This window comes from Sceloporus undulatus, chromosome 9 (genome assembly GCF_019175285.1).
Source record: "Sceloporus undulatus isolate JIND9_A2432 ecotype Alabama chromosome 9, SceUnd_v1.1, whole genome shotgun sequence".
Lineage (NCBI taxonomy): Eukaryota > Metazoa > Chordata > Lepidosauria > Squamata > Phrynosomatidae > Sceloporus > Sceloporus undulatus.
In genome coordinates, this window is record NC_056530.1 from 13,625,250 (window position 1) to 13,697,167 (window position 71,918).

Here is a 71,918-nt window from a genome sequence, read left to right on the forward strand (position 1 = left end):
TTGTCAACATGGCTCCCCTTGCATTTGTATTATTTTCAATTTGGTGAGCCTAATATCAATTTATTAATCAATTTGCCCTCCAAATTGGTCACTTTCAGAAAACTAAATGTAAGCAATTTCTCTGTAGATGCCAGCCACAGATGCTGGCGAAACATCAGTAACAAACTCTTCTAGAGCATGGCCTCATAGCCCAAAAAACCCATAAAAATCTATGGATGCCAGCCATGAAAGCCTTTAACTTCACAGAAGCAATTCTTGTTTCACCAACTAAGTAGTAACAACTTGTGACTCCCTACCAGCGGAGTAATGAAGCTACTCCAAGTTTGCTTGCAAACGTTAAAGGAGCTGTCCAGTTTAGTGGCTAGGGCTCAGGATCGTGGATAATTCTTTTCATACTTGAGCTAATATTCCTTTCATACCTGAACTAAAATTCCAGCGGAGCTCCCGGCTGGAACAGTTTGGGCGGCTCATGGGACTCTCTGCTCCGCACCAGGCTCACACATACCCTCCTTTGTTGTCATTTTTGTGAAGGCGCTGCCAATTTCTCAGCAAATATTTGCCCATTTTGGGAACGGTGCCTCCGACTGAAGAGGACCTGCCTCCCCTGCGGAGAAATGGGCTCAGCTGATCCCTCTCTTTCATTGATTTGCACAGGTGTGGCAAAGCAAGCCGTGTGGGGAGCAGCTGGGCTCAAATCAATTACCCGCCCAATAAAAGCGTGCCACTCGCATGGCTTTCGTGCCACCGGCGTCACAGCCTCCCCCCGCTCCTTGCAACCGCCACCTGCCAACTTGTGGGCCAGACGGTTGAAGGAGGCATACACAAGGTGGCATAAAATGAGGGTGGGATAAAATTATCTTTCTTTTAAGGAGAAACAGGGGATGAGAGCAAACTTGCATGAGTCAGGAAGGGGAAAGAGGGTGTCAGATGCATCTGTGGAGGTAAACTTAAGTCTAGGAAAGCTCACGCTGCCAACGTCTTTCTTTCAATTTGTCTCAAAGGTGCTTCAAGATCTCTTTGCATGCTGTTAAGATATGTTAGCGCAAGGATGAGCAACTAGGGCCTCATTCCCACTATCTTTTAAACCGGATTGCAGTTCGGGTTGAACCGGTTCAAATAACCCTGGTTCCCACTTAAATCAAATAGCTGAAGCGATTCAGTGAGGGAGGCTATGCACCAGACCCATTTAACCCATGTCTTTTTGATGCTGATTTTTCCACATCTTTTTCGATAAATCGATTCTGCACAAGTGGGAACCAGATGGGGATCGGAATCAATTTAAATTTGCCGGCTGGAGCGGGTCCATTTTGAATCGATTCATGCATGAATGTGAACCACAAGTGGGTTATTTTACAGAGGGAAAATGCGATTGGGGCAAATGTAGTGGGAACCATGCTCCGCTGTCAAATCAATCCATCAATTCGGATCACATACCAATTTATCTGTAAGTGGGAATGGGGCCTTGGCAGGGACAAAAAGCACGTTTCCAACCCCTCTGACCCTCCAGATGGAGCAACTCATGCACCAGCACATTGCTTCCATTTTCTTTCAGAGGGTGGTCAGATATCTTGCTAGGTGAATCTGCTCTGAGTTTTAATCTCAACTTCCAAGGAATGCCTTCTTTCCTTGCCTCTTAAAGAAGCCTGGAAAGCACGCAGGGGTAGCTATGTTGGCTACTTAACAAATACAAACAAAATCCATCAGTTGCAGAATAATAAAGCATGTTGCAGAATAGCAACTCCCATCATCCTTACCCATTGGTTGTGCTGGCTATAAATGATGGGGGTTGCAACCCAATGGTATCTGGAAGGCAGTAACAGCTGGTGGCTCCTAGAATCATAGAAACATAGAATCATAGAGTTGGAAGAGACCGCAAGGGCTATCCAGTCCAACCCCCTGCCATGCAGGAAATCCAGATCAAAGCATCCCCAACAGATGGCCATCCAGCCTCTGTTTAAAGACCTCCAAGGAAGGAGACTCTGCTGCAGTGGGACAAGGAATCTTCTCTCAATTTTTTCCCGAACTTTGGAAAAGCTGCCCAAGTTGCTGAACCCTAGCCCCCAAAACAGGTTCGGCAACTTAGACAGCACCCTTATAGTTCGGACTAGGAGCCTAAGTGGATTAGCTGTCCTACAAACATGGTGGCTTTCGTCTGCCAGTGTAAAAGCAGACCAAATGGTAATACACCTTTGCAAGAATGTCATAGTTGTGAAAACAATACGTACGGTGATAACATGCTAAAGAGGAAGCTGCCATAAAAGCCAACATAATTATGCTAGGAACACTTTATTTTATGTTTTAAAAAGGAACCAATCCTACCAGAGATCCGCTTGAAGTTTGTCTCCGTTTAACAAGCTTCTACTTCCCGCTTTTAGAAAAGCCAGCCTTTGAAGGTGAAAAGCAGAGAGGGCTTACAATGCTAATTTCGCTTCTGAAGCACACAAAAAAAATTATGCTCCAATCACTGCTCATCGCTCCCTTTTTTTCCACCCAATTTTTTGAAGATCATAAACTTAATGGATCAATAGGCATGAGCGGCTTCCTGGGGTGTCCTCCTCCGCATGGCTGTTTCCACTGCACCATAATTGCCTTGGGTGGGCTTCTTTATCCTGGGCCCATCTTCTTCTCCTCCTGTTTCATCCTCAGCTCCTCCGTGATCGAATGCAAAGAGGGAACATTTCATGGACAGCCATTGAACTTGCCCATGGGAGATGAAAGGGATCAAAATGCAGAAGGGGAGCGTGGGCCATTTGCAAAAGGAGCTGGGACCTTTTGTTTGGATTAACCTGTAATGGAATTAAACCTCAGCCTAACTAGATGCAGGAGGAGTTTATCACATGATGGAGATCGGGATTCATCCTGTGAATATCCCAGGAACATTGGGATATTCACGTGAAGCGACTTCTCATGATGTCGCACAAAACCCGCCATTAAAGTGGTCACAAAGAAGCATTCATGCACATCTTTTTACTTTCAGGATTTCGGCGACAATGCATTTTCAGTAACACTTTATTTGCACAATTGCGTGTGATAATCATTCTCACAATTACGTCCTTCGGACTCAAAACTAGAGCGGCAAACTGTCATAAATGATAGTTGGACACACAGCCACAGCTCTGCCTTCTCCAAGACCCAGAAAAACCATCAGAACAGGCCAGAAGGACCATGGGAACAATGCCACCCTCCATCTTTTTAAGTTGTTCACAAAAGCATATCAGGAAACTTTGCCACTTTGCCAGCATTGACTACAATCCTGGTCCTTTTTAAAACAAAAAAATACAATTTTTTTTGGTCAACCGCTTAATTTTTAATTGATGGATTAATTAATCAATTGATTACATTCAGGTGCCCTCATTAACTACTCAACCCATTGGTCTCTCATGCGCGATGGTTATGGCCCAATTAAAGAAATGCCAATTGCTCCCATGGGTTTTTCTCGCTTGATTAATGAAGTAGCTCTGCATCAATGTGCAAGAAGCTGTTTTTGTGGTGTTTACTTTATTGTTAGATCGGGGTGAGGAGTCATCCTTGGTGCCAGGGCTGGGACATGTGGAGGTCAGGGGGGCATGGCTGCAATTTTTGGGGTGCTCTGTGCCAGGGGTGCGCCATGATGCCAAGGAAACGCAAGCCAAGTCTGCCACTGCCAAGCAGCTTCTTTTTCCAAAGCCTGACTTCCTCCACTGCAGCAATACCTGCAAATATTTTTCTTCTTTCCCTCAATGGCTGCATCATGTATATAGAAGGCAGTTGTCAGAACCATGCATGCATGGATTCTGCCAGAGTTCTGAATGTGGGGTTAACAGATGGAGGAGGGTTGGGTATTTAATTAATGAAATACCTTGCTTGCTTGCTTTGGGGGCTGATGCCAAGGTTTGAATCCCCCCACTCACCTATGAAAGCCCAAAGGATTGCCTTGAGTCAGAATCGACTTAAAGGCACATAGCAACAAATGAGCACCAGACCACCCAATGGTAACCTCAACCATTTGCTATATAACACTACAAGGTTTGGTCCGTGGTTAAACAGAGTTTTCTCAGAATGTGATCATCTCTGTCATTTATTCGGTCAACCAAATGATCTCTTCCCCTCACTCCCTTGTTAAACGCAACCCACAGACTGATCAAGGAGAATCAATACACAGACCTCTTACCACCAGCATCACAACTGTTTTTAATTCTCTGTTCAGTTCAGTTTGTATCATGCATTCATTTCCCCATTGCCTTCTCGATTCCATATTCTGGAATTTCAAGGAAGGAGGAAGGGGAGGAGGAGGGTCACAGCTGTTACAGCCCTTGCACCATAGAATAATTATATTTTCCAATCTGTTGCTATGCAATGGAAAAAAATCATCTCCTGCCATCTGTCTGTGTCCACTTCTTCGCAGTAGTAAAGAGGAAGGGGGGAAAAGGATAAACTTGACTGCCTCCGCTCCGAAACGCCAAGTCTCGACCGGCTGTTACAACATTTTGGACTCGCGGCTCAGTCATAAGGGTCAGTCTCTCTGCGTTTCGGTCTGAATTTGAAAGGCCCAATAGAAAGGAGCTGAACCAATTTTGGAGATAGAAATAGTTCTTGAAAAGTTCGGACTAAAACCTGCAGTGGTTTCGGGGGAAAGCCTAGGAGTCATTTCAAGGAATCAAGGGGGACACTGAAGTCAGAATAAGCTGGCCCTGGGGAACAAATAGTTATGCAGCCTTTGAGAACAAGCAACCGTAAGGCTGGATTCCTCTTGGTCAGTCCCATCTAGAGTAAACCCATTGACTCCAATTATTGCATAGTGAGTCAACGGATAGGTAAATCCAGTTGATTCAATGGCTAATTTCTAGTTAGGAATATAAATACGTTTTAGGTCAATGTGAAATTGCTGCACCTGTGGAACCTACCTTATCTAGACTCTGGAACAACCTGCTGGACAAGATCCATCAAATTACCACCTTGGATTAAGTGATTAAGCGGAATATAAATTATTATTATCATCATCATCATCATCATCATCATCTAAGGTGTTTATTTAAGACTATTTTTTAACGTTTAATTTTCAAGGTTTTTGTTCTCCCTGAAAGTGTTTCCTCAGCCTAAATCTTTTGGCTCTGTGCATTGAGGGCCTGGGGAGGTCGGCCACATGGGACTCCTTCCTGTGGGCCAAAGGATACACATTCCCTACCTCTGCGGCAGAGCCAACATGGCGTAAATGTTTGAGTATTAGACTACCACTCTGGAAACCAGGTTTCGATTCCTGCTCAGCCATGAAACCCACTGGGTGACTTTGGGCAAGTCACGCTCTCTCAGCCTCAGGGGAAGGCACTGGCAAACCTCCTCGCAAGAAAACGTGCCAAGGAAACGCAGTGATATAGGGTCGCCTAGGGTTGCCATACGTTGGCACCCAATGACTTGAAGGCACCCAACCCACATGCACAAAGTGAACCTGTTGCAGGATTGTCTTGGCAGAATTTGTCTGTAGGCACACAAACAGCAACAGCAACCCTTTTGCCAAAATCACCCAAGGGCCCCTATGTTCGGGCTGGGCACCCCTCCTGCCCTCCGCTCCGCCTTCACTTTGCATCTCCAGCCAGTTAAGTAAGGCTTGCACTTGGGCCCTTAATAAGATGTGATTCACTCATTGAGCATAATTAGCAATTCAGCGAACAGTTGGTAATTCAGGCACGACCCTGATTGCATCCAAACGCTACTTTATTTCTTTTGCCGGCACTCGCATTTCTGAACACTAATTATGCTTCCCTGCCTCCTAATTGCTTCCTAGTCCTTTACGGCTGTCTCTTTCCAGTAACATTTATTTTTCATGCATCTCTGTGCGCTTAGAGGTATTGAGTAGGAGTGGTCCAGCAGGGCTGGAGGGGCGAGGAGAGAAAGGGATAGTCTGGGGGTTGCAAAAGCCAAGTTGAAAGGAAGAGGAGAGACCCCGACTTTGCCCACTGTCCTGGCACTGATTCCATGCTCTGCTTCCCAGATGCATCAAAATGTAACTTTTGCAAGCAACTACCTTTCTTCTCCTCCCCACATCACCCCAACTATTTTCTTTCCCTCCACTGGAGCAGTGTGCTCTATCACTTCCAGGAGGCAGAGGACTGATTTGTATTCTCAGGCAAAATAACTCCTCGGCCTCTTTGTTCCTTTGACAAGATCTTGTTCACATCTTGGCCTCGTTCAGCTCTAATACGGCCGAAGGGTGCAGAGATTCTTTTTCCCTGGATAGGGAGGGAAGATAAACTTTGAAACAGCTCCGGTAGTTGTGCTTTTCTGCAGTGCTTTGATCACAGCATATATCCATGTGTGTCTTGTGGAAATGGGAAATGCTCCAGCCATGTCATTGGTAATAAAGGCATTATCTGAAGTTTGAATGAAGGTGATGTGATAGAACTTGCCAAGCCAGTGCAGCATAGTGGTTTGAATGTTGGACATCGGGAGACCAGGGTTTGAATCCTCACTTGGCCATGGAAAATATTACTATTGGGGCTTTAGACAGTAAGGGTTTCCTTATACAGTGGGTCCTTGGTCTCCACTTCAATTGGTTCCAGGATTCACCGTGGATACCAAAATTTGAAGATGCTCACATCCCATTATATACTATGGCACAGTAAAATGGCAACCCTTATACAAAATGACAAAATCAAGGTTTGCTTTTTGAATGTGTGTGTGTGAACAAATCTTGCCAAGAAAACCTTGTGATAGGGTCGCCATGTTGGACACAACATGAAGGCACACAGCAACAACAACAGGTGCATGTGTGAATATTTTTGAGCCATGTTTGGTTGACTCCATGGATGCAGAGGGCGAACTGTACATGCTGTCTCAAGCACTTTTCCCATTCGCTCAGTCATGCTTTGTGGGGATGTAACCAAACAACCACACCATGCAAGCAGAGGACCTCCCAGTTGTGTTTGCAGACACCTAAAAGACTTCTCCATCTCTTCCACTCTCTTTTTTCTCCCTCCTCCTTCAAGATGGTAAGCGCAACCTGCGCTGTGCTGCTCCTCTTCTTGAAACTCTTCCTTAGTTAGCCAGGGCTGAGGCACTGCATGTAAATAATGTTTGCACGTACCTTTAAATGTAATTAGTGGAGTTTTTAGCTATAAATCTTGCATACAGCCTGCTTGCTTTGCTTTGCTAAAACTAGTCTCAGAGAGAGACCCAAGAGATTCACCGCTTCCACTCACAAACTCTGCAAAGGAAGGCTGAGTCTTAATTGAGTCAGTCTTCATCTTTCCCAGGAAAGGGACTAACACCTTGGGGAATCTACCTCTCAACCAACACAAAGCAGTTTGCACTCCATTAACTCATTTAACTCAGTCACAGTTTGGTTTGGCAATGGAAAGAAGTCAAAGCCGGCGCCAGTCGGACCTCCAAGGGGAGGGCATTCGACAATCGGGTGCCACAGCCAAGAAGACCTCCTCCTGGACCCACACACTTTGCATTCTGGTGGGACACAGAGAAGGACCCATCCTTCAGACTCCATCCTCAGGTGGGTATTTTTAACTGTTTAGTTATTGTTTTTAATTTTACATTTATATATTTTAATATTCTTATATTGTTTTTAATTGTATTGTGTTATACGTGCTTGAGTCCCTACATTGGGAGAAAGGCGGGATGTAAGAAAAAGAAATAATGATAAATAATAATATTGATTTACACCGTCTTTCTTCACAAATCTGCAAAAGGACAGGTTGCTTACCTGTCCCTGTATTTCTTCGAGAGGTCACCTGCGAATACTCACAAATGGGTTACATCTCACATGGCATAGAGGTTTGTGCACTGGATGACAACTCTGGAGACCCGGGTTCAAATCCCTGCTCAGCCATGGAACCGCATTTGGGGGGGGGGGGCCTTGGGCAAGCCACACTCTCTGTGTCTCAAAAAATCAGCTAGACCCCATACAGAATATTCTATGTGCTCATCTCTTTGTTGTTGCTTGACTGTTTGATTGTTTTAATAATCTGAATGTCAATATATTGTTTTAAGAGGATTTGAATTGTTGCATTGGTGGGAGGGATAATGGTTTTAATCTATATTGTTATATTGTAGTATTTTTACCTTTATTGTAAGCCGACTCGATCCTGATGGAGAGGTGGGATATAAATCACCATCATCATCATCATCATTATAGAGTTGCCAATAAAATCCCTTGATAGGTTCACCTTATGCTCTCCATAAGTCAAAAACGACTTGAAGGCACGCAACACACAGCAGCAGCGGTCACACCACCTCATGCGATGCAAGGATTGCCTCTTGTTCTGCATCCTCATCCAAACTCCCATTAGACCAGATTAATGATTTTGGGGGGAGATATCAAGAGCCCTCCATTGCCTTTGAAGAGGGCTTCAGCCACAGCTTTTGTCTGCCGCGCATGGCAAATCCAGGCTCGCTCTGCAAAAACAGGAGGCCTTTTCATGGCACACACACAAAGGCACATGGCAGCCAGGATTAATCAGATTAACATGTGGGAAGGGGGGGTTCGTTCCCGGCAGGATTGCACTTAGTGGCTAATACATGAAGAGCAGAGCCCACGGGGGATCCACATTAATTATTCATATTTTAGCAAATTCAGACGTGTCACGTTTAAAGGTCTAACAAGTTGTTCCAGTCCCCAGGGCAATGTTCCTCGCCACAGGCTCTCCTCCTTTTATTTTTCCCCCCCTCTTGCTTCAAAACGGTTTCATTATTTTTCATACTTTTATTTTCACCTTAAAGAGAATCCCAGCCAGCCAGCCATCTCTTTCTATTTTTTAATGTGCGGCCAGAACTGTGCATTGTTTGAGATCAAGGGAGGAAAGAGCAAAAAAATTTGGCACCTCAGCAATCTCAGGTGCTCCACACATTCTGCAAAGCTGAGACCTGAGTTGCAAATTAAATAGCCTTTGCAACTTTAATAGAGGTGCAGGTATGTGCATGAATTTCTGTTAGGAGCATACAAATGACTATGTCACGCTATGTACGCAAGGGCCAAAAAGTCACAATGGCATGACAGACATATTCTGCTGATAGCGGCGGAAGGGGATTGACACAGAGCGCATGTTCTTCTATGTCTTTCCTTTTCAAAAGCAAAGAGATCTTGCAGCACCTTTGACTAACTGAAAGACAGAAGTCGGTAGTTTTTAGACTTGAGTCGGCTTCCTCTGATGCATTTCCTTTTCAAGTTGCACATTGTGCATTCCAGGTTGTGGTTGCGCACCTTCCACTTTGCAATGTGTGTTGTGCATTGCACAGTGGCACCTAGCCATTGACATGTCATATGAGACATTGCTGTTCCACATGGAGGTTGCATAAGGGATCTCTCCAGGCCAATATTTACACTATGCAGAGGAGATGTTGAATTCTGCTAGTCATATAGGCAAGGCATCGAAATCCCATCCATTTAGCAATGAAGAAATGGCTCCAACCACGTTTCATGGACTTCTCACTCAGCACCTTGCTTTCAGGTTGCCTTTAGCACAGTTTATCTATATAGCTTCAAGGGCTAGAAATTTTCTCTCTTTCTTTTAGTTTCTTGTTCGTTGAAACAGTGGTGGCGGGTATTGGCTCCCATGTCATGCGTTGGTGGATTCATTCTAATTTAATTTTAATTTAATATAATATAATATATGAAGAAGCTGACTAAAGTGCTGAACTCTATCCCCTCCATGAGTTGAATGCTTTAGAGATTTACTTTTTAAAGCCTGGCATCGGAATCACCAGTTGCCACTGAATGAAAGCAGGGATCCTTACAATCCTGGGCTTTGCATTCATATATAATCTCATCTCCAATCCTGGATATAAAGAGGTGGCACCAATTTATAGTACCCAAAGCCAAGTTATTCTGGGGCAAAAAAGCCCCTCTGCCCCCAAAGAGCCTTGACTGTAAAAAGTAGCGCTATAGTCACCAAACTACAAATCCCAGAATTCCATAGCATTGAACCTTGGCAGTTAAAGCGGTGCCAAACTGCATTATTTCTGCAGTGCAGATGCATCCCAAGACATCTTCTGATACCTTGACTGTAGTCTCCTTTCTGAGACAAGGTATGGGCAGTCTTGATCCATATCAATGTGTTTATCGTATGCTTGAAAGGTATGCCAGTCACTTGGCAACCCTAATGGTAGTTAAAGTGGAATATAGTGTTGCAACCGTACAGCATGGAAGCCAAGAGAGAGAAGAGGGGTCTGCTGTTTTCCCTTCATATGTGTCCCGTTCTGTGATTCTGGGCACGCGTTTTGACACATCGCTGTTTCATGCCAACCTGACCTATTTCCGATGCTTCCTCTCTGCAGAGTTCGGAGACGGCTGCTGTGTTCAAAGCAGAGTTTAAACAAACAGCAGAGTCCGACCTCCTGCCGTCTGGCTGCAGGGTTAACAGAGGACAACCTAAGAAGAGACAGATGAAAAGACTGCAGCGTTGGGAGAGACCAACGCAGGGGTCCTTAAGGCAGGGATGGACAACTTCAGCATGTCCTAGGGTCAGTTTTCTGTCTCAGGACCCTCCAAGGACCACACAGATTTTTTTTTTAATGGGAGGAAACCAAAGTAGCTAAGAAGCTGGGCCAAAGCTAACAAAATGAATTTCAACACAGAGAAATGTACGGTACTGCACTTATGGCCAAAAAATGAAGTACACAGATAGAGGATGGGGGACACCTGGCTTAAGGAGACTTATGCGTGTGAAAGGGATCCAGGAGTCCTAGTAGGCCACAAGTTGAACATGAGTCAACAGTGCGATGCGGCAGCTAAAAAGGCCAATGCAATTTTAGGCTGCATCAATAGAAGTATAGTGTCTAGATCAATGGAAGTAATAGTGCCACTCTATTCTGCTTTGGTCAGGCCCCACCTGGAATAATACTGTTTCCCTTTCTGGGCACCACAATTCAAAAAAGACATAGAGAAACTGGAGCATGTCCAAAGGAGGGCCACCAAAATGGTGAAGGGTCTGGAAACCATTCCCTACAAGGAACGACTTAAAGAGCTGGGTATGTTTAGTTTGGAGAAGAGAAGGTTAAGAGGTGATATGATAGCCCTGTTTAAATATTTGAGAGGGAGTCACACTGAGGATGGCGCGAGCTTGTTTTCTGCTGCTCCAGAGAACAGGATCCAGAACAATGGATGCAAGCTCCAGGAAAAGAGAGTCCACCTCAACATTAGGAGGAACTTCCTGACAGTAAGGGCTGTTCGACAGTGGAACAGACTCCTTCCTCAGAGTGCAGTGGGGTCTCCTTCCCTGGAGGTCTTTAAATAGAGGCTGGATGACCATGTGTTGGGGATGCTTTGATTGAGAGTTCCTGCATGGCAGAATGGAGTTGGACTGGATGGCCTTTGTGGTCTCTTCCAAGTCTATGATTCTATCTGGTGAGGACACTTGAAACAGGACCATCTTGGTGGCAATTCCTTCCCACCCACCGAAGGCTCGGCTGGCCTCCTCTCTGCTCTCTTTCCACCAGCAGCCAAAGACCTTTCCATTCAAACCACCATCCAACGATCAATCGGGTTTTGCAGAAGAGTCCTTCTCCAGGCCGTGACTGCTGCAGTTTTACCCTTATTAGGTCCTTACATAATTTATACTGTTTTAAATCATTAAGATTATACACCTTTCTATTTAAACAGGCATTTAATGATTAATCGGTCGCACCGAGTCCTTTTCAGGGGGGCCAGGTACCGTATTTTTACACTTCGTTGTTATGTTTTTTTAATGATCCCACGCTTTTTAAAAATTTAATGGCGTTTTAATATGAATGGCTTGTTTAATTGTGGTTTAACTGTTTTTCAAATCATCGTCAGGTTTTCAGCTTCTGCTTGCTTTAGAAAGGAGGGGATACCAAATATAATTATTTAACAGATGGATGGGTGGATGGATGGATGGATGGATGGGTTAAATTATTGATGTCTTTAATCTGAAAGCTTTCTTGTTTTAACTTATTTTCAACATTATGTCTTCCAGCTGTGCTTTATTTTAACTTGGCTGTAAGCGGCTTTGGATTCTGCACTGTGTGAAAGGCCAGATTACATTAAATAAAACCCCCAAAAAGGTTAAATTAAATTTAAGATGACTGTCTCCCCCATCTCTTTCCAAAGGATAAGGGCAAAACACAAAGCCCAAAAGAGTCCACAGAGTTTGGATCCAGAACAAAAATTCGCTCCCAGGTTTCACTCCGAACTTTAAAGGTGATGAACACCATCCGCCCCAAATAGACTCAGGATCTTTGGATAGTTGTTTGAAAGCTTGGAGTGGGTTTTCCAACCCACCGAATGAGGAGCCATGTGCTGCCAGAGTTCAACAAGACTGTCGGCCAACTCCAGAAAAGTATTGGTGATCTTGGGCAAATAAGTGGAGTGCCGACTTTGCCAGGAGCCTGGCAGGGATAGTGAGTCAGGCAGAGGAGGTTGGAGAAGATGAAGGGAAGATCAAAGAGCAGTCTTCATCTATTTTAATAAGCCAAAGTCTAAATAAATCTGGGAGGGTGAAGCGAAGAAGGACAGTCCAAGCGAGATCAAAGCCCTGTTTGAATGCTGTAGAAAGCAAAGAGAAGCAAGGACTCAGAGAGAAGAAGAGGGGAAGGAGAAGAAAGGAAGAAGGAAAAGAGAGATGGAAAGATCTGCATCGCAGTGCATGGCACGGTTCGGAAGCGAGTCTTGCGACATCACAAAGCAGACAGAGTCAGCGTTTTGAAAAGGCACCAAAGGCTGCTAAGGGGGAAAAAATTTCATGCTCTCTGTCTCTGCACCCATCAAAAGCGCCTTTGCGAATCAAAGAACCAGGACCCTTTCCGATAACTTACGCTTACTGATTTGATCGCGGGCAAAGCGTCCCTTTAGCTGCTGGTTTCTATACACTCCCTGGGAAGAGGCAGCGTTTGTCCTGATCGGTTCCCGAGACTTCTATGTTGAAATAAAATAGAATAGAATTACACACACACACACACAAAGAAAATGTAGAGCAAGATGCTGCATTGTGGTATTAACTCTACAGTCAAGAAGTTACACCTCCATTAGGCTATGCCACCTCATTACAGTGAAATCACTGTCTGATGATGGGCAACATACAATGCACTTTGATGCCACACTGCTGGCTCCTCCCACCATTGGTGACTGTCAACCAGTTGGCTGTCTCTATTATCCAGGCTCCTCCCACCATTGGTGACTGTCAACCAGTTGGCTGTCTCTATTATCCCAGCTCCTTCCACCATTGATGACTGTGGCTTCCACTCCACCATCAGAATGCCAACCAGTTAGCTGTCTCTATTGTCCAGGCTCCTCCCACCATTGTGACTGTCAACCAGTTGGTCTCTATTGTCCAGGCTCCTCACCATTGATGACTGTCAACCAGTTGTTGTCTCTATTGTCCAGGCTCCTCCCACCATTGATGACTGTGGCTTCCGCTCCACCAATCAGAATGCCAACCAGTTAGCTGTCTCTATTGTCCAGGCTCCTCCCACCATTGATGATGTCAACCAGTTGGTTTCTATTGTCCAGGTCCTCCCACCCTTGATGACTGTCAACCAGTTGGTGTCTATTGTCCAGGCTCCTCCCACCATTGATGACTGTGGCTTCTGCTCCACCAATCAGAATACCAACCAGTTAGCTGTCTCTATTTCCAGGCTCCCTCCACCATTGATGACTGTCAACCAGTTGGTTCTCTATTGTCCAGGCTCCTCCCACATTGATGACTGTCAACCAGTTGGTTGTCTCTATTGTCCAGGCTCCTCCCACCTTGTGACTGTGGCTTCGCTCCACCAATCAGATGCCAACCAGTTAGCTGTCTCTATTGTCCAGGCTCCTCCCCCCATTGTGACTGTCAACCAGTTGGTTCTCTATTGTCCAGGTCCTCCACCATTGATGACTGTCAACCAGTTGGTTGTCTCTATTGTCCAGGCTCCTCCACCATTGATGACTGTGGCTTCTGCTCCACCAATCAGAATGCCAACCAGTTAGCTGTCTCTATTGTCGGCTCCTCCCACCATTGATGACTGTCACGTTGGTTCTCTATTGTCCGGCTCCTCCCCACATTGATGACTGTCAACCAGTTGGTCTCTATTGTCCAGGCTCCTCCCACCATTGATGACTGTGCCTTCCACCCACCAATCAGAATGCCAACCAGTTGGGGTGTCTCTATTGTCCAGGCTCCTCCCACCATTGATGACTGAGGCTTCCCCTCACTAATCACAATGTCAACCAGCTGGTTGCCTCTGCTGTCCTGGCTCCTCCACCATTGACGCATGCCTTCTATCCCACCAATTGAATGGCTCTCTTGGTTACCTTGGATCCTCCCACCATTGATGGCTGTGCCTTCTTCCTCACCAATCAGAATGTGAACCATCTGGCTCTCTTGGGTACCCTGGCTTCCCCCTCCATTGATGACTTTGCCTTGCCCTGCCAATCGAAACCAGCCATTGGTGAAATTCCATGTTCTCATCCAAACTTAAACCTGCAATACTTCTTTTCTTTCTTTTTTCTTCTTTCTTTCTGGTTCTCCCTCTCCTCTTTGCTCAGTAACATTATTTTGCTGTGCAAACTCATTCCGATGCCACCTCCTCCAGTTTTCCTCACCATCCCGACCAACTATCATGCGCACCATGGAGCGACATCATTTGAGCAAGCCAGGCCTGACAAAAGGGCATGATTGCTTTCGCTTCCCTTTATTCCTTCGCAGATGGATGCCGTGTGCGTTCTCCATCCCAGCCGCCTGATAGCCACCGATTGCTTCCCTGGCTTGCTTGGAGAGCAATTTTCGTGTAGATACGGCTGTTTTTGGAAGGCGAGGAAGGAGGCAAAGTACTCTGAAGTGAAGGGGCAGATAGTCCAGCCGAGAAGCCTGAAAACAAGATAGAGTAAGCAGGAGGTACCCTCTCGGTAAATAGACAGATTTGGAGATGAGAAGAGGGCTATTTCTTTGCAAATAAAGAAAGAAATATATAAAATGTATCTACTTTGGGATTTTAAATTATTCACAGCTTCCTGGGCTGCACAAGATTTGTATGCTGAAGGGAGGGCTTACAATTGCTTCTGAATGGCAGGATAAGGCTAGGACAAGAAGTTACTGGAAGGCAGCCACATCCATCCAAAATATCTCCAACCGAGACATCCTCAGTTTGGAGAAGATGGACTGTCTGGAGTAAAGAGAACTCCAGCCAAGAAGGAAGGCTAGAAAAGCATCCAGGGGTGGGCAGCTGTTAGACTTGGGTTTGGTTGTCTTGGAGTGTAGAAGTATTCGGTATCTGTATGCAGCAGGACTGGTGACATATGAGCTTATTATGGCAGATACAAGAGTAATTACTCTGGATGTTGTTTTGAGCTTAAAGGAAGAAGTCATGGCCAAGGTCCTGCATAAAAGGGACATTGATCTCAACTCAGCCTCCTCATTGTGTAAATACCCACACATGGAGATATGCTACATGCAGAATAGCAACACTATGCAAGCCATATCGATGACTGGGTGCCATCGTGCAATGTCAAATAAAGTAATTCACAACTGCAATGTAAAGTATAGGATATACAACCATAATATAAAGTATGGGATGTATAACCACAGCGTGCAACAACAATGCAAAGAACAGGAAGCGCAACCACTAAATATCACAATGCAAAGCACAGGATGCCCAACCATAATGTGCCACAAGTCAAAGTGTAGGATGCCCAACCACAATAGAAGGGTACAGGATACACAATGCAAAGTATGGCATGCACAACTACAAAGCATCACAATGTAATGTATGGGATGTACACCTGGAATGCAAAGTATAGGCTGCACAACCACAATACATAATGCACAATGAATATATTTGCAGTGCAACTCTGCTTCTGCCACTTTGTGATTTCCAGCCGTCGTGTAAGTTTACACTCATGTCCCTTTCTGCTACTTTGCCCCACTACAGAATGGCAATGTTGCACTTTTGGCACTCTGCATCCTGTTGCAGCAGGACAGTAAGGCTGGCACACAGTTCTGACTATCATCTGTGGGAAGGAAACAGGTTTTCAGTCCTCTCAAGAGACCAGCGGTGGGACAGAGACCTTGAGGTGGATGAGTCCATCCAGTTCCTTTGGCGTTCCTCAGAGAGCTGCCTTGGACTTGACCAGACCAAAGGGGCATCTTGCCCTGTCATGCCTTGTCCTCTTGGAGACTAATTAGCCAGAGAGAGCTAAAGGGCAAAGTCAAGGAGGAGAATTTCACTCCGTTCTGTCAAGTGCTCTCATTAGCAACCATGAGCCCATCCGCTTTATATTATGCATAATCCTCCTCTCATTCTCCATTCCTCCCGGCCTGCATTTTCACACTCCTCCCCCAGCTCCATTTAGCCATCACACAATCACAGCATCTTTTGCTTTTGCATAGAGGCTCTTTTGGCAGATCCTTAAATCCCATCTCTCTGAAGAAAAGTGCTAGGTCAATAAAGTTCTGGGGTGTAAAGTCCCTATTCACACTTGTATAACCAGGAGGTCACAAGTGCAGCTGTTTCATGTGAAGCTGGACATTTTTGGATGGTGCATAACTGCACAGCAGTGCCTTCAGTGTATCATTTGAGTCACTGGGATTGTGAAAACAACAAGCACATTCTCAGATCTGCAACTGGCTGCACAATGTCAGTAGACAGCAGAAGGATGGAGTAGCACAACCACCACTTATGTACCTGAGAGTAAGTTTACACTTAGTTGACAGTGTTGTTTCGGCTGTTTATACACTCGGCCCTCTGTATCCATGGATTTGTTATCCACAGATTCAACCTTCCATGGCTCTAATATATGTGTGTATAATATATTCCAAAAAGCAAACTTTGATTTTACCATTTTATATAAGGAATACAATTTTACTACACCATTTTATTTAATGAGATTGGAGCCTCCATGGATTTTGGTATCCACAAGAGGTCTTACACTCAAAGCCTAGCGGATACCAAGCATCCACTCTATTGCAAGCCCACTGAAGGGTCTCATATTGGAAGACAGGCGGAACACAAAATTGAAATAAATACTTCCATCAATCAATAAATAAAATAAGAATGCACCCTGCTAGAGATAGTCTTCAGATCTTGAAATGGTTGGGATCTCTAGACAAGTTTGCTGCAGGCGGAGGGAAAAGCCAAATGGAGAATCAGATCCGCTCTCCAGCACCCTTCCAAGCTTTGCATCTTTGTTCCTCCAAGTTCTGCTCAAGTAGGTCAGCTCCTTTCACATATTCCTCATGGACCGCATCCCGCGTGGATTCATAGCCCCTTGAATTGCCTGTCAATCTTCTGTCTCCTCTCTGGAGACCCTTTTTGATAAGCTTTTGTCCTGCCAGGTGCATACATACACACACACACACACACACACACACATTTCACACAGTCACCACACACACCTCCACCACCACCATAACCATGGAGTAACTTTCATTGCACTCACTGTGAGTCCTTCAAGACTCCCAAACTCCCCAAAGGCATCTCCTCTTTTCTGCCCAGGATAACATATTCTGTTTCTGACACCTGACAAGTCTTTTCAGGAAGCCGGATCCGAAAGGGAATGGCAATCCTTTTTATCTTTCGCCCACCTGGAGTGGATCTTAAATAAGCACCCTGGGATTCAATGCATAGAATAATACAGTTGTAGACTTAGAAGTGAGTTCCCTAGGGTCATCTATACCAACCCCTTGCTAGTGAAGGGAATTCATTGGGGCTGTCATTTCCAACCAGTTGAGGATGCATTTTGCTGGTTTGGGCAGAAAATTAATTCCAACATGGCATGAAGAAAAATGTGATTTTAAAAAACTGAGGGTCTAGGAAGTTTCCAGGAAGACCTTTTTGCCATGCTGCAAAGGAAAGAGATGTGATGTTTCCAAGAATGTTCCCTTCCTGCAACATCGTCTTTGCACTGCTAGCAACAACAACAACCACAAAAACCAACATCAGTCCTGCCCACACACCCCCAAACGCTTGCCAAGGGAACAGAGACCTCAATGGAAATGCCACCGTCCCCTGCGTGCCAGAGCCTTTCTCCTTCCCTCCTCCCGCGCTGATGGCTCAATTATCAGCATTCAGCTCCTGTTTGCCCGCAGATCCCATAATCAACGTCTGCGTGTGTATTCTGGCAAAATTAATCATAATTGCTGAAAGCAAGACACATCGCACTTGTAACTTTGGTCCTTTAATTAGGAGACCGTAATTGGATACAGCACTCCCTGTAAATCCAATTATTCAAGATTAGAAAAGCAGCAGCCGGTAGGACAGAAGCTGTCTGGGGACAGGGAAGGAGTTTGGGGTTGGGAAGGGTTTGGGGAGATACCCGGCTGGGAAGCCGCTGGATGGATAGAGTTTTCTCCAAAGTATAGCATTGGAGAGATTGTGATCCAAAGGACCAGACAAGGAGCAAAAGACCAGGCTTCCGACATATACACCATCTTGAATCCAGACGCAGCTGGTGGCTTCCATGTCATTGGGATGGTGATTCCACAGTAGGCTTTAGGACAGTGGTTCTCAAACTGTGGGTCATGGCCCCTTTGGGAGTCGAACGGCTCTTTCACAGGGGTCACCTAAGACCATTGGAAAACACATATTTCTGATGGTCTTAGGAACCAAGATGCCAAAATTTTATGGTTGGGGGTAACTGTATTAAAGGGTTGCAGTGTTATGAAGGTTGAGAACCACTGCTTTAGAATGAATAATTGCAGGAGTTCTCCAAGGTTCTGGAGGCCACTTGCCTTCCCAGATAGTTTCTGGACCTTCGACAGCACACTTGGAAAGTGCAGGGTTAAACCAAGTGTCCATTTGGCAGCCACTAGAAGGCTACTTCTTTGTAGCCAATAAAGACGACTTTGGCATCCCAATTTGGTTTAGGGCAGTGATGGCGAACCTATGGCACTCATGCCAGAGGTGGCACTCAGAGTGCTCTCTGTGGGCACATGTGCTGTCGCCCCAACACAGAGTTTGCCAGAGTTTGTTACTGGAAAGCCAGAGAGACATGGCACTTTATAATAAATAAGTGGCATTTGGGTAGCAGTTTGGGCACTCGACCTCTAAAAGGTTCACCATCACTGGTTTAGGGTCCCAGCACTCATCAGTCCACCCCCAGCCCATCCAAAGGTAAAGGACTATGGAAGTTGACAAGGGTCAGGCAAGGCTGCATTTTATCACCCTCCTTGTTCAACTTATTAATTGTTATTATTATTACTTGTTCAACTTGCGTGCAGAAAATATCATACAATATTATATATGGCGGCATACAAATGAAATGACTAATGAATTAATAAAATCATATGGAGGCTTAGACAGAAGTTGGAAGAGTGAAGATAGGAAGAAAGAAAATCAACAATCTAAGATACGCAGACAACACCGTAATACTAGCGGAAAACGTCACGGACTTGGAACAACTACTACGGATGGTCAAAGAAGAAAGTGCAAAGGCAGGCTTACTGCTGAACATAAAGAGAACAAAAATAATGGCCACAGAGGATCTAGATAAATTCAACCTAAATAAGGAGGACATTGAAACAGTCCAAGATTTCCTATATCTTGGGCCAAACATGGATCAAAATGGAGACTGCAGTCAGGAAATGAGAAGAAGACTCGGAATGGGAAGGAGATCTATTTTGCTGGTGAAGATTGGAGAGGTTATACTTAAGTAGCTGATAGAGGGTTCTGACCAATAATAATAATAATAATAATAATAATAATAATAATAATAATAATAATGGTAATTCCTCATGCTTTGGCTATTTTCCCACGTCCAGGGCCTATGAAGTCCCATTTGTAGGCTCTCTCCATATTGCCTGACTTATCTCTCCGTATCACGTTTCCCAACTCTCCCCCTTAAAGCTATAAAAATTAAATTGTAGTTTTTGCTAAGCCTCCCTTTTTTTCCCTAACTGCCGTGAACAAATGTGACGGGTTTTTAATCCAAAGATTTTTTTTTTAAGCCTAATTGTTTTAAATGAGCGCTAGGTAATTTGGAGCACTTTATACGCGCGAAGGTGTATTCTTGGACTATAAAGCCCTTTTCCCCGTTGAAATCTCTTGGCAGCGTCTTCAGAAGGCTGACATGGGGTTGAGGAAGGGTTTGCTTTTATTTAAAGTTGTGTTGGGAAATGCGGAACAGTAGCGTCCTTAATTTATAGCATCCGGAGGGCTTTATTTTCCTCGCTCCTTGATTGTTTCCCGCTAATTTAAAAAAGAGCAGAGAAAAGGGAGGGAAGGAGGAACGCAGCTGGATAAATGTCATGTTTCTCAAAAAGTGATCCCTCCAGGGTTCTGGGTTCAAGACAGCCATTTATATCCTTTTAATATATATAGAGGCCCCTGAAAGATATTAGGTACTGCAGATGAGCTTCCGCATTGTAAACCGCTTAAGGAGTGCTTAAGTGCATTGATAAGCAGTATAGAAATGTATTTGCTATTGCTGTTGCTAGATGGGAAACAGTTCAATTTCATCTCCTTGCTTTGTATATTAGATAACTATTGCAATTCCTCCATGGATCTCCGGAGAAATTGGTTACACGCCTTGATTTCTCTCCCATGTAAACTGATGTCAAGCCGTTATGTTTCCACAGAGGTGTCATTATGGGGGTGCGAGGAGTATGGACCACACCGGGTGACGTCCGGTGGGATGGTCATTCACAGTCCGTCCCAAGACCCCCTGGCCACTCCTTTTGCCCAACTCTGCCATCCATCAGCTGTGGCCACTGGTGGGATTGGGTGCAGATGATGCCCAACAGCCCAATCTGGATCCATTAGGGATGCTGACCAGGCCAGGAAAGGGAGGACTCCTCCCCATCTCATGCCACCGTCATCTCCTTTCCCCACTCAGCATTACATTCCCAGCCCTTCGCATGGGCTATCTTTTTTTGCAACAGCCAAAAGCAAGACTTCTGTTGAAATTCCCCCTTGCATTGGAGACCGCTTGTGCAAAGGGAGGTGGCAAATTTATGCAACTGAGCCCCGGTGACGCAGTGTTTAAATGCCTATACTGTACTGCAGCCTCTCACTCACAAACCACAAGGCTGTGAGTTCAACCCCATCCAGGGGCTCTGGGTCAACTCAGCCTGGCATCCATCCGTACGTTGCTATAATGAGTATCCAGCTTGTTGGGAGCAATTAGCTTACACTTTGTAAGCAACTTAGTACATCAGTAAGTGCTACAGAAATGTACTTGCTTTTGCTACTGCTGCTTCCTGGGCAACAGGGGAACAGATCCCATCCATAATAGTGATCACTTCCCATAAGCGGGGATTCACAGTCCCTATATGTCTCTTAAACTAGGCTCTATGAATAGTTACAAGTGTGTAACTCCAACTTATGTGTTTATTTAAAAGCCAGAAGACATTTTCTTCAGCCACTCCCAGACTGTTATCCTGATGGTATTTTAATTGTGAATTTTAAATGTTGAATTTAATATGCGGAACTTTTCAATATGTGTACATTTTATTTGTCCTTTTAAATGGATGTGTGTTTTAAATTGATGTGTGTCCATGGGGAGATGTGGGTAAGAAATTATTGTTAGTAGTAGTAGTAGTAGTAGTAGTAGTATTACTGGCATAGGGGATTCGGGCCAAGATCTTTGCCTGCTGGTGAAAAGAAAGCCTTATTCAATGGGTCGACCTGGCAAGGACTAGCCATTTGATAGTATAATAAAGGTTGAGTAGTGGTTTGAGTGTTGGACTATGAGTCTGGAGGCCAGGGTTCGATTCTCAACAAAGCCATGAAACCCACTGGATGACTTTGGGCAAGTCACACTCTCTCAGCCTCAGGGGAAGGCAATGGCAAACCTCCTCTGAACTAATCTTGCCAAGAAAAGTCCATACTGTGGCACCAGATGGTCTGTTTGCATCTTAGAGATCCGTCAGCCTGTTCTTTGGAGTTCGTTGTGTGTCAGTGCTTTTGCACGACTCGAGCCAGTGAGCCAAGCTGCACATTTCTGCTGTTTCTAGACAAGTCCTAGCTGCTGATGGTTTTGCCAAGCATCCTCCCCAGCTTCTCATCCCTCCTTCCAGTTAGCCTTTCGGCAGGAGATGCCATTTGCCTTACAATTCCCTCCCCCTCCGTTGGCTCCTTCCTGAGCTGTCTGGGGCTGTGCTTTGCTGCAGATAATGATTTTGACATTTAAATTTTAAAGGGAGGAAGAGAAGGCCGGGTGTGTGCCTTCTGCTCAGGCAGCATTTGTTTCACAGTCTCACGATGAGACGTGACTGCCATTTGCTGGCTTTGGGAAAAGAGGAAGGGGAGACGCTTGCATTGAAACAAGGGAGATACACTTTCATGTCCCTCTCCCCCAATTTTCATGTTTTGGGGTTCAGGGCCCAAGCGGTCAACTGAGGATAAGCCAAATGAAGGCTCAGCAAGGGATGCTCATGATGGAGACACTTGTATGGAGACGGGTCCTCTTTCACCTTCCACAGTTCTGGCATTTTGGTCTCACTTCCAAAATCCTGGGCTTTGTAGTTTCCAAAAGTGCTTCAAACTCCCTGCTGGACAACCCTGGGGCCTCTTGTTGTTGTTTTTGTCGTTGTGTGCCTTCGAGTCATTTCCAACTTAAAGTTAACCTATCAAATGGTTTTCTTGGCAAGATTTGTTCGGAGCAGGTTTGCCATTGCCTTCCCCGAGACAGACAAAGCCAAGAATCGAACTCAGGCCTCCAGAGTTGTGGTTCAAGACTCAAACCACTGTGGCTCTCTCACCAAGCTACAAATCCCAGGATGCCATAGCATGGAGCCATAGCATGGAGTTCAAGTGGGACAAAGTTGTGGCATGTGAAAAGACACCGCAGTTGGAGCAAGCGCTTGCAAAGAGGGAGAGTTTGGACACAGGTTAGAACTTGGGAAAGTGACTTTCGGGACCAGAATCCCCACTAACTGGGGATTATGGGAGGCGTAATGGCTGGTCGATGCCAGGTCAGTGGTGTACTGAATCCATTGAGTAACTTTAAAGGAGCTGTCCAACTGAAAGTATGTTGGGGATATGTTTTCAGGACCTTGGATAACACTTTACTAAAACCTGGAGTAGAGGTGACCTAAGAGCCAACCACTTGGGAGTTATAGTCCAACGAAATCACCAAGATGCTCTGTAGCATCTTGCCTTTTCTCTTTCTTTTCATCGTCCTGCTGTCATTTTTATTATTGAACATCGTTTTATCATTTTGTTATTTATTGGGAATTTTAAGTCACTGTGTTGGAGGGAGGGAGAATGTGTTTTATTTGGTATTTTATCTCATTTCTTAATTATGTACTTTTTCATATTGTAAACTGCCTTGATCCATCTGGAGAGGTGGCATATAAATAAAATATTATTACTATTACTATCATTATTATTACTATTTTTATTACTTCCACATTACTTACCTTCTTTCCCTTTCTTTCTCCCTCCCTCCCTTCCTCCCTTTCTCACTCTCACTCTTTTGGCTTTGCATAGTTCTTTTTTTTTGGGGGGGGTGACATTTAGGCTTTGCTATCTATGCTCAGGGAGGCCATGGGGGATTGCCACCTTCATCTTCCTGATGAAATAAAATAATAAAACTTCTATTTATATCCCGCCTTTCTGTCGATGACAATCGAGACGGCTTACAAGTTAAAACTTATATACAATCCTACAATCCTAGTGTCTTCCTGCATGGCAGAATGGGCTTCGGCTGGATGTCCCCTTGCGGTCCCTTCCAACTCTAGGATTGTAGGATCCTGGTGTCCTTCGTCAGGATGACGGAGGTGGCAATCTCCACGGCTTCCTTGTCAGTGTAACAGGGAGCACAGACAATTGATTTAATGGCAACTATTACCTCCAGGAATTGATCTGATGTTTTCATTAGGCTAAACAGAAATGTTTTAACATGGGTTCATTTGAGATTAGCTCCACGGAGGCAGACAAAGATCACCTTTCCCCCCTTTCGGAGGAAACAAAGGGTGATTTATCAGGACTGGCAGGGAAGAAATCAGCACTGCAGCCGACTGACCAACCGTTGGGTGAGATAAGAGCCTTGGCTGGAGTTCATCCTCCACCTTGAAGGACGTGAGATGGAAAAGTCCCTCTATAGAAGTACTCAGAAGGCAGGCCTGAAAGGAGATGTGCCAACCTCTATTGTTGGAATTGCATGTCCCAGCAGGCCCAGCCAACATAGATAATGGTCAGGAGTTCTAGGAGCTGTGGTCCCACAACATACGGAGGGGCATGCATGTCTTTAATCTATGGAATCCTGGGATTTGTAGTCTGTTGTGACACCCAAGCAAACTCCAGCAGATACCAAGGGACCATGGTAATAATAACAATAACAACAACAGCAACAAACCATTGAGCTTCCATGTATTTTGGCATCCATGGGGGGCGTCCTAGAACCAAACCATAGCAGATACCAAGGGCCCACTGTAATAATAATAATAATAATAATAATAATAATAATAGCCCATTGTTCATAATGGAACTTGAGCATCCATGATTTTTAGTATCCACAAGGGCTCCTGGGAGCAAACGCCAGTGGATACCAAGGGCCCACTGTAATAATAATAATAGTAATAAAATCAACAACAACAACCAATTGAGCAACTATGTATTTTGGCATCCATGAGGGGAGTCCTAGAACCAAACCATAGTAGATACTAAGGGCCCACTGTAGTAATAATAATGATAATAATGATAATGATATTCTATTGTTTATCATGGAACTTGAGCATCCATGAATCTTGGTATCCACAGGGGCTTCTGAAACCCAATCCCAGTGGGTAGGGCCCACTATAACTGAATTCAGTTCTCAGGCTGAAAAGGGTTTCCTATCCTTGGCCTAGAGAGAACTGGGATTTTTTTGGAGTGAACAAATGTTCTTGGGAGGAAATCTGATGTGAATCCCTCCCAGACTCTAAGGCAGCGGTTCCCAAACTGTGGGCCACAACCTCTTTGTGGGTCAAAGGACCCTTTCACAGGGGTCACCTAAGACCCAGGGTTGGCACCATAATCTAGAATACTCTAGTGCAGCGCTTCTCAACCTGTGAGGTGTGACCCCTTTGCGCTTCTCAACCTGTGGGTCGCAGCATTGGGAAGGTTGAGGATCAACACTCTAAATGGAACTGGAGAGAGGTCAAGAGAGCAGGTATCCAGCTGAATCTGGGCTTGGCTGGCTCTCTTGGAGGCCAGGCGTATTATTCCAGCCACGTCCATCCCGGCCGAGAGATTTATTGACCAGTCTCTTCTCCATCACAGAATTTGGGCAGAATTTCCTCCAAGCTTTGCAGTGCAGAAGTGGCAGGGGAAAAGAAACAGAGAGAGACAGAGAGACAGAGAGAAGGGGGGAGGAAAAAAGAGAAAAAGAAGGAGAGACAGCTTCAATTGGCTGGTAATTAAGTGCTGTGAATCGGCCGAGGTGGAAAAGGGCAGCAGAGGCCAGCAAGCCGAATGGATTTTGCGTGAGGAGATGCGCGGGTGTTTTTCTCAATGTGATCAAGGGAGAATGCCAACCACAAATCCCGGCCCACCTTCCAGAGGTGCCTTCTTGTGTGCTGGCTGAGGATGATGAGAGTTGTAGTCTGCAAACACAGGCAAGAAGGACCTCAGGTGCTAGAAACGTCAACAAAAAGGAAACCATGGAAGAGAATCATAGGATCGCAGAGTTGTAAGGGATCCCCAAAGGTCATCCATTCCAACCCCATTTCTGCCATGCAAGAAGACACAATCAAAGCACAGATGGCCATCCATCCTCTGTTTAAAAACCATCCAAAGAAGGAGACTCCATTGCCCTCCAAGGGAGCATCTTCAACTTTGAATGTTGGTATCCACAGGAGCTCCTGGAAGCAAACCCCAGCAGATACCAAGGGCTCACTGCAATAATAATAATAATAATAATAATAATAATAATAATAATAATAACCATCCATTGCTTATAATGGAACTTGAGCATCCATGAATTTTGCCATCCACAGGGGCTCCTGGAAGCAAACCCCAGTGGATGATACCAAGGGCTCACTGTAGTAGTAGTAATAATAATAACAATAAAAACAAAAATAACAACCTTGAACAGCTCTTACAGTCAGGAAGGTCTTCCTAATATTTCGGTACTAAACATTAAAGGGTGCTAAATCAGTTTAATTCAAGAAAAGAATTCATGTCTTCAGTAAATAGGCACCATATAATCCATAGTACGGTAGCAATATCAAAACTGGGTTACCAAATAAACAGCAAGAACAACCTTATCAATGATTAATAGTGAGAAGACAAAGGGCAAGGCTGTTAATATCAAAATCCATTAGGATCACAGAATCCTAGAGTTGGAAGAGATCCCAGAGACCATCCTATCCTCTGCTCAGTTCAGGATCCCCAGCTAGCAGTGCTTCCCAAACTTTGGTTCTCCAGATGTTTTGGACATCACTGCCCAGAATTCCTGACTGTTGGCCAAGCTGGCTGGGGCTTCTGGGAGTTGAAAGTCCAAAACATCTGGAGGGTCAAAGTTTGGGAATGGCAGAGCTGTCCAGCTTCGTTGTGAAGCTGTCCGGAGAAGAAGACCTCACCATCTCCCTGGGCAATTGGTTTCATTTCCGAACCACTCTTACCACCAAGATGCTTCTTCTAAGGTTCAATCGAAATCTGCTCTCCTGTAACTTCACACTAAAGTGTTTTTGCCTTTGCCTCCCTCCGAGGCTGAGAAAGTGTGACTCAACCAAGGCTACCGAGTGGGTTTCCATGGTCAATGAGAGATTCAAATCCCAATGTCCAGAGTCATGTTCCAGCATTCAAACCTTTGCCAGAGAAGGCCTCTCCTTGCAGATACTGGGTCGGTTTTTCTACGACATGCCAGCCCTTGGGGTTTTTTTAAAAAAAGAAAGCCATTTCAAATTTCTTTGGATGCCAAGGTTAAAAAAGAAAGAAATTCCAACAGCGCATATGCATATATATATATATATATATATATATATATGACAAATGAACTCTCCATACATCCTCCCCGCTGTCACTTAATGTTCCAGGCTTTGGAAGAAGGAGATCCTGGCTGATAGACCTTAAAACGTTTGCTTTCATGCTCATCATGTGCAGACAGCTCTCGGGATGCGCCGTGTGCCATCATGATGCCATGCCAGGGTTGCCACAAGGATGGTTTGCCGGAGCTCTTCTGCCCCCTGCTGCCATGTTCAGGAAGCAAGGAGAAAGAGGTCTTGAGTAGAATGAAACACTGGATGCTTCTCTTGAGAGATGTAATGTCCATTCAGGTTATATTGCCTGGGCTTTGGAAGGCTTTGTTCCCAGGGGCACAGGCCCAAAAGCAGGAGGGACTTGCTGGCAAAGATATCCCTCCAAAGAACAGCAACAGCAGCAACTTGAGAAAATGCAAGCCATGGTCAATTTATTCAAAGGTACTGCCATGTTAGTCTGTAGGATCCGTATGTAAAGGGGTCTTCTAGCACCTTTGAGACTCACTGAAAGAGAGAAGTTGGCAACATAAGCTTTCATGGGTCAATATTACACTATATTGTATGCAAAAATTGTAGTGCCTTTGAGACTCACTGAAAGAGGTTGGAAGCGTGAGCTTTCCTAAACTAAAGTCTACCTCCTCAGATGCATTTACCCTTAAATGTAATGAGGAATGGTTTTGCTTTTCCCTGTAGAATTTCTTTAAATGTACTTTTCTTCAGCCATTACCAGTTGCTTTATACAGATGAACATCAATGACATCGCTATCATCATCTTCATCAGAAGGACAAACTCGGAAGAGATGATCCATCTATAAGTTTAGAAGTCTATTGATATCGGGAAGAAATATCTCTTTTAAAATGCATGACAGCCATTATAGCTTTTTGTCTCCTGAACTCTATAGAGGACCAAGGGGAAGCATTTACAGGTGATGGGAAGGTCCCCTGCATACGCTGCCTTGAGGCCCAGTGTTGGGACATAGGTGGGATATAATAAAATAGATGATAGATTAGATAGATAGATAGATAGATAGATAGATAGATAGATAGATAGATAGATAGATAGATAGATAAGCCAAGTGGGAATGGTGCAAGAGATGAGCCTCTCCCATGCGATGCCCCTCATTGAGAAATGTTGCATTTCCACATAGGCAACCCCCCCCCCCCGATTGCGCCGATCGCATTAATCAGTGGTGTGTTTTCCTTCCTGGCAGCTGCCAGCTGCATTAACATAATTAATTATATTAGGGGCTGGCGGATTAGCCAATTATGAATCTGCCGATGTTCTGATTTTGCGTTTAATTAATTTGTTTTGTTTACAATGCAGCAACATCTGCTGGAATCCCACCGGACCGGACCAAAAGAATAAGAGAGGATGCCTCTCTCGGGGGCCGAGAACTCGTCCGCCGCGCAGCCATCTTTCCAAATTCATCATTCGTTTCTATTTTGCTTTTATTTTTGCACACTGAAACACCCGTCGATAAGGGAGCCACATGTTATGGGATACTTACGAGGCACTCTCTCTATGTCCAAGAGAAATCTCCCCTTTCGAGAAAACTCGATGTTGGGTCCCAGAGGGACCCAAGACGACTTGCAGATAAAACCTTTAAAGGACCATTTTGAAACAAAGAAAATGCACTTCATCCATATATATTTTTTCTCGCGGTGGTTGTGCGCCTTTGAGCCGTTTCTGACTTACGGCGACCCTAAGGCAAACCTATATACACTGTATTTCCAGTGTGGATTCCTTTATTCAGCAACAAAAACAGCGGACTATTATAATCCTCTTCAAGATTGATAGTCAGCCTTGATTGCAAAAGCAAGCCACTTAATGGAGTTATTTTTAACGCAAGGCCTGTGGAACAATGGAACGGGAAGATTTTTCTTTCTACTGTATCTCCAAAAAGAAAAAAAATAACCCTATAATAGCATATTATTATAGCAATCTTCCACTTGGTTTGGAATGATTTCCCCTCTGCCCAAACATAGCGGTGTCCACTCCGAACTTTTCTTTCCAAGCCAGAACGCTGGTAGTTATGAAGCAAAGGAGGAAACAATATTGGAGGAAGAGCAGGATGCAAAAATAATGTCGTAAATTAAATCTCTCTCAAGGATGTGGACAGGTTTGGGCCTTTTTCCTTGGACTGGATACAAGACATTTCAGCCCCCCAAAATAAAGTTTCCATGGTTTGCCACTTCCCATATGATCTGAAAGACCCAATCTCCAAATAGAAGTCAACCTGAATTGTAATAACTTTGGAAGAGGACTTTCTTCCAAAGCACCTTCACCTGGGAGAGAGCCTTCTTGGTGGCTGCTCCCAAATTGTGCCATTCCTTCTCTGAAGTCTTACTGTTGTCGTCTCTTTCTACTCACAAGATAAAACTCAGAGTCGTGTGAATGAAACCATCCAATGTTCTCCTTCTCAGGATTGCAATGGCTGGGCATGAAGAGATGAAGCCATCTTTTACGGTACCTGCTCATTCATTGTGCGTGGCTTTATACGTTAACAACAAAACCTCAAACGAAAAAAAGGCTTAATGTCCCAGATCTTTAAGTCCCCCCTTTTTTTTGTTTTACTTTTCAGTTTAAGCCATTAATATTTTCCTGCCGGTTTTACTCCTTTTGCTAAGCTATCCTGAGGACCCAAATGTTGGTGCCTGTGCATTTTGGGCTTAGAAGGAATGAAGGAATGAGACATAGAGGAAGAGACTAAGTGTCTTTTAACTACAGTGGTTAAAAGCTCGCTTTACAATCCCCAGTTGTCCAATAGCCGCATCTGGTAATTAGAGTCTCTCCATTACAGCGTTTGGGGGGGGGGGGGGGGAGAGAGATAATTGCCCTTTAAAAATGACGCTCTTGTTTGTTGTGGATGCTCCAAGTCAAACTTTGCTGCTTGGTTTTGTTTTCCACGGGCTCCAGTTTGTGTTGGTGGGGACTGGGGATGCCTACGGATGATGGCTCTGGGAGACACAGGTGGTCCTAAATGCAAACTTCCGTTATCATAACCGCTAGGCTTTTTTGCAGCGGGGCTGATCTTTCAGCCAAATTGAACCTTGGCTCTATAAGGGGCATTCAGACTGAAACACAGTGATGTATTTAGTCCAAATCTCAAGTCACGTCTCAAGCCCCTGCAAGACACTTTCGAGTCTCAAGTGTGGTAGCCAACTTTTAAGGCAGGATGCATCTCCCAAGAAAGGAACAGCAAGTGCATTTGGTAATGGACTTGTGGTGAGGGTCGAGGTCCACTTGGCGCATCAGAGGGTCCTTCTAAAGCTTTTCAAAAGATTTAGGATCCTTCCATCTCAAGGCCCATTGCCCCACACATTTGCTGTTCCCTTCCAAAAACATGCCCCACACTATGGAGGCAAGCCAGAGAGGGGTTGCCATTGCCATCATCTGAAGCTGAGAGAATGTGACTTGCCCAATGTTACTCAGATGGGTTTTAGACTCAAGCGGGGAATCGAACCCCAATCTCCAGAGTTGTAGTCCCAACACTCAAACCGCTATATCTATAGGCTATTTAATATTGTTTTAACCTTATCTTTTTTGTATGTTTTAGCAATCTGTCATTTTACTTGTATCTCTCCTTACTCCCTTAGCCTTCTTCAGCACCCTTTTGGAAGCGAAAGGCTGGATATGAATGAAGTGATGGATTGAATGGGTGACTGTGAAGCGTGCCTCCTCTGTTCCGAGACTGCCATTTAACAAAACAGGTGAAATGAATTTTTGTTCAGGCTCTGGAGTGACTGGAGGTCATTTTAGGAGGTAAGAAATGAACTCCCAGCTAGAGCTCCCAGAAGAACTGGCTAACAATACTGAGAAAGAGTATTTCTCTCCCTCCCTGCTCCTTTGACCTGATGCGACAGAGGCATCTTTTCTAAAGCATTCTGCTTTCTCCTTCTGGCAGGGAATGGGGACAAGATTGCCCTCTGGCCCTTCTCAACACTACGATTTTAGATTTTCCTAACATTATGTTATCTACAGCTCTGGAAAGCCACGTTTTTCACGCACCCATCCCCAAAAGACATGCCAAGAGCTCCTGGAGCCCACATTACACGCAGGGTGTCTGTAGCTAAGAAAGCAAAAGAACCGCGTCTTAGAAAAATAAGAAGAGCTTTATTGCTTCAACGTAAGTTAACATTTAAAAAACCAGTAACAACCAGCAATCATCTAAGCGCAGATCCAATACTGTGGTAGGTTTTTTTTCCCTCTGCCTTCTCCTTTGCTAAATCCACCAATGTGTGGATTCTGTTTGCAAACCAGTATTCTGCAACATGAACTATCTTCTTACTATTGTATTTTTAAAATGTTTATTGTGGTTTTAAGTAACACCACACTCCCCTCCAAAAAAAAAAAATGAAAAATGGAATGGGAAGAAGAAAATCCAGGAGAAAAAAATGAGGAGGGGGAAATATACTGGAGGCACCAATGGGCCCTGTTATGGTTAAGGATAGGATACAATACTAAAGGGTTAGTTTTGGCATACAGCCAGTAGGCAATGTTTCCAGCCGCTCCTCATTTCTCTCTTTCTCAATCACTGGGTCTCAATCATTAATCAGTTAAGGTTATTTATATATTGGTTATTCTTAATAGCTGGCTAACTACTCCCCCTGCACATTCTTCATTCAGTTAAGCAAAGCTCTTGACCTCTTTTTCAGATAACATGGAGGATTCTTTCTCCTGGTTATGCCTCTGGCAAGTCCACTGTTAAGTGAGCAGAGATGTTAAGGAGCAGAAGAGGGCTGCATCTGTCCACTCAAAGCAGACAAGAGCTGCTGAAGCTGGGCATACGTACCATCCTCGTGCTGAACTGGGGGGATTTCTAGCCCTGCTAAGGTCTGAGACAAAGCAGAAGTGATTTCAGCTGGCATTATGGGAAGACTGACGGCAGCCGGAGGAGGTGGTGGTGGTGGAGGTGGTGGTGGTGGTAGTGGCTGAAGCTCCGGTATCTGTACGTTGGAGTCCAACTGGGCCATCTGCTGAATGAGGCGTAAAGTTTCCTCCACAACCGAACTGGATTCTTCAGCAAGGGAGCCAGTGCAAAGGATCTGAGATGAAGGTAGAACTTGAGACACGTTGCAAGAAGGCACACCTTCAGCGGACAGTATTCTGGACAAAACTGGGTCCTTTACATCTAGGGCTTGTGCTCCACTGGGTCCATACTGATCTGGACCAACAGCCCCCGGAAGCAAGAGAAGTCCAAAATTGTTCCAGAATTGTGAAGGGTCAGAATTAATGAAAAGTTGCACCTGATCTTCACCCTGACATGGCTGTGCGCCCACAATTTCCAGAGGCAAATTGCTCAGCTGCCCTCCAGGCCAAGTGGGGCCACTGAGTGACTGGACAGACTCACCTAAAATGATTGGAAAGGCTTCAGCAGCTGGCCTTTCAGGGTGCAAAACGAAAGGCTCTCTATGAAGTGTCTGTGTGTCAAACCCTTCAGGGATGCTAAGGAAAGAACTGAGCGTGAGCGGCTCTTGTACTGGCATCACAATCTCGGCTTGGTTCTCCCTTCCATGGATGAACCCACCTTCGGACAGAGGTCCCGGCGCGCAGGGCTGGCCAATGCTTTCTTGCGAATGGGAAGGAAGGTCCACGCATCTGGTTTGGATGCTGTCACTAAAAGTGACAGTCTTCTTGGCTTTTGGCACGGGACTGGTCTTAGCTTCTAAAGCAGTTCCACAAGTTCTCTTAGGAAGAATTAACCCTAGCAGCAAAGAAGGGTGGGATGGATCAAGCCCTGCATATGGAAAAAAAGCAGTGGAAATTAAATCATGTACATCTAGTTCTAGTTACAAACTGGTGATAAAAGCACCAGAATCCAAGGTGCTTAAAATAAGTGCTCTGGCCCCAAGGGGTGCACAGAAACCAACAGCAATGTGACATTTTGGAAGTCAAATCAGGTCTGAGGGAGAGAAAAGCAAACTCGTCTAGGATTTTTAAATCTCAGAGTTGTAAGACAAGTAGGCCAACTCACTGGCAGTTATTTCCCCTTTACTCAGTGGGAAAGAAGATGTGCTCCTGCTTTAGAACATGTAACCTTTTGAGAGCTGTTTTTTGCACATATAAAAAGAAATTTGATGAGGAACAGAAGAATGCAATACTGATCTTTTCTATGAAACTTTACTACATGAAGAATTCACTCCAGCCTCTTTGCCTTGACTGCCTCCCCTCACCCTCTTGCAACGGCCCTGGGTAAATAGCACACTTGGTAAATGGGCACATGCCTTTCTAGCATTTTGCAATGAGAAATAAAAAAAAAATGAGTCCACTCCAAATGTCGACAAGGAAATTTTAATATCCGGTTGCAGGAGGACAATCTAATGCCATGCCGTCTCAAGATGCAAAGGTCACAGTGAATAATATAAAAGAAGAAGAAGAAAAATGGGTGGAGGAACAATTTAGGAAGACAAACTTTTTGGAATAATCAGCCTGCAGATACCCAACAGAAACTCTGGTCAGACCCAACATCTGGGGAAGACACAGAAATCCAAGGCTCCCTTCACTGCCTTCTTCTCAAGGACCACTGCTCCCTGCCAGATGCTGTTTTGCAAAAAATAACTAATATATCTCATTTCAACATTATCTGTTCTCTGGAGCTATAATTGGGTTTGTTTTTTTTTAAAGGAATACATACAGAGTGCCTTGGCAATCTTGCTGCTGTTAGCAAAAGGCCCCGGCTCTTTTTGAAGAGTTGTCCCAAGGGAAATCTCACTCCCCAAACCATTCAGCATCTTTCCTCTCATTTATTTGCCTTATGCCTCCTGCCTATCAGTGTCATTAAATGATTCCAAGTTTATGTGCGCTGAGAGGTGAACATTTCCCTGTTGCTTACTCCTCCTCCCCCAAAGCCATGGTGCCCATAATCTTATAAACCTCTATTATGTCCTTTCCTCCTCTGTTTTCTTTTTTTCCCCCCAAGCTGACAAAACTGCTTACACAAACAAAACTCCTTGCAGAAGACAAATGACAGCAGAGTAGCCATATTAGTTTAAAGCAGTGAAAGGAAAACAGAGGATAAAGTAATGATTTACAGTGGCACAAAGTGTTCCTCTCAGAAGGGTATCCACAATGGCTATTAGTTGTTCCGACTCCACCACCCCAAGCCTCAAGAGAAGGAGATAGGCTTGTTAGGGGTCCTTACCTGGGCCCCCAAGTGGGTGAAACTTAGAAGGCACAGGCTGGTAGGCTGCTAAGGGCACCATGAATATCTCCATCTGGTCGCTGTCCACCACGCCGTATCTCTGCTTGTTGTTCAGGTAGGTGTAGAGCATGTTGTAAGGGTTGGAGTCTTTGGGCAGGCTGGGTTGAAATCGTATCACACCCATCTCCTTCAAAAAACAAAGAAAAAGGAGGAAGACCATTATCACAGAGCAAGAAGTGTTGCTGATAAATATGGTGAGACCTACTGGATTGAGACATAAAAGCATTCCCCTTAGGAAGGATGAATGCAGTGCAACTCCAACTCATTGCAACTCCAACTCAGAACAGACATTACAGATGAAAGCTTACATGTCCCCCTTTTTCAAATATCTTGGGAATAAAGGTCTCCCACAAAAGGACACTGGAACACCACTGTGGCTTCAGTCCATCCCCCAGGTCAGGGCAATAAACTATCCCATCCAGTATCAGGGTGGTGGGAGAAGGAAAAATGAGTTGCTGAGTCCACAACCTGGCAATCCTCTCTGCTTCTCAAGTGAAGTTTCCACCTATAGGTTTCTTCTACAATGGAGGAGAGGGCTAAAGGCTGGCATCTTCCCTGGTGGCACCTCAATGGTGGCTGATGACCTCCAGAGAGCTAAATCTCCTTCAAGGAGGGAGGGAAGGGGAAGATGCTGCCCAGGAAGGAGTGGGGATGAGAGGAGCATTCAAATGGGGTTCAGCCTCCCTGTTACATCGCTCACAGTAAGAAAAAAAGGTCTTCAGCTCTCACCTATGCCTTATGGTTTTGCTTGTTTGTTTTTAAGTCACTAACATTCAGCCCCTTTCTGTGGACAACTCCACAAGTAATTCCTTCACTGGTTAATGAATTAAATAATTGCAAACATATTCCCAGCTATCTGGGGCATGTGAGTCCGAAAGATAGAGGTGTTGGCCTCCTTATCTAACTGCAAGGATTTCTGCTTCTCTTTTGATTCATGCTGTGCCCCTTCCCTGGCAGAACACAGCGGATATCTTACTACCGAATTCAGCAACCGCACACACACTTCGTAATACAATGCTACTGAGCTGTATACCTACAGTGCCTGAGTGCAGTTCATAAAGTATTCAAGAACAGCAATAATTCTTGAATGATGGGCCCTTGGACTAAAAGACTGAAAGGAGGCATTAAAGGATTAAACCTCCTTGACATTTCAGGCAGCCGTAATGAAGCCACACCTCAAAAAGCCCTGCTGCTTACCCTTTCAAGCAAGAGCATCTTGCTCCATACATACTGTTTTGGGGCTAACCTCCTCTTCCTCCTTCTCAGCCTGTATCATTCCTTCATAAAAGAACATGATCAGTGGAAAAGCAGCCTCAATGAGGGAACTTCCCCACAGAGCTGCATCTGCCCAGAAGGAGTCTCAAGTAGCACAAATCTGCTTCAGATGCTAATTGGGGTCTCAGTCTTGCACAAAAAGGGCTGGGCAGATGCAGAGATTCAAAAGCACCACTGTTATTATATCAGCAAAAGAACCAGAAGGCAAAAGGGAAAAGGGACTTTTTTGAATGTAGATACTGTACCTTGCTATTTGCTGGCCATATGCTGTCTAAATAGGCCCAGACGTCCTCTGGAATAATGCAGCCCTTTGACTGAAGAAGATGAGGTAAGTCCTAGAGGAACCACAAGGCGACAGAGAGGGAAGAAAGGGGTGGCAAAGGGGATAGCTGTGACTATCACAGAAAAGACATCCACAACAAGCCTGTGACACAATTTGCCCACCTGACAACACAGTTTATCTAATGTAAGTGCTAAGCACACCTTCTTTCAGCAGTTCTTACAGGGATGTTCTGAAGCAGGCAAGCAGTTCAAAGCCAGAGGAGGAAGCAGGAGGAGGCTAAGAGAATGATGCCTCCTAATGAGCTGCCAGGAGCGGCGAGATTTGAACCAGCAACTGCTGATTTCGTGGCTGAGACTATTCGTCACCAAGCCACCTTCTAGACTGCAAAATTATTTCTAAACATGTTTTTAAACTGTTCAATGGCCAAAGTGCTTGCATATCCCTGCAACATCTTTTTTTAGCTTTCATGATTATAGAAAGGACATGCACAACAGCATCTCACAGACTAAAAAGGGGCAGGAAGAAGCTTTGCCTTTTCTTTTTCTTGATGCTCTCCCCAGCTAATAAAGCTACCTTTATTTTATTTTTATTTATTTATGTCAGGCTTTATTGCCTCTTGATCAAGGTAGCATGCAGCAGGAAAAAATTTAAATAAATAACTAAAAGCCAATGAAAACACTCGGGGCGTCTCATTGACAATAGCTCAAAAACAGATTCTAAAAACAGCTTTCATAGAAAGTTTGCAGTTGCTCAATTCCTCCAGAGCGATTAACCTCTGTCCACCCCCCATCCGCCTGTCAACCCAGTTTCACGGGAAAATACCTGACAGAGAAGGCAGCTTGAGCCAGAAACGGGATAAGCTTTTGCCAAAAATTGCTTTATACCAAACATTTGGATGAATCCTTTCCAGATGGATGAGGGGCTGGCCTGCTTCTCCACCCGCCGTTTCTTGGGGATGTCAGGTGAGACGGAACTGAAGAAAGATAGGGAAGTTTGCAGATCAAATTCTGTTCAAGTGCCTCTTTGGATAGAAGGTTAAGGTATGCATTTTACAGAGGAACAAATGTTCCAGAATAACAATATGTTGCCATTACCCCCTCCTCCCCATTTGACGTATTTATTATTTATTACTTATTATTTTACTTATTTATTACTTCCTCCTTAACTGTACTGCTGTTCCAACCAATGTTTAATAAAGACACATATGTTATCTGTGTCTCTAGTTTTCTGCCAAATGTTATCACAAGCTTTGGTTAGAAACTACCTGAACATTATTCTTGTAAAGTGCACAATGCTCTCCCTAGTGGAGCATCCATGTGAACATTAAACACTAAGTAACAGAGGCAAAAATGGGTTGGAAGGAACAGGAAGCGGATCAAAATCCAGCTGGCAAACCCCTATTGTATAAAAAGATCCATTCTTCCTCAAGTGGCAAAATATGCCAGTGTACTTGTTTAATCTTGACATCCACTCATCTATCCTATGGCATGTGGGGACTGCCAGTGTACTTCCACAGGTGCAGCTCCAGTGATGCCTATGAGTGGGCATGCTAGACACAGCAGTGGGATCTGTCATTTGTGGTAGCACCACACTTCTCTGACAGAGGAGGGTAAATACATCACAAAACTACAAATCCCAGAAATTTCATAGCAGTCAAATATTTCTATAGTGTAGATGCAGCCTGAGTCAACTGCCAGAGAAAGTTCATTTCCACAAACGTACAGCTTGTCTACACCAGTGAAAGTAGTAGCTTCAACCCAGGCACACATGGTTCCCCAGGATTCTCATGCAACGCGGTGCTCCTTTTCCAAAAATCAAGAGAAAAAAGAGCTACCTTTTTACCCTGCACTCACATGGAAAATCCCAATCGGCGGTGAGGACACAGCCAATTGGCCGGAAATATTCCCCACTATAGGACACATGATGATCATAGGGCCACCCATTTCTTCCGGGTCACTCCAATCTGGCCAGCGAGTGTGGCTTTATCGGAGTCACCGCTGACTGGGAAACTGCGCTGCAGCTATGGGTCGAAGACACGGTTTCCCACCAGTGTAGACAAGACCAAAGACTTGGCGGTCAATAGCTATAGAGTGTTCTAAAACAGCAGACTAAGCTGACCTCAAAAAGCTCAGACTCCCTTCTAAAAGATTTCCAGTGTAGTTTTCCCCCTTACCCTTGCAAAAAAAGGAAAATGGCAATGATGTCTAAGTGTCCCATCAAACTAAAACATTTCTTAGTCTAATTGGGCTGTGTGTGTGTGTGTGTGTGTGTGTGTAAGAACTGAATGTATCTCTTGTTTTTAAGTGTTTTGTTATTTGTTGTTAAGTGTTTCAAACCTTCACTTGTAAACTTCAGAAGGTTGCAATGTGCATGTTATACAGACCTCTTCTCCTGTAAAGGTTTCCCTCGTCCCTCTGAGTCCGTGATGCATGGACTCAAATCTCTTGAGGTATTTGCTTTCTGGTTTAAAGTACGTTTTTTTGTAGGTGGCCTAAAGTCCATCTCACTACTAGCAGTCATCTTTCCTGTAGAATCAGAATAAAGAGGGTTATTTCCCCCCATTTACACCTTCAGATATTCTGTAACACTTTTGCAGAATCCTTGTGGTCAAAGGTCAAAAGTACATCCTTTTTATCATTTAGATGCCAAGATTAACTTTAATTTTTTTAATTCCCAAATGCAAAAGTTTATTTTGGCACAAATGGGCTGGGCCCCTTCATCCAGTACTCCCCAAAAATTAATCCTTCTCTAGTCCAATCCCTCCAGTTGCTCCATCCAACAATGCCCACAATCTCAAGGCAGCGCATTCTTGTGTATTTCTCTCCAGCAACAAAGCATCATGTGCCTGGTAAGGACATGCACAACATCTCTAGGAACTGGCCTTGTTGCAATGAGAGAAAAGCAGCTATTTAAAAGTACATATATTTTCCCCTTGTTTCAACAGTGCTGCCACTAGAAAAACATCTGACAGATTGCACCTTAAATCCCATGTCTCCTCAGTGGGACCCAAAGTTTCTTACTGCTACGTTCTTAAGTCATTTGGATAGAAAATTCACAGAGGCCAAGGTGACCTTGTGCTTTGCCCAAGATTACTTACCAGGATGTTTTGAACAATCTGAGTTATCTCCTGGGTCTTTTTCAAGCTCCATCAGGCTAACAGAACTAGATTCGCCCTCAAATGACTGTGATTTCTTAAAAGAAATGAAAGATAATAAATTATTGTGCTCTTATGTTTTAGTTCTGTCATGTAAAACTGGATCCCCCTATTAAGCAATCTGGGTATTCATCGAGGTCACCATAAGTCTAAATGCAACTTGAAGGGCGATACACACATGCACATGCGCACACACACAATGTGCTCAATCGGCCACACCCATCTGAACACCCATTGCCACCTACTTACAAAGATCTCCTGGGCTGTCAAGTCCTCCTGTGTTTCTCTGTGTATCTCTACGATTCCTTTGTGGGTGAATTTTTCCATGCAATGCTTTGGTGCTTCTTGCTCCTCTTTCTGTATAATGTCTAACACCTGCAAGGGGCACAGTGTTATCAGCATGGCTCCAGAAGTATCTTTTTTGGGCTGCTTCAAGCACCCTGTTTTTAGTTAGGTTCCTAAGATGGTAGATGGGTGTTAACCTGTGTTTCTCGAAACAGCGTTATACATGGCTGCATGCTAGGAAACCAGGACTGACTGTGATTCCTAGAGCAGGCACTTAGGGATGTTTAAAGTGTGGCACAATTCTAATATTTACTCGCACGCAGTAAAGTTTTAAGAAATCAGCAGATGTGCAAAAACCAATGGCTGTTGGGCTTCTAATGAGAAACATCCTTTTCTTGCAATGATAGTCTTCAGGTCTAGTTTTCTATACACAGAACAAGTCAGAGACTCGGAAAAACTTTGGGGGCCAAGCTAGACATTTAGTAGTTTCACCATCTCCTTTTCCCAGGTACAAATGAAAGACTTACCCGTTTGTTTTCTTTGGCTCTCCACTCTGCAAGTTGCTTGGGTGCCATCTCTAAAGAGTTCATCTGAACGAGTCTCTTGGGAGTGATCTCTCCCAGGACCACATTCTTAAAGAGGGGCTGAAAAAAACAAGAAAAGGAGGCAGTGCTTCGAAGAATATAATATTAGATAGATAGATAGATAGATAGATAGATAGAGAGAGAGAGAGAGAGAGATAGAGAGATAGATAGATAGATATAACACTGACCCTAGAAGACGGTCCAAGGGTAGAGCAGATTTAGGATGAAACAGAAAAGAAACTGTCATATACACAAATTCCTCATCACCAGTCCAGTACCCCAGTATTCTAGAACGCTGTTTGGGTCTGCCCAAAATTCTCTTTGCACACTTCTCCAAACATGTCCAAGCTGAAAATGGTTCTCAGAGACAAATTAAGGAGTAGAAAAGTATTCCTTTCAGGCTCATCCCTGGCAGGTATCATCAGGTGACTCAAACAGCAAGAGCCTGGGGAAGCCACAGGTCACCGCATCAGCGACCCACCACCCAAACAGAACAGAGAGGACAAAGGTAAAAGAGAATGATTTGTCTACTGAGGAATCTCCACCAGCAGAGCCAATTAAAGAAACCCTTGGTGATTAGACATATATCTTTAAAGTCTAGCGAGAGAATTAAGATTAATGGGTAGCAAGTGTTGCAAAGGGTATTAGTAACAGAAGAGAGCAAGAGGTCTCCCTACTAGCCCTGCACCACAGTCTTGGCTTAATAAGGAGGAGCGTGTTGCTCATTAAAGAGGTTACAAGGCAAATAAAGGATTTCTGACCCGATTTCCTGGCGATTTCAGGTTGAACAGCAGGCTGCGATACTTCTTTTTATAATGCTGGTCAACACAGCAAGAAAGCTTGAAGATCTCCCTCTCCACTTGCTTTGCAATCTTGGAAACTGTACTTCTCTCCACATCCAAGTCAGGGGAGGCATCCAACCTGAAACGCAGCAGGCAAGGAAAAAATGTGCCGATTACTCCAATGCGTCCATATGGGGCCTGATTTGCAAATACCGTTGTCGTTTTCAGGTCACCTTCTCACCAGTCAGAAGGCCATTGTTCTCTCAAGACTTGCCAGTTAAAGGCCAAAGGTGGCTGTGTCACATAAGTGTTATGTGCATATTTATTTCAGAGTAGGCCCAGATCACAAATCTTTATGAGGACTTTATACACTTGTCCCTCCTTATTCGCTAGGATTAGGGGCACTGCAAATAACAAAAATAGCACATTTTTACCTGAGAGGACACCACTCTAGGAATCTCTAGGTCCTCCAGTGCAACTCTGTGATCAACGTCTAACAGACACTAACCATAGAATTGCACCAGAGGAGCTATAAATGCCTAGTAGAGTATTCTCTCTGGGAATCTCTAGGTCTTTCAGTGCAACTTTTAGTTAAAGTTGACCACAGAGTTGAACTGGAGGACCTAGATATTCCTAGAGAGAACATATTAATGAAATCCATGAAAAATCAAAGCTGCAAATATGGAGGGATACAGTATATAGTTATTCATTTATTTATAGGGTTACCCCACCCTGTAAAAAGGCTTGAATTTGAGTATTCTAGAAGAGAGAAACTTTGGAAGGATCAATTTCGTAGATCAGACAGATCTACAATTATAGTATAATGGCTAGAGTCTGGGACTTTGGCCAAAAAGATCTGGGTTCAGCTCCTCCCTTAGCCATAAAACTTACTGATAATCTTAGCTCATTCACTTTCTACCTTTGTCATCCGGATAACTCTACTTATGCCAAACCTGTTCTCTTTGAAAGAAATCTGGGGTGGAAATGTTTTACACATAACAGTAAATCAAAATGAGTCTCAAACTTACCTTTGTCCTCCTATAGTATGAATCAGAGACCCATCCTATATGCACTAGGATTTGCAGGCTTACCTTTTCTGGAGTGTTGCCCTCAAGTCAGCCACAACCTTATCACGACATTCTTCCTCAGTCAGGGTGCGAACTACTGAACTATTCAGTCTCTGACTTCTCTTCTTTGAGTTGCTATCATCTTGGGACAAAAAAGAAAGAACTTCAGATTCTCCAGCTTTCCCCCCCAAGGAACTTACAAAAGAGAAATGATAGGCAGCCCTAGCAATGACCATTTTAACAGTTTAAGCCTTTCCTATTATCAGTAGTTACGTTTTTCAGTTGCAACAGCTGCTGGGAGGGGTATCTCCAATAAACAGCAGGATTTACTCCCTTTCCCCAAGTGAACGTGGTGGAAGGATTTAGAACTTTTGCCCTCTTAGGTTAATTGAGTATCTGTGCAAGGACCATTCTTGCACAGACTTATATTACAAAAAGATCTCAGTAGCTCTTTTAAACCTACAAATCCAACCTCAAAAGCCTAAGTAGTAAACAAGGTACTTAGATCTTACATAGGCTGGTCTTTCTAAGCCCTTTTTTGTGGCAATACATGCACACATCATCCCTTTTTCTTCCAACCCATCCCAGGTTGTCACTCTCTTTCCCGAAGGGCTGAATGATAAATGCGTCTGACTTGCTGCTTTATGTACTTCTCCCCCAGCTAGTACCTCCACTGTCACCAAGATGTACTGGAGGATTTTGTTGCGGAGTTACAAAATGCTGTTGCTTTTATTCTATATTACTGAGAGCCAATGAAAGATTTTTTTAAAAAACCCACTTTGCAACCTCAGTGCAAATGCAGTGTATTTATCAACACCGTCTAATCTACTTTATGTATTTCAGTGGCTGAAATGTAGGGTTTTAAATAGGTTGAGATTTTTCCCTTTCCAAACCTCTGCCTCAGCTTCCTAAAAATAACATGTAAGGGGTTTTATAAAATCCATTGAATGAAAAGCATGAGCCTCAGTGTGTCTTGCCAGTTGTTCTCCTGAGTATAGCAGGACTTTCATCAGTTTGGTAACCAAGGTGGGCTTCCTAGAGTTATTATGACCACTATGATGAAAAGTACACAGAATAAAGATCTTGCCCTCGTCTTTGTTCCATCCCCAGGAAAGCAAAGTACCAACAGCAGGGTTTTCCCCCTCGCTTTTTCTTTCAATGTCGAAAGTGAAGCATAAAACACATAACCCTTAACCACTTCAGACAAGGTGTAGTATAAGCGCAGCATTTCATTTTCTACTTTGAAAGAAAAAGGGAGGGGGGAAAAAAGAAATTCTTCCCTGACAAAATCCTGGATCTGCTACTTCTGACTTCTAGGACATCAAGAGGTAGCTTTGTAACAGCTAGCTCACAGGTAATTTTCTGGACACCAAGAGGGCTTTCATCAGTCTGAAGAAGCTTGGAGATTTATCAAGTGATACTAAATTGACAACTGAAAGGCCTGAAATTTAGAAGATGGTGCAAAACATGTACGCCGTAAACCAGGCTCTGAGCCAAGCACAGTCACTGAAGTGAACTACCTTCCAGATTAGGACTGCAGGGACCTTTGGTACCTCCATTATTCTCTTCTTTTGCTGCATCTACAGGTCAGATTAAGGATTTTGTCATTTTCGGGTAAGCTAGTATGGTGTAGTGGCTTGAGAGTTGGGCTATGCCTCTGGAGACCGGGTTTTGATTTCCCTCTCAGCCATAGAAACCCACTGGGTAACCTTTGGAGACATACACTCTCAGCCCTAGAAAACCTTAAGGTTACCATAAGTTGGAAAGGACTTGAAGGCACAGAACAAGTTTTCAGGCAATCGCGTGTGTGATTCAGTTCAGAGACCTGGAGCATGGAGACCCTGGTTCAAATTTCTCACTCTGCCACCAAGTTTTCTGTATGACTTTAGACCAGTTGTTACTTCTCCTGCTGCCCCATTCCATAGGGCTGTGAGGAAAAAAATAGGGTTATCCCAGCCTGCCCATCTATCATGAAGGAAAGCATTGAAAACAAAGCCCTGGAAGCTTAGTATTTTCATCTAATTAAGATTTACTTACCTAAATTTGAAAATCTGTTTGCTGAATATAGCTTCCGTTCACCTTTGCTACACGGGGACAGACTAGCAATGCTGCCTTGGCTTTCCTTGAGTGGCAGGAATTTCATTGATGATGGATAGATTTTCAAAAAGGAAGATGGAATTAGTGATTCCTCAAGCAATTTTACAAAGAAGCAACAAACAAGAGCCCATGAATGAATTTGTGGCCCCCCTTACTGTATTTGTGCCCCAAAACTAAAACAGCTATTTGTGTATTAACATATACGGATCTGATTTCTAAACTAAACTCATCTTGAATGTTGAGAATATAAGTGTGGGCTAGGAGAAATAGCAACAGTAGCACTAGAGACAGGTTTGCAGAAGCTCTTACACATGTTAACAAGCTCTCAGCATCACCGCTAGGGCAGAAAGTGGCCTGAAATGTATTCCTAGCCACTAATTTAATCATCCTTCCCTGCAAAGGACCCTTCGCAGTGATCAAAGAAGCTGCCATTAGCTGCTAATTGACTATGCCATTATTTCATTGCGCTGCAAAGTGAAGTGAAAATATCTACACGGCATGAGACCTAGAAATGTGCACCTGGTCGCTGGAAGACTTTTCCAACTCTTTCAGCTTTTCCAAACCGAACACGTCACGGTTATCCATGGGAGTCCCACGAAGCTTGACCAATGGCCCAGACAATTCCTGGAAGAAGAAGGAAGAGGAGGAAAACAACAAAACAAAGTCCTGCAAGTGCAAGACGACCAGATAGCGGGGGGGGGGGGGGGGGGGAGGCCAAAAATATACAGTATTCCATGTTGGACAGAGACAGATATTGCCTAGCAAGCTCCAGAATAGGGAATGCACAGCATGAGGTCTTGATCTGTTTGTGCTTGTAATGTGGACGTAAAACAAAAGCTAACAAAAATGTTCAGTTCCATTGTACATGCCTAAATTCTAGCTAGCTGTCGAGCCGAAGGGAGAAGCGGGAGATATAAATAAAATTTATTATTATTATTATTATTATTATTATTATTAAATTTTGCTTTATCCCTGGGCTTTAACATACCAGCAAGTCAAGAGACATGCTCAAAGACACTTTAAGCCACATTCTGATTGTTATTACTTTTACTGTTCTAGTGTCAAAGCAAACTTGGTTGGCGCCTGGCCATCCCAAAGCTGCTTCTGTACATAGGTACACACCTCCATAACCATTCCAAGTGTTCAAAAAGGCACAAAGAAAGCCCGGCTAAAGGATCACAAACAAGCAGAGCTGGGAAACACACCGGGGAGAGGTCTCCATGCACAACAGGTTTAAAAATCAGTTACAAATGCAAAGCCCAGTTACAACACTGATATACAAAATGATATAATTAGAGAAAGATAGATTAAGCAGACAAAAAAGTGTGACATCTGAACAGCACACAGACCGTTCTCAAGGGAAGAAGAATAAGTCCACAACACTCTGAACTGTCTCTCCAGGATACTGATATTTATCAACTCATTATGATAACTAATTAGGATCCATTTTCCCACCACCGGCGGCCTATTTCACTTCGTAATTACTACAAAGATGCTCTTGGAAAACCTCTGCAATGTCTCACTTTTGTCTCGCTTCCATCTGGCTCTCGGCAAGGCAAAGCAACCTGCCTCAGAGCAGAGCAAAAATGCTTTCACCTCCTCTCCCTCTGCAGATACAGATAACAAGAAACCTGTGGCGGGCTTTTTAATGACAAAGACAACACTCATTCCAACAATCAAGATGTGAACATTTCTATTAATGTTCGTTTTAAAATCTGCACGGCCTAAATGCTGATATTTGAATGAGGTCAGACTGTGCACCCACACAAAAATGCAGTACCCAAAGCATTATACCTATCCAAAGTATTATTGAATCAAACATACTGAATCAAACAGGTTTGGTCAAACGCTCTGAAGATGTGTGTACCATGAGCTTTCTCTAACTGGACAAGGAGGGCAATGCCTGCCATTTTGCAGTGAGTGGGTGCCTTCCCCAATTTCTACTTGGAATACACAGATTTCTTCTCACATGCCCCTTTTGCATCTCAACATCCAACACCGACTGAGAGCCGGTTCAGACATTACATATCAGCTCTAAACAACTGTCACAGAAATGGTCTGCTTATGTGAACAGCGCAAAGTTGAACAATCTTATTGAGGGAAGCCACAGGGATGTGAAAAGTACTGCTCATAGAAGATCTGCATTTTCCAACAGCTTCTCCAATGCTAACTTGCTAAAGCATGTAAACCACCTGTGTGACCAGACAAGCATTTCCCAGTATCAAAAATTCTTTTTATCAGGAAATCTGGCTTTCAGTGCTGAAGTATCTATAAGTCACATCTTGTAAGTCACAGCCACTTTCCATCTATCTGTATTGCAGACTGAAAATCCAGTTGTATCAGACTCTTATGCATACTATAACAAACATACCTTAACTGGCACTAGCACTATCCATTCTGGAGCCTATGCCCAACTCACTACACATAGACACTACATTGCCTGAAGTTCACATTCATCATACTTAATAAAATAATAATAAAACCTATTATTATTATTATTATCAGTCCACATGATCAGAACAAAACTTGCTGTACACATCAGTATACAACCCAGCCCACAGTTATACTAGTTGCCTTGAAATATCTGAAATGTCACCATGCGGAAGATGGAGCGAGCGTCTTTTCTGCTGCTCCAGAGACTAGAGCACAAACCAACGGGTTCAAATTACCAGAAAAGAGATTCCATCTAAATGTTACAAAGACCTTCTTAGCTGTTAGGACTTGTTCAACCGTAGAATGGTTTGCCTCAGAGGGTGGTGGACTCTCCTTTCTTTGGAGGTCTTTAAGCACAGGTTGGCTGGGTCACTTTCAGAGGTGCTTTAGTTGTTTAGTCCTGTGTGGCAGAGGGTTGGATTCGATGGCCTTTGTGGTCCCTTCCAAATGTAAGATCCTATAATTCTACAATGCAGGGCTCTCTTCCACTGCCTACTAATAACTTCATTACAATTTGCATCTATAGTTGACTAGTGTTAGCTAAGAACAAGGCATTTATGATATCCATTCAGCAGTTATTCTTGGGGAGCAGACACATTTTTATCAGAAGCCACTGCTTCATGTGTGTTGAGGCATGAGGCCTTGGTCAACATCATTTCTTAATCATTACATGTTAAAGGACTTCTGTCCATCCAGATCATAGAATCACTTTCAAACTTGGAAGGAAAAAATGTTAACGCATGTAGCAGTACAGAGCCAATTTTGCACTGAAATTAGGCTCCTGCCGTAATGCTTGCCAAACCTAAACCAGAGCCATAAAGGAATGAAAAAGGTGGAAAGGAAGGAACAGAACGTACGTAAAAGACAATTTTGGTGCCCTGAGACTGACGTGGCTGCAGGCCTTCTTCTTCCTTAGACAGAAAAAGAACACACCAATTATAAGCCCCTTTCCAGGCATTTTTGTCTTCAAGAACGCTCAAGAACCGTTTCATTTGAGCATCAAGTCCAAAAAAGACAAAAGAGCGTATGTGCGAAGAGGTTCTTTCAATCTCTCCTCCGTTAAACAGCTCCCTCCCTCCTCCCGATCTGAACTGTTTACAATGACTAAAAACCATCTCCAATTTTGTTTTAAAAGATCCAAATGTTCAAGTCTGCTACTCCACAAGGAATCTTAATCCAGATCAGTATGGTTAGAAACCTTTTGTTTAGCAGCAGCACATGCCTTCTGTAAGACAGGACAGGAGCATCCGCAGTTGGAGAGATTGTCCCCTCCTGTCCTGGTTTGCTCCTGTTCCCTTAACCATTCTTAAGATTATCTTTCATTACCTTTGCACCAGGCTATACTATAGTTCAGCGTCAAAGCTCCCCTTTCACTGTGAAAGGAGAATTGCCGCGAATTACCGCTATCCATAAAGACAATAATTATAAGCATACTCCCACAGGACTCTTTTCTTTGTCAGGTCGAATATTCGCATTTCCTTCTCCACTGTCGATGTCTCCATCGCAGCCCGCTTCATTTGTCATAACCGCAGTGTCAACTTCCGGTGACAGAGACGTTGACGTGTCTTCCAACGGAGGACTATCACAACCACGATCAAAATTAATATATCCATACTCCAGGTCACTGTCGTTCTCTGCGGCATACTCAGGAACATGATCATCTAAGACTCCATCCAAGTCCAGCAGAAACAAGCAGCTATCTGGGTTCCTGCTCATGGATACGGACTCACTTTGGTTTACCGTTTCCTTCTCCTCTACATCCACCTGCTCTTTACTAACTTCTCCATCCAGCGCATTGCAATCTGGAGCAATTCTTCCGTCTGTGAATGTCTCTGTTTCGGTTTTGCTTGAACTGTTCTCGTCGAGATCAAGTTTAAGAGGATCACCTAAATGTAACAGAACAACCCGAGGTTCAAATTCACAGTCTCCCTGAAGTATGTCTTCATGTCCAGTTTCAGAGTCCATTTTGTACATGTGAAAGGGTCTATCACTAAAAACAGAGGAGAGATTTATTCCACTGGGTTGGCCAACATCCTCAACATTGGCTACTTCAGAAAACGTTGGACTGTGTGTTTCTGGGTACTCTTCTGCTGTGTGACATGTATCTTCCCCATGAACCTCTTTATCCGACTCGTTCTCATATTCCATGTACAACTCAGCGGGTTTGGATGATGTGGTCTTCAGGCTCGGCGACCCAGAAATCAGAAAAGAATCTCTCTGCCTGCTCTCTGTTACTTTTTCATTCTCTTCTATATGACCCGCGACAGAATTTTCATGGTCGGCGTCTATAATAGAAAACCTTGCAAAAACACCCTGATCACATAACGCGGAAATCTCTAAAGCGCTGAGTTGAGTGCCAGGTTTTGCAATGTTTATTCCCACAGCACCTGATCGTCCAGAATTTTGTGCTGGTCTATTCAGATCCAGGTCCCTTTCTACTTCTACTTCGTCCACTTTTATATTTTCCGGTGGTCTCTCAGCATTTTTTACTGGGAAGGGATTCCCTGAATGTTTAAGAGAGCTGTTCTCCAACATATCATGCAGGACAACTTTCAGTTTTTTCCAAAATATAGCCTTATCTTCTGGCAGTTTAGATGGCGGTTTCTTTGCATTTGGAGGTTTTAAGCAATACCGAGGCTTTTCTTTTCTTTTATATATGTCCTCCAAAAGCACACTACATTCTTTTATTGTTACATGTGCATTTATACTTTCCCTTTCGCTTGAGAGAGGTTTGGACAAACTTTCAGATTCAGAGCATGTCTCTTCCTTAAAATTTCTTTTTTTAACATCAAGACCCCATGAGAAATTCTTTTCAGGCACTACAGCTTCTTGTTCCAAGCCCTTCTTTCCGTCGTGTTTAACAGGAAAAGTTAGCAGTCTCTTATACTGTCCTTTCTTTGAAACGTAGTCATTATCAGATGCTCGCTTCCCTGTTTTGTCTGCAGACTGCTCCTTCTGTGAAAGGCAGGGAATGCTGTGGTAAAAAAGAAAAAGAAGGTTTCATTCTGCTAATGATGCAATATATAAGGCACAGCCCCACTTAGCTTTCATTTATTGTCCCTTGCCATCCCTTAATCTATTAAATCTGAAGCCAGAAGTAAATTCGTATCTTTAAATGTGGATGTAGGCTCCCATTGAGTGTGAAGTGGGAGGCGCAAATACAGATTGCTTTGGTTTTCCGTTTTTAAATCGATCCTTTTATTAGCCACGCTAAAGCCACTGTCTGAGCTGGACAGGCAAGGCATAAATAATAATAAAGGCTTAAGAAGGATGTAATGCTAAATAATCTGGCATCAAATACTGCCAGATTATAATACAAAAGGAGGGGGGGGGGAAATGACTGAAGGCATTGACTCCAAAGCTAAACTTTGCAACAACACCCACCTCCCAATTTTGATCAAAAACCATGACCATCCCAGTTCAGTTCTGCATCTTTATCTCACTTCTCTGCAAGTATCCAAGGTCCAAAACACACTGCAGAAATAATCCAGTCTGAGACCACTTTAACTGCCCTGGCTGAATGCTAGGGAATACTGGGAACTGTGGTTTTGTGTGATACTGAGCCTTTTTGGTTAGAGAGCTCTGGTGCCACAATAAACATCTGAACTTTTCTGGACCAAAGCTTTTTCAGGAGAGGACTTGCCGACCTTCCATAGCCTTTGGCTGCATCTGCACTGCGGAAATATTGCAGTTTGGCACCACTTTAACTTCCATGGCTATGCTATGGAATCCAGGGGTTTGTAGTTGGTTGTAGCACCAAAGCTCTCTGAATATCTCACAAAAGTACAGTTCCCAAAACTCCACTGCATGGAGCCATGGCAGTTAAAAGTGGTGTCAAACTGGATTATTTCTCCAGCCCAGATGCAGCCAAAGAGGTGTAGAACTGGGATGTGGAAACGTAAGCAACGAAGCAGAAGCCAAAAGTGCCAAGCAATTCAATCCTCCAATGCTTTATGGAACGGGAATCACCTGAATATTTCTCCCCTGCTATCTTCTTCATCAGAAACAACTGGAGAGGTGGAGCGAACCCCCTTCTTCCAGGAACCCAAACACCGTTCAGAAAAACCAAAATTAGCAGTATGGCTTCCCATTTTGGTCTTACGGCTGTTAAAATCAAATGTTTTTTCAGCGACGTCGGGAACGCCCGGTCTCGATCCCTTCTCTACAGTTTCCTCCTCTGGGCCAAGTAATCTCTTATAAAAATGCTTCTGTGTCCCAAGTATCTCAGTCTCCGGAGACCACAAAACGTCTTTTTCCTGTTTAATACAGTTTTTGCCTTCGATGCCGTCAAGAGGGGTTAGCTTCACAAAACATTTTTCGTGTAAGGCTCTTCTGATTGCTTTTTCAGCAATATCTGACATTTCAGAAACCTTCTCAGCTTCAGTGAAATCTTCCTCAAATCTTACTCTTTTAAGCTTCCTCTTTTTGGCATGATTATCTGGATCTTGTGGCATCTCGTGGGCATATATGTTTTTGCCACCAATATTCAGAATGAGCTCCAAACCATCACTGCATTGATCTAGCTTATCTGTTGTCGCTTCTCTCCATTTCCTCTTGTCGTTCTCCCAACGGTGCCTTTTCTATCTGCTGCACATCCTTACTGGTCAGGTCTCACACATAAAGAACTATTTAAAAGGAGGGAGAAAGAAAACGTATTATAGTAGCGGATACTTACATTTAATATATATTCAACAAGCTATTCCACCTAACAAATACAGCCGGCCCTCTACACTTACAGCTTTGACTTTTACGGATTTGGTTATTCGCCAATTTCATTAATATGTTGGCTATAGGAATCTCTAGGTCCTCCAGCGTGGCTCTATGGTCAATGCCTGCCAGATGTTGCAATGCAAAGCCAAGAGATAGGCATTTGCAGGTCCTCCAGTGCAATTCTATGGTCAGCTGCTGGCCACAGATTTGCACCAGAGGACCTAGGAGTTTATCACATGGGAGGAATTTCTCTTAATCTTGAATGAAAAGTAAGTGGGGCCAGAACACATTCACCTGAATTCGCTAGTTCAGCAAATTTACATGAATTCGAATTGCATTCGAACTGACTTCCCATTGCCCGAAAATAGCTTGACAATGTCCGAACTTGTGTGTGATCACCTCTCACGCAATAACGTTAAATCCCATGATTGCGTTCGGATTGCCATTGGATTTCACTTCCAATTTCCCTTGTCTGATAACGTCCCTAGAGATTCCTAGAGGTGTTTTATCAGGCTAAACATAAATAAATATAGCCTGCAGCCCCTGGGATTCGTTGGCAGTCTCCCATCCAAGTATTAACCAGAGCTGAGCCTAATTAGCTTCCAAGTTCGGATGGGATCTAGTGCTTTTAGGGTATCTATGTGTGTGTGCGTGCATATATATATATATATATATATATATATATATATATATATATGTTAGGGTTAAGGTTTCCTGTGAATATGGAAAAACAACCAATGACAAAAACACCATGTTTTTACCGGAGAGGACACCTCTCTAGGAATCTCTAGGTCCTCCATTGCAACTCTGTGGCCAATGTCCAACAGACACTGACCACAGAGTTGCGCTGGAGGAACTACAAAGGCCTAGTAGAGTGTTCTCTCTAGGAATCTCTAGGTCTTTCAATGCAGCTTTTAAAGTTGACCACAGAGTTGCACTGGAGGACCTAGAGATTCCTAGAGGACATATTAATCAAATCCGTGAATAATCAAACCCGCAAATATCACAGCTGCAGTTATGGAGGGATGAATGTATACACATACATGTGTATATGTGTGTGTTTTTCAAGTTTCCTATCAATCTCTGGTGACCCCATGAATTTCACAGGGTTTTCTTAGGCAAGGAGTCATCAGAGGTGGTTTTGCCAGTTCCTTCCTCTGAAATACCTGGTATTTGATGGCGGCCTCCCATCTGAGGACTAACCAGGGCTGATCCCACTTAGCTTCCAAGATCAAACAGGATCTGGAGCCTTTACAGGATGCATGTATGTAGCCCAAGGCAACCCTATGGATTTCAGAGGGTTTTCTTAGGCAAGGAATCCTATTTGTTGCCCATTCTGAAATACAGCCTCCTCCAGCCCTGGCGGTCTCCCATCCCAGGACTAACTAGGGCTGCACCTACTTAGTTCCCAAGATCAGACAGATCCAGTGCCTTTACAATATGTGCCTTCAAGATGCCTGCCTAAGGCAGCCCCATGGGTTTCAGAGGGTTATCTTAGGGAAGGGATCCTCTTTGCCACCCAGTTCTTTCCTCTAAAATGCAGAGTACAACCCCCTGGTCATCCTTGGTGGGTCTCCCATCCTAGGGCTAACCAGGGCTGACCCTGCTTAGTGTCCAAGGCTAGCCAGGATCTGGAGTGCCCTCAAGTTGGTTGTCAACCTATATCGGCCCCATGGATTTCAGAGGGTTTTCCCAAGCAAGGAACCACTCTGAAATCCAGCATCCTCCAGACCTTGGTGGTCTCCCATCCCAGGACTAACCAGGACTGAGGCTACTTAGCTTCCAAGATCAAAAAGGAGTCGGGTGTCCTTACAAAACACATATGTAATGTAGGTGCCTCTGAGTCCCCTGTCAGCTTATGGCGACCCCATAGGTTTCAGAGGGTTTTCTTAGGCAAGGAATCCTGATTAGATTCCAAGATCCTTGAGAATATTTAGACCTGTCAACTTATGTGGAGAGCTGGGGAAGAAATACATTATTATTATTATTATTATTATTATTATTATTATTATTATTATTGGTGACCCCCCCACCAATTAATTTCAGAGGGCCTTCTTGGAGAAGGAAGCCTCTTCAGTCCAAAACTCACACTGCAGAAATAATCCAGCCTCAGACCACTTTGGCTCAACCCTAGGGGATTCTGGGAACTGCAGTTTCTGTCAGATAACTCTAGGGCCACAACAAACTACAACTCCCAGGATTCCACTTTGATTATTTCTGCAGTGTGTTTTGGACGTTAAAGAGACTACGATGATGGTGATGATTTTGCCAGTTCTTTCTTCTGAAATACAGCCTCCAGCAGCACCTGGGATTTCGTCGGCGGTCTCCCCTCCAAGGATCAGCCAGGGCCAACCCTGCTTAGCTTCTCCCTGTGTGAGAGGGGGGGGGAATCAAGTGAAATTAATTAATACAAGCACCATTTAATAAAAGAAAATTAAAAAATAACAATAAAAGCCGAGATGTTTTAATATCTAAAACGTTAGATATATATAATATTATAATAATAGGATATTTTATATATATATATATATATATATATATAAATTTTAAATATATATTATATATATTTAATAATATACTATTTTTATAAAATATATAACACATATATATATATATTATTTTATATATATTATATATATATATATATATAAAATATATCCTCCTTACTTCAAAAATTTGAAAGAAAAACGGTCAACGAAGCCCCGCCCACCCCCCCAGCATGTGTCTTTCCCCGCGCGCGCCTGTGGTGCGCAAGCGCGCGCCGCTCCGGACCTCCACCTCCTCGGTTTCGCTGCAAGGGGCGGGGCAGATCGTCACGTGACACAGGCGATACAGCCCTGAGATTGGGCATTGGAGGAAAGGGGTGTGGTCAATGCCGAAGCGAACGAGAAACAGCCGCCCCAGAGCTAGAAGCCGGAACGTTCTCTTCTGTTTTGCGTCACAGAGAAAGGGGCGGGGCTTAACCTTATGAGGAGAGCAGAGACCGTTGGCGCGGTGGATCTTGTGCGCATGCGCAAGCGGCCTGGACTAATATTCCGAAAATTTCGTAACCTGGGTATTTCGTATCCCGAGGTACCACTCTAGAGGGAAATTAAACCCTCAGGGAAAAGGCTCTTTTGAGGACTCAAAATCCCAGCATCCTCAACTGAGAGTTGTAGTCCCCAGAACAAGAGAACCTTTTTTCCTTCTGGAGGTCTAAAGTTCTCTTTTTTTGGACTACAACTCCCACTGGCTGGCTGAGGATGCTGGGACTTGGAGTCCCAAAAGGCCATTTCCCTCATAAGTGTGTTCAAGATTATTTATACCAAGAGTAAGCACAAATAAAAAAGGAGAGAACCTGAAGAGAATGGGTCCAATGTTATCTTCTTGGACTACAATTCCCAGCAGCCTCCTGAAGTTGATGGGAGTTGGAGTCCCAAAACTAAAATTTGCCCCCCAAGAATATTAAGGACTATAACATATAAATAAAAAGAGTCACCTTCTAAAGCAGTGATTCTCAAACTTTGGTCCTCCAGATGTTTTGGACTTCAACTCCCAGAATTCCTGGCTGTTGGCCAAGCTGACAGGGGCTTCTGGGAGTTGAAGTCCAAAAGAGCTGAGGGAACCAGTTTGGGAATAACTGGTCTAAAGTTCTCTTTTTGGACTACAACTCCCAGTAGCTGCCTGAGGATGCTTTTGGGAGCCCCAAAAGGCCATTTTCCCCCACAAATGTGTTCAAAAATATTAATAACTATAGTAAATAAATAAAAAGAGCCACTTTGACGTGAATATAGAGAAAGGAGAATTGATAGGAAAAGGTCTCTTTGGGGACTCCAGGTCCTAGCATCCTCAAGCAGCTGCAGCAGGGAGTTGTAGTATTGACAAAGGGAACTTTTCCCAGCTCTTTCTTTGAAGCTTATATTCAAGGAGTGTGTATATACACACACACACACTCTCCAGGTCCTAGCATCGTCAAGCAGCTGCTGGGAGTTGTAGTTTGAAAAAGAGAACTTTTTCTAGCTATTTTCTTGAAGATTAAAGTCCTCTTTTGGGATTTTGGTGTCTGCTGCCAAAACCCAGTGGATGCCAAGGGTCCACTTTGTGTGTTTTGTGTATTTTGTGGTGTGCCTTCAAGTCATTTCCAGTCTAAGGAGACCCTGCGGCAAACCTACCATTGGGTTTCCTTAACAACTTCCTTCAGAGAGCTTTGCCTTTGCCATTGCCATCCTTTGAGGTTAAGAGAGTATGACTTGCCCAGGGTCACCAAGTGGGTTTCATCATGTCCGACAGGGGATTCGAACCCTGTTCTCCAGAAAGAGATGTAGATATGAAGAAAAACCATCCTATTGTAGAAGCAGAGTTATTCTGCGCCATTAAAGGAAACTTGGTCAGCCTGTCTCGCGGATGGTTGCTTTCAGATGCAACGCAAGTCAAACGTAAAGAATTTAACCACAGGTTTGCAAAAATCCAATTTCCCAGGAACAATTTCCCAACAGTTTCCACCACGGGAGACGTAGTTCAGCTGCACGTCGCCCGAGACTTGCAAGAAATAGTACTGTATTGGGTTTATATCGGCGTTCGGCTGACATTCCCCACCCAACAAATTAAATCTGTATGGATTTCAAAATAGATAAATGCTTCCTCCATGGACGGTTCCAAAATAAAGATAGAAAACTCTCAGCTTTTTGCATCAAAGACAGTTGTTTAAGGAATAGTATTCCTCAAAAAAGCATGATTTGGGAGGCATACAACAACAAATATTCCTGATTTCTATCATTTGAAGCTAGATAATGAAGAATGGATGGGTCAAAAGAATGGATGGGTCAAAGAACTAACAAAATGAATCTCAACAAGGGAGAAATGCAACCTATTTTTCTCCCCAACTTGGATAGTTCCTTCAATATCTGCAATGAAACCTGAAGTGGATCCACTATGCCTTTGACAAAATACAAAATGGTGGAGAGCGCCAAGCCTCCAACCATAACCCCAATGGCTAATCCTCGCTTCTCCTCACCCCTAATTCATGGGCCTTTTGCACATCCATCTTCTCTTTAAGAGGCCAAAGTCTGGGATTTTAATTGGACCCGACTTGAGACAAAGAGGAGGAAAAAAAGAGAGGGAATATAATTTATTTTAAAATGCTTTGGAAGATTTAACGGGGGTTCCTTCATCTGTTTCCAGATTAATACAGCCATTAACACGGAGTCTGCTGGCACCTTAAAGGCTCCATACATTTTTATGATGACAGAAGCAGCCATGCTCACATCTCCTTTTGTCAGGGCTGCCTTGGTTTTAAAGGGAAGGGGAAAACGTTAAAAAGTTCAGATTGAATGGCAGCGGCACGCAAAAGAACTGCAATCTGCGACAATTCAATTAGAGTTTAAATGTAACATTCAACTGCTCCGCTTCCAGTATATATACACGATGCTGAGTGGTTGCAACTGTGTTTTCCCCAGTTGCTGTCGCACAGGGGTGGGAATCCTGCCGCCCTCCAGATGTTCCTGGACTGCAGTTCCCAGTATTCCTCATCATTGGCTAGGACTGCAGTGAGTTGCAGTCCAATAACATTTGGAGAGCATTAGGATTCCCACCTCTGCTGTAGTGGAATATCATTTTACATATTATTTATGGTCCTAAAGGCAATGGTCCTCTGGGTGTTTTGGACTTCAGCTCCCAGAAGTCCCAGACAGCTTGGTCAACATCCAGGAGTTATGGGAGCTGCAGTCCAAAACATCTGGAAGAACAACATTTGGGAACCTTTGTCACAAGTGTTATTTTCTCCATCCGTTCCCTTGTAATTCCAACATTGGTTTTGCTTCCCTTTTCACTGGTGTGTGGATAATCCCAGAAAACAAGGTGCCACGGTCTCTAGTCCAAAGAATTTCCAGCCCTAATAAAACATTCAGCCTTTAAGGGGGCATTTGGTTATTCTGGCCAATTAACACACCCAAGACAGTACCAAATCTTCCAATGGTTGATTTCACACTAAGGCTGGTTGCATGTTAGACATGCATAAGCACTCCCCTCTCATTTTCATCTTCTTTTCCATTTTCCTATATGTACTTCATTACTGAGAGCCAGGGTGGCGTAGTGGTTGCAGCATTGAACTATGACCAACGTTTGAATTACCGTTTGGCCATAGAAAACCACAGGGTGACCTAGGGCAAGTCACATTCTCTCAGCTTCAAAGGATGGCAATGGCAGTGGCAAGCCCCCTCTGAAGAAACTTACCAAGAAAACCCCGTGATAGGGTTGCTTTAGGGTCACCATAAGTTGGAAACAACATGAAGGCACAGAACAAGAATACTGAAAGCTCACCTCTGGATGCATTTTGGAAGAAACCTTTAAATGGTATATAGGTTAAATGAGCAAAAAGCTTTGGCTTCCGCCTTTGTCAGTTGGTACAGATGAAACAGAACTGCATCCCGGTGTCCATTTTGATCGTTCTTGGTGAATGATGGTACCATGTTCTGGGCTGAGGCCATGTTGGTGTTAGGGTCTTTTGTTTCTGAATCCAGAAATCCTCCCTTTTGTCCAAAATGCCTGAAGGAGGCAGCACTTCCGTACCAAACGGGGGTAAATCAGAGAGACGTTCTAAGTTGAAATGCAGGGTTGTTGGCTATTCAAGCTTCCTAATCAGAATTGCAAGACTCGTGGCTCCTGAAGCATGTATGAAGGTCTGCGGTTGTTTTGCTCACATATTGCAGATGACATCCTGTGTGTCTGCATTTGATCACAAAAATAAGATCGCGGGACTGGCAGGTGATGTGTGGTTTAATATAATAGGAACTGCCAGTCACGACGCTCCTAAAACTGACAGCCTGCTTAAGATACTTTAAAGGGATGCAAATGCTTTGAATTCCAGGGGTGAGATCCTACGTGGCTGACTGCTGTTTTTAGGATAGATATAAACCCATACACAGACACACGCTCCCCAGAAATATATATCAAATCTGACAATTATTAAATTCAGAGGGGCTTTCCCATTGGCTGTGCTTAACGTCCTACCCTTCGGCACGGCTGGAAAGAGAGTTTGGTAGGATATCCATCTAGGAGCATTTATGGGCATGCAAGGTAGATGATGCAAAGACTGTCACCCATCCATTATTGCAATGTCCTTTCTGTCATAATATTATTGCCGCCAATTCTCCAGAGAGACCTGACAGCACATTTTATGTGGGTTATTTATTATCGGGCCTGCAATTCTCAGTTTACATACGCGGAAGGAAGATTTTGTGGATTTGCTACTACTTCTAGGAAAGTGATTATGAATAATAAATAGCTGGACTTATAATGTATTAGGCTCCCCCCCCCCTTTAAGTAATAGTGGAGATAGATTTGTATTTGTTTCATTTTAGCTGTTGACCGTAATAAGATTTCATATCCTACATGCGCTATAAAAGAAAAGCACAGACAGCAATGGGAGGAAAATCAAAGACATCCTGATTCAATTGACTAGGTAGGAAAACCTTGGAAATGCCTGCAAAGTCCAAGATTTTCCTTGACTGGTAATTAAAAGGATAATTGATTGTATTAGTCAATTACACTATGGGATTGACTACCTAATGGACTATGTTAGCCCATTGCACTTAACACTGAATTTAGAGAGCAAATTGTACTCATTTCAGCAGCAGACTAGTGTTTTGTTTTGCTTTTATTGTGTACATTTATTTTTTCTGGGTGCGTTGTAACATTCAGGTTGGATGCTACACAAAGCCCACTTTGCCCTCCCTTGCATTATTTTAATAAGTGTAATGAGCCTCTTCCTTGGATCCTCCCATTCTTTAGCCCATCTTGGAACAGAGAAAATAACATTGGTTTAGATCTTACCCAATCTTACCCCTGGCTTGTTCAATGCCTTGAAGGAGCAGCAAGCGTAACAATACCTATCCCCATGTCAGTTTTTGTTGACAAGAGATGCTTGACACACATAGATGTCATCTTCCCCAAACACTCCTACATAAAAATACTCTTAAAGAGTTCGAAGGGGCTGCAAAGGCCACCTAGACCCATCCCACCATGCAGAAATACACCATTAAAGCACTCTTTCTGATGTCCATCCATCCTCTGTTTAAAGACCTTCAGAAAGTCCACTATCCTCAGATGAAAAGTTAAGGGAGAATTAGGAAATAGAGAAGTAGGAATGAGGGAAATGAAGGAAAGGATAAGGATACAAGGAAAGTAGAAGAAGCAGAAGGTAGAAAAATTAAAGGTAAAACAACCGAAAGAATGAAACATGAAGAAAGAAAATAAGAGATACTGAAATAATTGTGAATAAGTATATGGAATATGCAATTAAACAATATAAATATGTATATTTCCCTAATGCAATAAATGTTTTTTAAAAAGGGTCCATTATGCTACATGGCAGTATATTCCACTGTCGAAAAGCATCAGGAAGTTTTTCCTAACATTTAGGTGGAATCTCTTTTCCTCTACTTTGAATTCATTGCTCCATGTCCTAAGAGAACAAACTTGCCCCATCCTCAAACTGACATCCCTTCAAGGCTCTCATGTCACCTCTCAGCCTTCTCTTTCCCAAACTAAACATACCCAGCTCCCACTAAGTTACATGTATTTTTCTGACTCTGCAAACACAACCTCTTCAGGAGCCTTTGGTGAAACCCAGGCCTTCATATATTTTTGCTCTGACAGAAACACCAGAACCAACGGCTGCAAGAAATTCACTGAGAACCAAGGAGGAGACATTGTACAGAAAGAACTTTATTGCACTGTGTTCCCAGTGCTGAACCAGAAATTGTGCCTACCGAGCTGCGCTCACAATGGAGCTTTAGCACTTCTACTCTACCACAGAACGTGTGCTCCTATCAGGTGAACCGCCCCTGCCTTCTCGTTTCTTGTAAGATCGAAATACACACAAATAGACTGAAATACATCAAAGTGAAACTAACCGGGGGCGGATGGGTAAAAAGAGAATTAAAACCATACACGAGGAAAAGTCCACTTGTTCCACAAATCTAGGGCTGATGTTTATTCATCTACAACATCTGGACTCATAGCTGATTTTAAAATGCAGCTTGCACTACTGTAGAAATGAGACCAGTTACAAGAACGTATTGCGCCTTTGTGCATACATGGGGACAACCAGGGAGGAGAAAAATTATACCTCTAGTTTTTCCAGCATGATTGCTCTCCTCTTGCGAACATAAAAGGCTGTGCCACTTTGGATACTCACATGTTTAGCTGAGAAGGGAAATACACACAAATCATTATTTGAGGGAAAGTAGCATTTGGGGCTAACGAGACTTAAGATCCGTTAAGGCTGCAATCCCATAGACTTGCCTGGGAGTAAGTCTCACTGAAGTCAATGGGACTTACTTCTGAGAAACCATGTGAAGGATTGTACTGTAAGTCCATCATTACTGTATTCACTGGCACTATACCATTAACAACTGGCTTGTAGGGCAGCTCCAGAGAACATGATCTGCTTCCTAAGATGTAGATGGGACTAGGTTCAGTGATCAGACACAACGGGAAAAGTTACCCTGTTTGAAAGAGTGGCAAGGCATTGTGTCTGTCCTCTGAGAGAGCCTCTGTGAGGAACCTTCCACAAATCTTGACATTGCACAAGAGACTAAAGGGCAAACTAACTATAGAGTAAAGGCTGGCCAGAGTGCCATCCTTCCACATTAGGCTGAAGCTCTCAGCTGCCTTACCCAGCACTGTCAATGGTGAGGAATGCTGGGGAGTTGTAGTCCACCAATAACTGGAGAAGTCTTGTTGGAACCCCTCGATTGCAACACAATGCCCACCAATTCAGAATGAATTAATAGCCACAGTTCAAAAATCCAATGTGAGCTGAAAGAAAGGGACTCACCTTGCGTTGACACTTCCAACTGGGAACCTTGCCTACCTGAATTAGATTTGGCATAGGAAATTAGCTAACACTAGACAAGTCCACAAACAATGAGCTCTGGTCCTTCCTAAACAAAAGTCAACAGAAGTCTCCCATATTTTACACCCTCAGGATAGCATCTACATGGAGGCATCTGGCAGTGTGTGACCAGTAAGTCTCTCTTAAAATACCTAGTGGAAAGTCAGAAACAAGGCAATTGGTGGTTAAGGTGAGCTTTACATGATGCTAGTCTGGGGGAAATGACCCATGGGCACTGAGAAATCAAGCTCAAGATGCCAGTGGACACTGAAGCACTATTGGAACTAGGCTTCTTTCAAGTTTATTCCTTTTAGACAAAGATCATCCAGACAGCAAGCAGATGCATGTGAGGCTTACTAACAGCATCCTTTCTGAACCTCTATGCACAACCTGTCAGCTACAAACTGGACATACATGCACCGCCTATTTCTAAGAGCATCCATATTGGGTTTAAGGCTGTCAACCGCACAACTACAAAGACTCTCCTTGAAGTCTGTCTGCCAGCTTCCAGCAAAAGGAAACGGAACGAACTACCACAGCACTAAAAGGTTCCACTGAGGAACCTTGTCCCACTCCAAAATTACAATTTCTGCACAGCCCAAATACTCTGGTTTTCCTTGAAACATAAAATTGATTTTATTGATTTCTATCCAAAAAGTTAAAAATACAGAAGGTTCAAGGAACTTTTGTCTCTTGGCAGATGATCAGACTGCAACATGAGAAGACAATCCTTCACTGAAATGTTTTAATTTTATTTTTGTATCACAATCATCATCATTAGGACAAAGGCTGAGGAGCACTGACTCCACTATGGTAAGGATGCCATCCAATTCCAGAATTACATTTCCAGGTTTCACGAGTCCAGAAAGACAACCACGACAGCGTCACGACTTCACCGGGGGCCTCTCACTTACTGCACGATGCAGTGGCCGTTGGCATCTCTGAAGCGTAATCGCATCTTCGGTCGGTATTTCTCAAGATAAAGCAGCTGTTTGGAGTTGAAAGCTCCCCTCCTTTTCCTGGAATGGAACCACACACCCATGGGATTAAATCGTCCTCACTCTCACAAAGCACACATCTAAAACGAACTAGCCATTCCAGCTCCTCACCCCACTGCTCCATACCCGAGATGGCAGGACTCGAGCCAAGCAAACACAGACGAGGCATGAAGATCAATGTACTATCTTTGGACTGCAGCCTTTTAACTTACAGATCAGCAGTTGAGTCTAACCGAGTTCTTGCACTACAGTTAGCCTTCCACATTTGCAGCTTTGAAATCTGCACAGATTTGATTATCTGTGGATTTGATTAACATGTCCTCTCTAGGTCCTCCAGCACAACTCTGTCAGAAGTTGTACCCATTGCTCCATGACCGAAGAGATCGGACATGACCATACACCTGTGCTGGAGGACCAAGAGATTATTAGAGAAAACACTTCTCTGGGCATTTGTAAGTTCTCCAGCACGATTCTATGGACAACCTCTGGAAGATGTTGTCCACAGGATTGCTCTAGAGGACCTAGAGTTTCCTAGAGAGGTGAAGCAGCATTTCTTCCTGGGGCTTGGCAGTTGTTGGGGCAACAGTAAATCTATGGGAGGAGCATCATGCTCTGAATTAGGCCCTCAGCCCATGTATACTGTTCTGCACTCCTTCAGAGGGAACATGAGGTTTTAAACATGAACTTGAAGTAAATACTGTGCAAGCAAGAGTGTCTCTGGATGAATCCATCAGGCTATGCAGCATGTGGAGAGAAGTTCTGAGCAAAATGCGTTGTGTCTGATAAGAGCAGCCTGCTCCCTTAGTGAACAGTGGAAGGGTGTTAGCTCCACCAGGAGGAGGCCGCTGCACAGCCAGCAATCCTGGATTTCTTTGGAAAGGCTGCCTCCTATCAACCAAGCCAGGAACAGCAAAGCAGAGCCTATGATCAGCAAGGGAAAGCAACTGTGCCAGCCAGCATATGTTATATTTATTTTAGGCGCCAAAGAAACTGGTCAGTTTCACAAGGCTGTTCTGGATCTCTTGTTTGATCTCACTTGTTCTTACAATGGAATTCTATGCTAGTTGTACCAATCACAAGGTTGGCTCTTTTTTATATAAAGCAGGAACAGTCTGGCCCTCGAGCTTAAACAGTTGCCTCTATCGCAAGTTCAGTAATGCCACGAGGAATCAACAGCTTATGCCCAGTCTTGTGATAAGCAAACAATTACTCAATGCAAAGAGGGAAATGAGAGCATCGGAGAGGGAAACATCCCCTCCTTAACTTACTGTCTTATAAACTGCACGGCGTCTTCATACTTCATTCCACATTCAATGAGTGCGAGGGCAACCAGAACAGGGGCTCTGAGAAGATAAAATCAATACAGATTTAGAGTAGCTCCAGTAAATAGCTCAAGAATAGATACAATTCAGGGAGACATAGGTCCAGACTGCTTCTGTCTTCCAGCTACAGAACAGCCTTTGCCTGCTTTGCTTAGTTGTTGCCAGCTCTGCACGCAGTACTAAATCAAAGACCTTGTGGTTGCCCAGTATGAGGGCACAGCAACCCAGTACATTTTCTGGAAAAGTATACTGTAAAAAATTGAAGCAGAATGGCCCTGGCCATTTGCAGGTTTTTAAAGTTATTTTAAAGAGAGTTTTAACATCTTCTCACAATTAGTCAGGGGCACCTTTCCAGTCAAACAGTTTTTGATTAACTGGATTATCAGCTCAGCATTGCAGCTCTGGCTGTAAGCAGCATGAAAAAGATCAGGGCAAGAGCTGCTGGCATCCAGTGTCAGCCAGTCCATTCCCTTACAATACTGAGCACGGTCAGGAGAGCAAGGGACACGGCCAGTAAAACAGGAACACCAGCAACCATCATGAGCAGCACTAAAAAGCCAACTGGGAGAGAAGCTACAGCCACTGGGATGTCAGATTTTCAAGAGAAACAGTACATACCCAGCCCTAAGCTCATGGCACTAATGTAGATGAGAAATCCCACTTCATACACATGCATTCCTTTGCCACTTTACCATTACTGGGAGCAGGAAAGTTCCTTAAAAGGGTAACTAAACCAAGCGAAGTAGTTTTCAACAGGTGCCCTGGGATGAGTTGTGGCCTTCTGAAGACCATCAAAAAGCCTATTCATCGCACTTCTAGTCTCTTTAAATTAACAGTAGCATAACAAGATTTGTATCTGATACAAACCAGATCTAAAAAAGGGCAAAAAAGAAAATTCTCACCCACAGCCCCTATTGGGGGACACTTGATAGCAAAAATTTAGAGGGTTTTGTGATGGAGGTGTGGTGGTGATCCCCCAATGCAGCCCTCTAGCCTCCCACAGGTGCCCACCTCTGTCCTAGAAAAAAAAGAGGGTCAGAAGCTCACCTTCCCAGCCCTGCCACACAGTGTACAGCAACGCAGCAGCCGGGTTCTTCACGGAATTTGGTTTTCAAGAGGTTGAGCCAGTCATCCACGATCTCACTCGGTGGTGGTGCTCCATCATCAAAGGGCCAGTCCTGTGAAAGAAGGGGAGAGGATGTGTTACTTCTGCTCAGTGCTCCAAATGGAAGGGTGGCACACTGCTCCTTTAACCAACCCACTTTGCAGTCAGACAGAACTGAACCTGACCTCAACATCCCATGTTGCCCTTTGCTTCAGCTTTGGGCACTGCTTCCACTAAATAATTCAGTGTTGTTATCTTAATTATAGCAGTTGGGGAGATGGAGCAGGGAGATGACCTCAGCTTTCTTGTATGATAGTAATAAGCCTGATGCAAAAGATGCTGTTGGGGAAGGAGGACTGTTGGAAGACTGATTTTGTTTCTGTCCTGTGCCTTCAAGTAGTTACTGAGTTATAGCAACCTTAAGGATTTTCTTGAAAAGATCTGTTCAGAGGAGGCTTGCCATGGCTCTCCTCTAAGGCTGTGTGTCTTGCCCAAAGTCACCCATTGGGTTTCCATAGCAAGGTGGGGGTTCAGACTCTTGTCTGCCCATATCCTAGTCCAAACACTCAAACCACAATACCACACTGGTTCTCTCCCTAGAAGACTCTAACAAATAAAAACAATAAATATGATTATAGACCATTCACTAAGTTCTTGGGATGGCATACAATAAAACTGACAGCACAGTGCTATAAATAACCCTAACATCTAAATGCAGCATAAAGCCCAGCAGAGAACAGAACATATGGCATAATCAGATATTTCACCAGTTTGAAAACTTCTTATAAACATTAAGTTCTACAAATCATTGAAAGAATGTAAGAGCATAACATTCAAAGGCCTGGGGAAAGATATAGTTTTTAATGTGCCACCAAACATACTGAAATGTATGTGCTCAATGAGCCACTTTGGGAAGGTCAAATCCACCACCAGGGTGCCACCACTGAAAACTTCCTTTTCTCTCATAGCCAGCTCATTTGGCACAGCATCCAAAGGACGCCTCAAAAGAAAATCTGGGGGTTCATGCTCTTCCTCTTTATGTGTTGCTTTGATGCATGTTTACTGCAATTTTATTTATTTCCAGTACAGTACTACAGCTTCAATATAGCAATATGGCACTTTAATGAGTACAATATGGCGCTTTAATGAGTACAAGAAACCAGGTTCTAGACCTAAGGAGCTTACTTCTAAAATCTGATACAGGAAAAACAGAAGGTGAAAACGAAGGCCAGCGTTAGCACAGAAACAACATGCAGCTGTTTTGCTTGTGCTCAGGCTGAATCACAGTAATGCGTGGGAACTAGGAAATAAAAAGGGGAGGCAGCCTTGCCCAAGTGTCCTGGGAGACAATTCTAAGCAAATGGAGCAGAAAAGGAAGAAAGGGAATTGTTTGCAGGAATAGGGGAGCTTGAAGAATAGTGGATAAAGGCAGGAAGGTGTCACAATGCAAAAGTGGAGAGACTGAGGCAGCGGGATTTGAAGGTAAGGACAAACATTGTGGGAGAAGACGGGAAGCCAAGATGAGGCAAAAGAAGGCAAAAGGAGAGAGTCCAGGTGACAAAAAGGGGGCACAGATCCCAGTTTCTGAAGAGAAGAGAGATTCCAGCAGGAAAAATAGCACACTTCCAGATCCACCTTGAGCCACATGTACCAGAGATCTTTGCAATGAAGCCAATGGCGTGTGAGCAGGTGAGTTAAGCTAATTAGCCGAAAGCATGAAACTGTTAACTCGATTTTGCAGAAACCACACCTTCTCACTTAATGACTGCCTAAGCCAGGAGGGGAAGGAAATGAGCAGATGTCTTTAAAGGCAGCATTACAACCTTTAATAATTAGTTCGGTTTTATTGCTGTAGTCATTACAAATTAGTTGGCATTTTACTGGAGCAAAATCTAGCAGAGTAGGCATATTCCAAATGAGAGAAACGCAAATGGTACAGAGGACCAAGGCACAGCTCATCCAGGAGATTCTAAATGCAATCCATTAATAAGTGAAGCACCCAGTTCAGCAAAATAGCATGATCTATTCGTATAGCGATTTTAAGTTGTCTCTTCTCTACATCCAGTGTGACACAGAGAGAGGAGGATACTTGATGGGTGGGCAAAAGACGGTTCAAGTTGGAGGGACCAAGTCCCTAGGCAAGGAAATGGAAGGATGGAAAGACAGAAGGACAAAGGATGTGGTTTGTTGGGTACCTTGGAGCCAAAATCTTCAACACACCTCTAATGGAGCTGGCTTCTACACCGTCTGATCAAAAGGACGCCATGTTATCAGGGTGAAAACAGACTGATGGTAGTTCCTGGAACAGACCTCGAGTACCACAATTAAAAAGAAAAGAAAAAATCCAGCCCTCAAGACTGTAGCCTGGGATTTTTCACAGGTTAACAGCTCTGTAAGGCTGCCGTTGCTGCAGCTTATCAGACCAGATGCCAGCGCAAGGGGGACTCCCAGCCTTCAGATGACGGTTAGTGCAAGAGGTTACTGTTCAACAGCAGAGCCACCAAAATTGAGTTCCCACTGACTTCAGTTCGTTTCGGTTTGACCTCATCCAGCACAGCACCAAGTGCTCCTTTTAACAAGCTGAACGAAACCGCAGAAGTTTCACAGCTTGTAAGACTGACCTTTCAGGTCAAAACACCCTTAAGAGGACAAAAAGATAGAGGCTGCACTTATTGCTACCGACAATGCTGGGTATGGGTTGTTAAAAAATTGATTTATGCTTTTTTGCATTCATAACAATGGCTGGGCCAACAAGAGTCATCTAGAACAAGAAGGTCCCACAGATCCAAGGCCACTTCTGTCAACCAAATTCTTTGGCTTCACGGTCACTCTGAACCCCTGGCCAAGACAGGTTACGTAGATTTGCACCAAACCTGAACCTACAGCTTAGAAAAGGTATGTGTTGTTTCCCTTCTGTGCATAACTACTTTTCCGCAGGCACCCTATAGTGAACCCAAGCATTTTTAGAAATGAATTCAGCCCTCGTCTTAGCTGCAGATTATCCTAAGCCACGCCTGCTCTTCAACAGAAGCCTATTTTTGAAAGACACATGAACCTGTGAAAATTTCAGCAGCTGGCATGGACCTGTGCCAAGGCCACCCTTCCCACCCCCTTGCCTTTTCCTTCATTTAATCCCTTTACTTCAAGCGCTTGTTTACCAACACCACCAGCTCAAACAGGCTAGGTCTAATGCTGATGCCCGCTTTTACCATCTGTCAGAGAAGGATGAGCGATGGTTGTACACATCCTTCCAAATATCCCTACATATAAAAGGATTTTGAGTTGTCAAAATCACATCCATATCGGACCTTACCTTTTGGCTCACAGGCTACACATCACCTCCCCAAGGGGGGTTTTCTTAGCCCCTAGGATATGTCCTAGATCCTGCTCCTCTAGCAATATTAATAAACGATAATGAAATCTGCTGGGAACAAATGGGAGAAATCGTCATGTCCCAGTCCAAGAGGCTTCCAAATAGCAACAGACACTTTGGTGCAAAAGAACCCTTCTCCAGCCTACAGAGCCCATAACCTGAAAAACTGAAACTGGAAATTGATATCCAGATTCAGTTTTTAATTTGTTTTATGCCCATCAGTTTCACAGCATGCCACGGTATGCCAACTGGAGTTTTGGACCATCAGTGATTCAGATTCTATCCAGAACTGAGAAATATGCAAGGTTTCGTTTGGTTCAAGCAGAGTCGCTTTTTGTGACTGTGCTGCTGTGAGCTTTCTATGATGATTTCATTCAGATGTCAGTCCATTTGCCATTTGAAACTGTTCCCAGAATACTAATCACTACTGGAACTGGAACAACCTCATCATTTTATTATTACTACTACCATCCCCATCGAAGTTGCTTCCCTGGCCCTATAAAGCTCAAAGCTATTATGTTCATCCTACCACTTTATCCTCACAACCACTGCACAAGACAGACTACGTCGAAAGATTGTAACAAGCAAAAGGATGGATGCCCAGATGGTTAGGATTTGACACTGGGTTCTTCCCAGTCTACAAGCAAGGTCTTATCAGATTTGTCCCACACCTCACAACTTTTAATGTTGGTAGGATTTTCTTGGGAAGGAATATTCAGAGGTGGTTCTTACAGTTCCTTCCCCTGAAATGTAGCCTGCGGCACCTGATATTCATTAGCAATAACCCATCCAAGTATTAACCATGGCTGACCCTGCTTAGCTTCCAAGATCTGATGGAATCTGGTGCCTGTAGGGTATTTAGGCCCCTCAGGTACAGAAATGCAATCTGTTTTGCTTACACTGCCAAGCCTTTATAGCAAGAGGTTAATGTCAGACATCAGCAACGTAATTTTGCCAGCCTGATGGTCACTCAGTTCCATTTCGGAATGGTCACAAGATAGGCACAGTCCTTCAAAAGAAAAGCTCAGCAGCCAAGTAGGGTGAGGGCAGGGGGAGAAGCAGAACAGAAAGCCTCTCAAGAGCAAAAATAGTGCTGCTGATGAGAGAGAACCAGGAAAGGGAAAGGGGATGCCAGTATTATTACTCATTATTTCCCCTCTCCTTTTTAATCTATCAGTGTACTTTCTAGATTTCCAGTAAATTAGAACCCAGAAGATAGCTAATTCATTTGGAGGAACTGACAGAGTGACTCCATTTTGTAAATCAGGGTGGGGCAACTGTCAGGGATATGCATTGGCTCTCCTTCCCTCAAGCCCTTGGAATACATATACATATACATATACATATACATATACATACACACACTCTATCTATCTATCTATCTATCTATCTATCTATCTATCTATCTATCTAGTGTGTGTGTGTGTATTCCAAGGGCTTGAAGAAAGAAGAGACAATGTGTGTGTAGTGTGTGTGTGTGTGTGTGTGTGTGTGTGTGTGTACACTCACACTCACATAAACCCAGAGTGAGTGTGTGCATAAGTTTACCTGGCCCTCTTCAAGCCATTTTAGGCCCAGAAGATGCCTTTTCTCCTCTCCAACAGGAAAGTCAACTTAGAGAAGAAACTCCAGGAGGATGGAATTATTTGGATTGGTTAATTTCTGCAGTAAACTTTATCATACTAGTTAAGCGTATCAAGCTTGAACTGAAGAATTAGTGACCAAATACAAAAAGAGAGCAGATGCAAGAGAGGAACAAGGATGGATCTGCACACACAAGGTGCTGCTGTTCTTGCTGTCAGGGCAACAAATAGCCCAGTGCCAGGAGAAGATCAAGTGCCACGATGCTGTGGCAACAAACACTTGACAGTCAAGAGGCTGTGTACACCACACCTATGACCTGACTGCATGTGGGTTCACTCCTCAAAAAAGGAGTGTTGTGAGAAAGGGAATAGGTGTTGGTAGCAGCTGCTTGTCATGATCCTGGTCATCTCCAGAGTGTAGTGGCCACAGATAACTAGGGTCTCCAGTGGAACTAAACCCAGTTTTCCCTTGTTGAGCAAACACAACAAGGCATCAACATGCTGTCTAAAGGCATGTACCCATCAGCAGCTGTTTTGGCAACGTGCTTTTAGCCCAGTAATGATCTCATTGAAAGCATGTATAGTGAGAACTAGTTGTTCATGGAAATATTATCCAAGGAGAACTCAAGACATCCCTTCCTAGGATTACCCAAAGTGAACTTCCTTCTCTAAAAAGAACCTGTCAGAAAAGGGGGAACAAGGACTTGCGTGACATGTGCTTTCTCTGTCAGTCAGCTCCTGCCTCTATGCTACTCACTATGCCTAGCACTGGACTGCTTTTTATTACTAGAGAGGGCAGAGATTAGTGTAGAAATCAACATATTTCTGCCCCATCACGTTGTTCCAGGGTGCTTGCACCAAGCGGATTCTTTTAAGTACACACCCAATCTCCATTTTATTATTATTAGACTATCAAATAAAGGTTATAGCCAAAAGAAAAATAAATAATAATCAGAGAAGAGTGGAACATCATTAAATAATGTCAAAATATCCAGACTATAACAAAGGAACACAAAACTTGCAAATGCACTTTCTGTGTCCACATTTCTCATGAGAAACAATTCGTCTCGGTTATTCTCAGGGGCAATTCTGAGCTGGGCTGCTTTCAGTGCAAATCTAGAGCCATTAACCAGGACTGAGTTAACCGAACAAGAGAGCAATATATAGCTTTATTATGTACACACTCACACTTGCGGAAAGCACAGAAAGTTGTCAGTGCAAGGCTTCCACGCAAATTGTATCAAAAATAAAAGAGTTAACACTTTTGTGGAACAGTGGGAAATGTACACTATTCCAAGGCTGCTGTCACTGTACTGAGACTGAACGCTTCATTCTTTAGTTGATATTGATTTTGTACATTACATTTGATAGATACAACATGAAAGAGTGAGAGTCTAATCACTTAGGTATTTTCCTTTCCTTTAAAAAATGCATTTGATTGATTTTCCTTTTAGTTGGGGCTTAAAATTCTTATTTTACGGAATAAATGCAGGGACAGTAGAAAATGAGAATGATGAATTCTCCTAGTTGAGATGCAGAAGACATGAAGAAGCGGCTTGCAGGAGAATTCACAATATTTAATCATTTCTCACAAGTTATTCTTAAAGAATAACTTCAAAATTAGGTAGAAATGAAAGGTAGATATACTTCTGAGAGAGGCGTGAAGTGAATGATGAATGTAGAAAGATCAAAATGAGTATTTGATTCTGCACAAAGCTATTCAAAAGCCTCAAGCCTCTGTCTGACGTAGCAGAGAAAATTAGTGCTAGAAGTAAGGAGCATTCAGAAGCGAAGAATAAAGGGAACAGAAAAGATAGTTAGAATTAAGGGTAATTTGGTTAAAGGTTCAAAAAACATTTTGCATCACTGTCACACACAGAACCCGATTCCACAATTCCGCTCATGTTTAACAAAGCACACGCTTATGAAAGTTGAATTGCTGAATTGGGAAGATAGATAGAAAGCAGAGAGGTTAAAGGAAATGTAACTGGATTATTGTATTTTGAAGGTTAGGAAGCAGCTTCAAGCTCCTCTATGGACCCTGAGGATTTTCAGGAGTGAGGACAAGTGAAAAAGTGTATCAGAGCCATGCATCTCTGTCAGTACGGCTGTGAGATTGAAGTAGGAACTACCATTTCAATCTTTGTTGGGAGTTGAAGAGTGGAAGATCAAGTCAGAAATGATATTAAACAACCCCTTGAAACTAATAGCACAGACAATTTCAACCAGAAGACTAGCTGCATGCAACATTTGTTTCTCTAAAAAAGACCAAAGGCCTGAAAACCAGAAATAAGTGGAAGAAATTAATGAAACGGAAAGGCTATGTAAATTTACTTCAAACGCTAATATAAAGGAGCAGACAGAAAGTTTCTGAAGCCCTTTAAATCATTCTGGCATCCCCAAAGCATAAAGATCTTTCAAGTATACACAGCAAAAAAAAAAAATTCAAAAGATAAGGCTGACAATTTTCTCGCTCATAAACTTGGAATGATTACAAGAGGACAGACTACTATCATTGATCTGTTCTGATCAACTGAAAAGGATGGCACAAAATGGTGAAATATTAATGAGTTCTGGAGAGGTTTAAGAAATTTACAGTTCTTCTGATCATCTTTGATGGCAAGGACACTGAAGACTGTCTTAACAGAATGTAGATCTCTGTTCTCTCTAATGAAGACAAACCTTTATTGAAGGCTCTTTTTCAATTCCAGAAAAAAGTGAATTTAAATGGATGATTCCAATACTGGATTTAACATGTTTGTTCCCCAGTGCTTTGGTGTTCCATTGAAAAGTCTGAAGACCTTTATCAGTTATGTATCTGCCCAATAACAGAAGCTCTCGGGGTGACTTACGAAACAGATGTGGTATTTAAAATAAACAGAACAATTTATTTTATCTCAAACACAATTTTACTAGTATGAAATATATGGTATGGATAGTTAAAAATCAATCCTTGAATATCTGAGTTTAAC

General features: G+C 43.6%; 2 protein-coding genes across 14 annotated transcripts in view; both read right to left on the minus strand.

Annotated features, from left to right (window-relative positions):
- Window positions 1-30,911: 30,911 nt before the first annotated feature.
- On the minus strand, window positions 30,912-54,877 carry SPOCD1 (SPOC domain containing 1). 8 transcript variants are annotated; one of them, XM_042441040.1, is made up of 18 exons: window positions 54,843-54,877; window positions 52,997-53,060; window positions 49,951-50,606; window positions 47,422-48,955; window positions 46,839-46,892; window positions 44,068-44,172; window positions 43,489-43,573; window positions 43,277-43,378; window positions 41,476-41,593; window positions 40,364-40,523; window positions 39,546-39,662; window positions 38,983-39,108; window positions 38,677-38,770; window positions 37,963-38,104; window positions 36,402-36,552; window positions 35,542-35,631; window positions 33,962-34,148; window positions 30,912-32,557 (listed from the first exon to the last, which is right to left on the minus strand). In XM_042441040.1, exons 3-18 carry the CDS (start codon window positions 50,433-50,435, stop codon window positions 31,542-31,544), a joined length of 4,566 nt encoding a protein of 1,521 aa, XP_042296974.1. In that variant the 5' UTR covers window positions 50,436-50,606; window positions 52,997-53,060; window positions 54,843-54,877; the 3' UTR covers window positions 30,912-31,541. The 8 variants fall into 8 exon arrangements, with proteins under 8 accessions (XP_042296974.1, XP_042296970.1, XP_042296976.1 ...); XM_042441036.1 differs by having other exon boundaries at window positions 47,416-48,955; XM_042441042.1 differs by lacking the exon at window positions 46,839-46,892.
- A 6,419-nt stretch (window positions 54,878-61,296) lies between these two features.
- PTP4A2 (protein tyrosine phosphatase 4A2) overlaps window positions 61,297-71,918 on the minus strand; it is a 27,794-nt gene continuing 17,172 nt past the window's right edge. For all 6 annotated transcript variants that reach the window (XM_042439891.1, XM_042439894.1, XM_042439893.1 and 3 more), the window contains exons 4-6: window positions 63,933-64,063; window positions 62,832-62,906; window positions 61,297-61,584 (exon numbers count right to left, since the gene is read on the minus strand). In XM_042439891.1, coding sequence (XP_042295825.1) covers window positions 61,476-61,584; window positions 62,832-62,906; window positions 63,933-64,063 — 315 coding nt within the window. In that variant the 3' untranslated portion in view covers window positions 61,297-61,475. The remainder of the gene's footprint in view (window positions 61,585-62,831; window positions 62,907-63,932; window positions 64,064-71,918) is intronic.

Excerpts from the sequence above, each read along its gene's own strand:
- SPOCD1 (XM_042441036.1), bottom strand. The coding sequence starts at position 50,435 with ATGCCACAAGATCCAGATAATCATGCCAAAAAGAGGAAGCTTAAAAGA. Across the intron at positions 39,663-40,363 it reads TGAAATCGCCAGGAAATCGG|CCCCTCTTTAAGAATGTGGT; the intron begins GTCAGAAATCCT and ends TGTTTTTTTCAG. Across the intron at positions 34,149-35,541 it reads TATGGCCAGCAAATAGCAAG|GAGATGGGTGTGATACGATT; the intron begins GTACAGTATCTA and ends TGTTTTTTGAAG.